Here is a 69,137-nt window from a genome sequence, read left to right as displayed (position 1 = left end):
CCACAGCTTCTGCACCACCCAGCGCTGTTCCTTCGCACCTCCTCCCTATTTCCCCAGCACTGGCACTGGGAGGGCTGACAAAATTCATAGACACCACTGGTTTGGACACATAATCCTAAGGATAGTGACCGATCACTGCCTCACTCCCAGAACCTGCCAGGTTTCTTCCTGACCTGGGATCCTCACTCAGGCTATTTCCTTTGTCTGAAATGTTCTCCCCAGAAACTGGTTGTTTAGGTCCCTCCTTCCCAGCCTTCCCCCACAACTGCAACATCTCCATCTCTGGAGAGGCTTCCTGGACCACCACCTCCCACTTCCAAACCTATCTCAGATTCCCTTACTACACTCTCCCAGGACTCTTCATTTCCTAGGGGGTACTTGTCTATTATAATACACTGATTTGATCAATGTCTGTCTCTTCCAATAAACTGCGAGCTTCAGGGGGAATGAGTGAATGATTATGAATGATGGGCCTGCATGGGGCACTGAGGGCCAGGCTGCACACGTGATGAGCGCCCAGGCTGGGTGTTTGACTAGGTGACTGAGTCTGCTCTGGTTCTCTTAGTACGAGGAGCTGCAGGTCACCGCGGGCCGACACGGTGACGACCTCCGCAACACCAAACAAGAAATCTCGGAGATGAACCGCATGATCCAGAAGCTGAGAGCTGAGATCGACAGCGTCAAGAAGCAGGTAGAGTTTCAGCAGGGCCAAGAGAGCCTCAAATACTCATTTCTTCTCTGGATCCTTCTGCCCTCTTACATGTCTGACCCAAGAAGCAGCACACCTCTAGGGGCTATTGGCAGGACCCATGGCTTCTTCCTTCCCTCACAGTGCTCCAGCCTGCAAACGGCCATTGCTGACGCCGAGCAGCGCGGAGAACTGGCTCTCAAGGATGCGCGGGCCAAGCTGGTGGACCTGGAGGAGGCCCTGCAGAAGGCCAAGCAGGACATGGCCCGGCTGCTGCGCGAGTACCAGGAGCTCATGAACGTCAAGCTGGCCCTGGACGTGGAGATCGCCACCTACCGCAAGCTGCTGGAGGGCGAGGAGAGCAGGTGGGCAGATGCCCTAACTCCACCCTCACAGCAAGTGGAGCTGCCACCACTGCCTCTGGCCACCTAGGATTCCTAGGGACTCAATGCTACAGTCTCTCCTCTTTTGGAAAAGGGAGCAAAATGCGATGCAATTAGGTCATGGCAAATAATATGGGTACAATTTCCTTCTAGGCAAAGAAATCATTTGAGGTGCGACTAGATTTAGTACCCCATAGAAATCCAAGACCTAACTAGGTTTAAGTTATCAAATTCAATCAAAAGAGAAATTAGTTACATGGCAGGTATCAAAATGTCCAAAAGGCCCTGTCCTAGTACTGAGACTTACAGGTATACCATTAACCAGTGAAAGGTCCTCTCTGGGCCTCAGTGATAGAATGAGGAGGTCAGATTCCATGATCCCCAAAGTTTAGTGGGAATTTTTTGCTCTGCCAATTACCAGCTGTGTAACAGGAGCAAATTACTTAACCTTCCCATGCCTTAGTGTTCTAACCTATGAAACAGGAGAATAATAGTTCCAAATTCATGATTTTAAAGGGTTTAAAATAACAGAATATACACATAATTCTTAGAACAACGCATAACACACGGTGTTCAATAATTGTTAGCAATCATTGCATTTAATGGGAAAAGACATGGGCCTTGGAATCTGATAAATCTGGCTCCAAATCCAGCTTTGTGACTATGGTCCAGTTGATTAACCTCTCTGAGGTTCAATTTCTCCCCCTGTGAAACTGAGATAATACCTAGATAGTGGGGTTGAGAGAACTAAGTGGCATCATGTACTTGGTCAATGCCAGCTATTGTTAAGGGTCTAAGTATGAGCTTATGAATGAATGCCAGTTCTGTCTGCAAGACGCTAAAGCAAAGTCACTCTGGTTGTTAACAGAATAACAGACTGGGTGGAGCCTGTGGCTCAGTGGGTAGGGCACGGGCCCCATATACTGAGGGTGACAGGTTCAAACCTGGCCCCGGCCAAACTGAAACAATAACAAAAAAAATAGCTGGGCATTGTGGCTGTAGTCCCAGCTACTTGGGAGGCTGAGGCAAAAGAATCGCTTAAGCCCAAGAGTTGGAGGTTGCTGTGACCTGTGACGCCATAGCACTCTACCGAGGGCAACAAAGTAAGACTCTGTCTCTACAAAAATAAAATAAAATAAAATAACAGACAGATTATTGCTATTGTGATTCTTATGAATCACACTCCCCTCCACCCTGCAATAAGCTCAGTACTGGCCCAGTGTGTGACAATAGTCCCTTGTTGAGAGACAACCCTTTTTGGCATAGGGCAGGTTCTGCTTTTCCAATTCACACCAGTATAATATTAATTTTAATTCTCTTAAGATGTCTAACTAGTTTAAACCAAAGATGTCTTTCTGAGACTATAGGTTTTACTTCTATGAACCTCAAATTCTACTTTATTTCATTCATTAGATTATTATTGTTAATACTACTAGTATTTAAATGTCAACCTAAATTACTTCTGAAAAATAATAATGAAGGGTTTTGAAATACATTTAAAACAATTCCAAAATGTCACTGTAATTGTCCACGAGCTGGAGGCCACAATAGTAACCCTTCTCTCCTGTCTTCCCAATCAGGCTGAGTGGAGAGGGAGTTTCTCCGGTTAATATCTGTGAGTATGACAACCTTCTCATGCCATTTGGAATGTGTGGGGGATGGGGAAGGTTGGGCTTCAGAAGGCTGAGGACAATGAGGCATTAGAGAGGATCCCACAAACAGGGTTCATTCTCGGAAGGTTGGAGGTTTTGAGTATGTTATAAAGAAAGCTATATTAAGAGAGTGGCTTTAATGTCACAATTCTTTCCTCTCTAAGAGGGAAGGTGCCACAGAAGGGAGGATGGGAGGTTTGTTGCAATTGTTCTGCACGGGTTTGGAAGACCCGGCCACACCTCCAACCTCCCAGGAGTCCAAGCCTTCCATGTGGGTCTGCAAGTCTAACTCAGAGATGGAGTGGACAGGATTTATGAAAATCCCCCATCTGCCTGGGGGCTTTGAAAGAAGCCTTCGTGCTGGGCACAAGGCCATTGCCAACCAAGTGGCTACTCTCCAGAACAGTCTGGGAAGAGGCCCCACTGCTTAGCTCTGAAACCATGACTGCAGAAATTTGTCAGGGGTTGCTGGGGGTACTGCAACCAAGTACCACAAACAGTGCAGCTTAAAACAACCGAAATGTACTATGTCACAATTCTGGAGGCTAGAAGTCCAAAATCAAAGTGTTGGCAGGACCATGCTCCCTCTGACATTTGAAGGGGACAGTCCTTCCTCGTCTTTTCCTAGTTCTGGTGGCGCTGCCGTCCTTGGTGCTCTGCGGTTGCGGCAGCATCACTCTGGTCTCCATCTCTGTGATGGTGCATCTGTGACTTCCGATGAATGGCTTCCCTCTTTGTATAAGGACACTAGTCGATTGCTTAGGGCCCTCCTGAAAGACTATCTTAACGTGTTACCTCTGCAAAGATCCTGTTCCCCAGTGAGCCTGCATTCACAGGCCCTGGGGTTAGGACTTCACCACAGTCTCACAAAGAAGACAATTCATCCTATAACACAGCCCATTTTTAGTTTCAATTTTCCCTCTCCAGAGCCAAAGTAGGATAGTAGAGTGTTTGGGGTGCTGAGTAATTGTTAAGTTAGGAAAGGAACAGATTGGGAAGAGAAAGGGGCAGAGTTGACTGGGTTTACTGAGTCCTTTGAGAACATTCCACTCCTCTCTGGGACTCCCAGTGCCTAGGTGGGGGGATTCCAAGACAGGAGCAGTGTGCCCCCACAAACTTCCAGAAGGAAGGTAGACTCCAGAGCCAGGCCCAGAGAGGGAGACAGGGCTGGCCGAGCAGCAGGGAAGAGCAGAGCAGGGAAAGGGAACACAGGTGGACAGGAGCAAGTTCCAGAGGGGAGAGTGGCCGTGAGAGTGAGCAGTGGGGGCAGCGGGAGGCCACCTAGCTGGAGGATGCAGCTACAGTTCCAGGACAGGCTGAGGCATACAATAGCAGTCTGACTAAGCTGGGGAGACTGGAAGGAGGCGAACAGCTGTCTGAGGAGACCCCTCAGCTCAGCTGAGGACTCCCTGACACCTCGGCTGTCTTCTCTCCTGCCCCTGACTCTGATCACATCTCCCCTCTTCCGGCAGCTGTGGTCACCTCCACTGTTTCCAGTGGCTACGGCGGTGGCAGTGGCATTGGATGTGGAAGCCTGGGTGTCGGTGGGGGCAGCGGCTACTCCTTCACCACCAGTGGTGGGCACAGCCTCGGTGCAGGCCTGGGGAGCTCTGGCTTCAGTGCCAGCAGCAGCCGGGGTCTGGGGGGCAGTGGCTCTAGCGTCAAGATTGTCTCCACTACATCCTCTAGCCGGAAGAGCTACCAACACTGAGAGCAGGCGCCAGCTCCCTCCCCTCTGTCTGGATGCCTATTTCTACTCAGACTTGCACTCCTGGGTCCCTCTCTTTGCCCCCCCCAATATGGTGCACCTGTGCTGCTGAGAAACCTGGTGTCCTAGCTGTACCCCATCCCTGGCCTGAACCAGCCTCTGTCCTCCTGAAAGTGCCAAGCTGCCTACAGCACCTCTCTGCTTCAAGGCTGGCTGTCAGCCTATCTTGCAAAGCCCAGGCAGTCTGGGCACCTAGCTCCGCCTCCCTTCCTTCCTCTGTCCAGATGCAGAGATGGCAGGGTATGTCTCCAAAGCCATCTCAATGCCAGGTTGTCACCCATCTGCTTCATGGTTCTGATAAGCTACCTGGTGGGAGTGAGCGTTCCCTCTATTCCCTTCCTGGAATTTGTCTATTAAAAGTATGTGTCATATGCTTGGCGTCAGGGACTCTGTTCAGAATGGTGACTGAATGGACTGGCCATAGAACTCAGAGCGATTCTCCTCCTCCCCTAGGTGTGCTCCTTGAGGGGGTCCATGAAGGCAGGGACAGAGGCATCAGCCCTTGCCTACTTCCCTCTGAGCCGAGGAGGTCGGCTGGAAAGATGGGCGGGTGGCTGCCGAGGCGTGGGGAGGGCAGGGCTTCCTCCCATCTCCTTGACATGCCTGGTTTGGGAAACCCATGACCCAGGGAGAAGCCCCTTCCAACCTCCCTGTATGTCAGGCAAGGTAGAGCTCTGAAACTAATGACACTGTCACATTGGCATAGATTGGGTGACCTTGGACTCCTCCAGTAAAGGGGCTGATTGTTCCCTGACAGCTTCAAACTTGCAAATCTGAGCAGAGAAATAACAGGCCACAGAGAGGAGTTAAAAGTCAGCCTTGAGGGCAAGGCTTTCAGCAGGCAGCCATTTAGCCTGTAATTGCAGGCTGCAGTGGACAGCTAGGAAGCTCCCAGATCCCGAGTTTCTGAGTTTATGAGGCTCCAGCACTGCTCCCATCAAGTCTGAGCTAGGGCTTAGCCCAGTGGGCTTGGCCAGAGTGGGGCTGCTGCTGTGGACTTGGAGGGAGGAGGCTCAGAGTTCAGGACAGAGCTTGGGACTGATGGGAGCTATGAGCCAGGGTCCTGAAAGGCGCTGGTCCAGAGTGCAGGAGCAGGAATGCAGTGAAGGGATGGGAGAGGCCATGGATTAGGAGAAGAGAAGACGACTCTGAATCCCAACGCTGACCCTCAGGCTGAGGAGAGATGGGGTAATTTAAGAAACCCAAATTAGCTGCACAAAACAAGGGACTGAGAGAGCAGAGAGAGGAAGGGGCTTGCCTGGGGCCACACGGCTGGTGAAGGACACGGCAGGATTGTGCCCAGGTCCTCTCAATGCAACTCCAGCATTCCCAGAGTGTGGGGGCAGCTGAGTCCAGATTCTAGATCTAGAGAAACCACATCAGAAAGAAAATGGGCAGATTGAACTTTCTACCAAGAAACTCCTGCCTGTTTAATGGAAACCCAAACTCCGCTTGTAACATGATGGTAGAGAGTTCTTTTCTTAAGTTACCACACATCAACCTGGTTTAGTGCATTCGGACAGTTCCCAGCCCCTCTGGCCCTTCTTGCTTCTCCCCACCCCAAGCCAAACCTCCCCTTGTGTCCCAAGTGCAAAGAGCTTGATACACACAACACCCTAAACTCTGTACCCAAGTTTCCGAGAGACCAAAGGCGACATAAAGTGGCAACTCAGGAATTAAGAATTGATCTCACAGAATCTTACTCTTAAATGTATTCAGCTAAATCTCATTGCTAATTCACAGCATTCACGTATTCACCCCAACCTGGTCAAGAGGGTTAGGGATCAGAAAAGACAGACCACGCACGCGTACACACGCATCACTAAATGGTGTGCTCAGGTGCTCATGCCTACAGACAGGTTTCTTACCATCATTGTTTATAATTCGCATTTTACTTGTTCTCATGTATTTCTAATTCTCTTGGTCACACCAAAATTAGTAACTTGATAATGAATTTTGGCTAATGTTTGTATGATACAGCCCAAGGTCAGCTTCTAGAGTTGTGCTGTGCAGCATGGTAGCCAGGAGCTGCATTTGACTATTTTAATTGCAATTAATTAAAATTTAATAAAATTACAACTTCAACTCCTCAATCACACAAGCCACGCTTCAAGCATTCAGTTGCTACATGTTGCCAGTGGGTCCTGTAATGAACACAGATACAGAACATTTCCTTGGTCACCGAAAGTTCTGTTGGATCACTCTGTGGAATCTGGAGTCGGTGGCTTTAAAAATCTAGGCTAAACTTACCAGCCGAATGATCTCAAGAAAACTATTTAACCTCCCTAACTCCCAGTTTCTTTATAAGGGGGTTGGAAGAATTAAATCAAACTCTGCCTGCAAACTACTTGGTAGGGTACAGTGTCATTAAGAGTTAGCTATTTTTATTGTATTTCCCATTAGGTATGTGTGTGTGTAATGGTACAGACCCAGACAAGAGAAGCAAGTGCAGATGGAGAATTCATAATGTCCAAATATATTTATATAATGCAAACACAGAGTAACTGTGTTTCAATCCAAGAAGGCTCCCTAGAAGAGAAGATTGGACTTAAGGTTGAAAAGGAAGCAGGGGACGGCACCTGTGGCTCAGTGAGTAGGGCACTGGCCCCATATGCCGAGGGTGGCGGGTTTAAACCTGGCCCTGGCCAAAGTGCAACCAAAATATAGCTGGGCGTTGTGGCAGGCGCCTGTAGTTCCAGCTACTTGGGAGGCTGAGGCAAGAGAATCATCTAAACCCAGGAGTTGGAGGTTGCTGTGAGCTGTGATGCCACGGCCAGCACTCTACTGAGGGCATCTCTATCTGCCCCCAGGGGGAAGGTGGGAGCTTGCTGCCTAGGGGCAAGTTGAAGTAACATGGGAGAAGGGGGCTCCCATGAGCCTGAAGACCCTACTTCTTAGGACCCACTTTAGTGTGGCTGCAGAAAGAGGGAACATGAGGATGCTGTGTGTGCAGGAGCTGCCTCCTGTCTCACCTCTCTGTTCCTCCTCTCTCTGCCTCCATTTGGTTGGGGCAAGACTATAAAAAAACAAAAGGAGGAAACATGCGTGCTCTTTATGGGACCCATGTACTCTAAGGAGTGAAGCCACAAAGTACTCTGAGAAAAGAACCTCCGGAAAGAGTGAGGGATGGTCTGTTTTATGGTTGTTGGCATTTTGGTTTTGTTCTGATGGCTGATTGTGTGGGGACGGGGAGGTGTAGGTGTGACAGGAGAGCCAGTACGGTGTTCTCCAAGTCTGCTCTGCAGCCCTAGGGGGCTGCCCACCACACCCCACTGCTCTGACCTCACTCCCAGAACCCACTCCAACCCCGGCCACTTCCCACAGGTACTAGGAGGAAATCAAGAGGCTCACAGCAGCAGAGAATGAGTTTGTGGTGCTCAGGTGAGTGGACAGAGATGCTCCTTGTGACATCCCCCCTGATGCCAGTGGGCTTGCACAAGACAGTATCTAATTTGCACAAGCCTTAGGAGCAGGTCTTACTTTAAAAGCAAGAACTGAGGCTCAGAGAGGTTAAGAAAGTTGCCCAGAGTTACTCAGAAGTGAGTCAGGATCCAGGACGTCAGAGCCCGAGCTGCACATGGTGACACCCATCCCCTTCCCTCCCAGAGCCCAGTGTGTAGAGAAGAGAGCACAAGGGGCCTTGTCTTGAGCTGAGTGTCCAGGACACCAAGTCAGGCCTGGGAGGACAGAGGCAGTGCAGAGATCACTCTGTGGAGTTCTGGGTTCTCTGTATTTGGGGCACATGGAGCAGAGGTGGGGGCAGAGCTAGCCCAGGCTAAGCTGGAGGGGGAAGAAGGGAGCAGAGTATGTGAAGGAAGGGGCCAGGCAGAGGGATTCAAAAGCAGGGAAGCCATGGAGGTTTCGGGAGAGGCTTGGGGCACCCAGAGGCAGTGAAACCCAAGGGCCGGGACAAGATTGTCCACACCCTATGAGGTGACACCTGCTGGGGAGCAGATGGGCATCCCTGAGAGGCCTGGTCCTCAGACAGTTTTCCCCCTCCCACCAAATTTGACTCTTATTCTAATCCCATGAACTAGATTAGACAAATGCTCTCATTCACAGGAGCTGACACTCTCCCACCTAACTCAAGGTGAAGGGGTGGTTAAACCAGGAAGGGCCCAGAGTATGACATATTTTGTGCCCAGGATATGGATGCCACCTACATGAACAAGGTGGAGCTGGAGGCCAAGGTGGATGCCCCGATGGGCCAGATCAACTTCCTAAGAGCTTTCCATGAGATAGTGAGGAAAGCTCGGTCCCAGGAGGGCTGGGGGCCCGGCCTCAGCTGCACACAGAGGCTGCTGGCTCCTTGCTGGTCTTCACTCTGTTCCTCATCCTGCCCATGTTGTAATTCATAGGAGAGATGCTGCTTCCCCTACCTAGGGAAGGGAGCTGGCAGGTGAGGAGAGGTGAAAAATTCAGCCTTGACCACCTGGAGCAGACATGTTCTGTGGGGCAGGTGAAGAACAGGCTGCCTTTCGTTGAAATACAGGTTTCCATAGAATTTCCTGAGCAGCTTGGCTCACCCAGCCCAGCCCAAATTTACCTGCTGCTCTTCCTAGAGCAACCGCAGGATGATGCAATTACACATATCCAGTGGCAATTGGTGAGTCCTCAGGTGTTTCTGGAAGCACACAACGCCATTGCCTGGTTCTCCCGAAGACACGTTTTGTCTGGCACCTCGGTACACCCAGACTCTCTTCAGGTGTGATGGGGCAATGAGAAGAAATGAGAGCTAGCAATTGCGGGCAGTGAGCAGGTGACACTGGATATGAAACTTGAAGGAATTGAGGACAGTTGCGGGGAGTAGTGTTTCAGCCGGAGAGAACAGAAAGTATGAGCGCTCTGGGTGTGACCAGGAGTGCCCGGAGGAGGCGGTGTGGACAGGGCAGTGTGAAGAGGGGCAGAGTAATGGTGGACTGGGGCCAGCAGTGTCCAGGGAGGTGTAGGGGGGATGTGTACCTGCAGGTAGGCCTGATAAGGACAGGTGATATGTATTAGGGACAGACAGGGAGCAGGGTGAGAGATGGAAAAATAAAACATAAAATAAAATAGAAACAAGAATAATAAAAAGAACAGACAGACAGATGACTCCCGATAGAGAGGACAGCGCCTAACCAGGATGTTTCCGTACAGCTAAAAGAGTTCTGGTTGGACAATAGGACCCTGAGCTGGGTGTCAAACCACAAGAGTGCCTATGGTTTATGATGACAAGCGGCATGCACAGTCCTCGGTAGGGCACCCTGAAGTTGACCTTTGGATGTCAAGTCCTTCATTGAAATATCATTTACATTCGCCACCACCTCTGCATATAAGGAAAAATGCAATTGTGGAAACTCTTATGTGATAGAAGTTGACTAACATAGCTAATGAACAATCGTGAGTTAAGAAATGTGTAAATATTAGAAGTAGGCAGAGCAAAGCTAGGGATTAGAGAATAAATACAAGAAGAAAAGTTTGTAAAGGGGAGCTGTCTCACGCCCGAGGGAGAGACTCATTCCTCTCTTTGGAAAGTGTTTTCTGCTTAAAAAGAAAGGAAAGCGGTGCTGAGCGCTGGCGCTTGCTTGCTTTGTGGTTTTGCGCCATCTGAGTCAAAGCACTCTCAGTTTCTGGGAATCTCTTGCTACCGGTGTCCAGGGAAAGCCCAACCCAAGTCTGGTGTCTTTACAGCCCCTGACAGTCCACACATGGGGTACATACAGCGGGTGCCTGGCAGAAGCTGTTGTTCCAGGATCTGCAGCGTCAGCTGAGTCTTTGGGTGGGTTCAATGACCACTCCACAGCCCATGTGGGACAAAACATCTTCCTTTTCTCTGCTTGTTCTCTTCAATGCTGATGTGGTTTGGCTTCTCATTTCAAACTGGCCCACAGCCAGCAAGGTTTCACACTAGGTCAGCAACCAGGAAAAACTACTTGGGAAAAACTAACTGCTGCACAAAAACAGCGAAATAATAATTTGTCAGAAAAGGAATTCTACGGGCCAGTTAATAAAGGCAGCAAAGAGATATTTTTACTTAGTTTTTGCTTTGGAGCAGTGGTTCTCAAACTTTAAAGAGTTTTGGAATTGTCTAGAGGTCTTGTTATAATACAGATCCTGATTCAGGATGTCTGGGGTGGGGCCAAAAGGCAGCACTTCAATCAAGCTTGCAGGTGGGGCTGCTGTTGCCCCGGTGAGCCCACATTTTGAGAACTGCTATTTTAAGTGATTCTGAAAAGTAGTCATTAACAAATTTATTGTGGGTTGGTGTGGTGGCTCACACCTGTAATCCTAGCACTCTAGGAGGCCAAGGCTGGTGGATTGCTTGAGCTCAAGGGTTTGAGACCAGCCTGAGCAAAAGTGAGATCCCTGTCTTTACTAAAAATAGAAAAACTAGCAGGGCATTGTGATGGGCACCTGTAGTCCCAGCTACTCCATAGGCTGAGGCAAGAGGATCACTTGAGCCTAAGAGACTGAGGTTGCTGTGAGCTATGATGCCATGTCACTCTACTCAGGGCAATAGAGTGAGACTGTCTAAAAAAAAAAAAAAAAAGAAAAAAAAAGAAAAAACTTCATTGCAGATTTACTACTTCCAAATCCATCTCATGTGGTCATCATTTAATCTTCACAGAAATCGCATGAGACCAGTATCTGATGGCCTCTCTGAGGCTCAGAGGTGCTGTGTAAACTTGGTTGGCAGACCCAAGATGGGAATTTTGGGGGTGCTGTTTCTGCTGTTCAAGCGATTTCTATTTCCTTACCCCAAGGAGCAGGGAGGAGTCAGGTTGGGAAACAGGACTGGGAAGTAGCTGAGTTTTCTGGCTCCTTCTGACTCAGTTTTCTTTCATAAGATAATTTCTTCATTTGGTGTGAAGGGCTGTGTTTTCTCAGAACAGGAGACATTGTGGTACGAACAGGTCACAGCAAGGTATGCGCCCTTGATAACGGGAGTGGCATCTGGAGGATTCCGGCTAGAGCTACCCGTGCTGCTGCCCGCCCCCACAAATGCAGACGTAAACTCAGCAACCTCCTGGTGTCTAAGCAGGGCGCTCCACCCCAACGCACATGCACCACCCTGCTGCAGCTGTCGTGTCTGGACCCTACTATGGGAAGCCTCTGTGCTCCTGTCCATGGACAACAACTGCACCCTGGACAGCATCATCACTGAGGTCAAGGCACAGTATGAAGACACAGCCGACCTCAGCGAGGCTGAGGCCGAGTCCTAGGACCACACCAAGGTGAGGCCGGAAGGCCAAATCAAGCAGACAGCACAAAGAATGGAAGTTTCAAAGGCCAACAGGAAGGCCCTATCCCTGAAAGTCTCTTTCATGTGGACCTGCCTGCCCCAGCCCTAGTCGGAGCCCAAGATTTTTAAGCCAGTACACCAAATCACCTGGCCCACAGGGAGGGCTCAGGACCGCAAACTCAGAGAAGAGAGTTTCCTTCCTCCTCCGGTGCTTCTCCTCACTCTTAGGGGCCATCTTCAGCCCTGGCAGGAAGCCAGAAGAGGCTGGTGTAGAATAGGGAGTGGGCAGGCATGGAGGTCTTCCTTGACACTGACCTCCATGAGGTGGTTTCCCTATTTAGTTTGAAGAGATATTAACCCTTGGAACACCTGCCATGTGTTTAAGACCAAAACGCACTCCCGAGGTAAGTAGAGGCTGTGTCTCGCTGCTGATGTGAAAAGTTACTGCTTCAGAAAACAAGTCAAACCCTTCTGAACTGCCTACTCCCTAGGCTTGCCTAGTTCCTGAAACAGCTTCAAAAAAGGTCACCAAGCTGCCTTATTCTTGACTAAATCTGTGTCTTGTCTCACACTCAGACGTCTTGGACTTGGTGGGCTCTGGGAACAGGTGACTTCGGCCCACAATGAATCAAATGAACCATCCTATACCTTCTGCTCCTGAGCTCTAGTCTGTGCCCCAGGGAGCCCAACATGGCCCCTGAGACCATCCTCTGGCCTGACTGTGGGGGGGATGCTCTGCTGTGTCCACATCCCTTCAGTGAGCCCGGCCCACTGGTCCTGCCCACCGTTTCACTCAGCCCCTCAGGTGGAAATCTGTTCTCCAGTCAGGCTCTGGGCATCCCCATCACCATTAACACCATTTCCTAGGTCCACCTCTGTGATACTCACTGCAGGGCAGAGTGAGAATCTCCTTGCCCTGGCACCATGCAAGGGACCCACCCCTCCCCGCCCCACCTCTCCACACCCTCTGCCTCCCACTGTTGCCCATGAGTAGCAGGGGGTCCTTGACCCCATCTTTAAATGCCTCTATTCCTTGTGGATCTGCCATCTCCAGCCCTATAACAAAGCCCCTCCCCACTACTCTGGGACCCAAAGTCAAAACTACGAAAAGGGGGACAGTTTGGGATGTCACAGTTAGACTGAGAATCTCTGTGTTCCAGTCTCCTGATCCACAGGAGGGGGAGCTGGGGAATAGAGACAACCTGAGGCTCGTGGGTGGCAGAGTACTGATTTCTAGCCCAGGCTTCTCTTCCCTGGGCAGCAGGGCAGGGTGAAGTCAGAAAGAATAGGATTGAGTCCTGGCCTCTCACCTGGGGCCACAGTGCTTCACCATCCTGCACCTCACTTCCTTCACCCGTAACACAGCAGCTACAAGGTTGGTCGTAGAATTAAATGAGATCATGGATGCAGAGAGCTCAGGTTGCTCCGGATCAGTAAACACTCAATAAGCATCATTTTCATTGCTACTGGCTTGATTTGGATCTGTAAACAAGTTTCAGGGCAGAAGGGAAAGGCAAATCGGCCACAGAAAGGGAGCTCATTGATGAGACTGATGGGAAGATGAAGACAGAGACTGGAGGAGGAGGCTTCAGGCATCTGCGAGGATCTGTGTCTGTGAGCTGGCTGCAGGAAAGGAGACCTGAATCCTACATCCACCTGAAAATTCCTAATGGCCACAACTGTCCCCAGAGACATTCTCAGGCCAGAGCAAGCTCTGTCCACCTCAGGGAGGCTCAGGATGGGGTGGGAAGAAAGGGAAAGAACAGCCATATGGAACCCCAGACCTAATGCTGAAGTCATGTTTGGGGGGGCCTCAGAGTGTTGGGGAGCGCATCCTCTCCTCTGCCCTCCTTGGCACAAGGGCCTCCTTTTGAGTCCCCTGTGGCATTTTTGGACTCATGGGCCCTGGAGAGAAGTGTCTCTTACTGGAGTCCATCTACCCTCCAGACCCCTGGTGGGACAAGGGGAGGCTGAGCAGGACCAAGGTCCAGCCTGCAGTAGGGAGGCTTCTCCCATCCCCAAATCCGTCTTCCCTGGAAACTCTTAAGCTCATCTAGGAGCCACAGAGAGTACTGGGGCCTGGAGAACCCAGAGAAAAACATGGAGATGGCCTTGGGGAAGTAGACAAAACACCCACAGGCATGTGGGATTTGCCTTCTGATCCCAGGAAAGTCAGGGCATGTAGTTCACATCACCCCCTCCTCTCCTATGAAATGTCATCAATGACTCTCCCTTTCCTTGAGGCCAAGACATTGGATAGGGCAAACATATCAGCCTGGCTGGCCTCTTTAATCACCCCATAAACAGGGAGGGAGGACAAGTAGGATTTTTACAGGGCCCACCAGCACTGACCTCGGCACCTTCTCTTTGCTACCCTAATTATCTACCTTGCCACTTAGCACTGCCAATATCCCAAGCTCATAAACCTGATTTCATGATGATTGGGGGTTTGACCAGCTCAGCCCTCCATCTTCCTACAGATAAAAGGGGGAGAAACCAGGCCACAACTGGCTCATTCCTGTCCCTGTCCTTCCCTCCAGGGCCACGTCTCCCTGTCTCTGTCCTGCCATGTCTTGCCGTTCCTTCCAGCCGAGCTCCAGATGTGGCAGTCGGAGTTTCAGCTCCTACTCAGCCATCATGCCCCGGGTAGTCACCCACTATGCAGTGAGCAAGGGGCCATGCCGGCCTGGAGGTTCCGGGGGCCTCCGGGCCCTGGGCTGCCTGGGCTCACGGAGCCTGTGCAACGTGGGTTTTGGGAGACCTCGGGTCGCCTCCAGGTGTGGCCTGCCCAGCTTTGGGTACCGAGTTGGGGCCACCGGTGGGCCCCCTGCCTGCATCACCCCCGTCTCCATCAATGAGAGCCTCCTGGTCCCGCTGGAGCTGGAGATCGACCCGACGGTGCAGAGGGTGAAGAGGGATGAGAAAGAGCAGATCAAGTGCCTCAACAACCGCTTCGCCTCCTTCATCAACAAGGTGGGTGCAGGCCCAGGGTTCGAGGGCTGCAGGATGAGACGCACTGCCGGTCTGTCACCTGGTCTTTGTCTGGTCTGGGGGAAGCCGCTGTTTATTCATTGGCCTCTCCCACATTCCGTGGCCTTTAATCTTTGGAAGCTGACTAGATAAGACTCCACGCTAAATGTGTCTGCCTCCCAGTCCTTTTGTTAATGTCATCTCTCTCTGGCAAAGTCACCAAGGTTGCCGGAGGTCAGACTATAACAGAAACCTCCAAAGCGATACTGAAAGGAATGACCAAAGAGGCAGAAAAATGCCCTTTCTGATGAGCATTTAACAATGGAAGCTTCTGTGCACTTGAGTCAAGGCTCTTGGGCCTGAAGCAAAGGCGTGCACTATGACCTCAGAATTTGCTGTCAAGTTAGGCCTGGGAGGAGGAAAACGTGTAGCAGCCACAGATAGAGGCACCAGGTGACCATCATGAAAGGCTTATATCTGCCAACCCCAGAGCCACAGCTCTGAATGCTGACAGGGAATGGGGGAGGTGCTGCCTTTCTTTAGAAGGCCTGAACTGGTGGCATCCATTATCCCCCAGGGCTATGCCCACACCTCATGGAGGCTCTTAGGGTCAGGATCCATGCCAAGGCCTGAGCTGGTATTTCTGGTGACACCTGAGGTTTAGGGGCAGGAGTCCTGGGCCAGAACAAGAGACCGGGGCCCTGGTATGGGCTCCACTCTTGTGACCCTGAATCCCCATTCTAGCTACTCACCTCTCAGCCTCAGGGACCCTGCTGCCCAGTGGGGAGGGAGAGGAGAGATGGTGGGAGACTTGAAGGAGGTAATACATGCAAAGTGCTTCACATAGTACTGGTTTAGCCATGTTTGCAGTTTTCGTTTTAAAGCATTTTAAGTTAAAGCATATTAAGTCCAGCCATAAACTCATTCCAATGTGGATCCTGGTCATCAACAACATCACACCCGCTTAGGTGAGGCTGGGAGCCTCCTGCTGGTAGGGTCCTGACCAGAAGTAGGGCCACATTACTTCTGATGCTTGCCTGCCTGCCTTTCTTCCTTCCTTTCTTTCTTCCTTCCTTCCTTCCTTCCTTCCTTCCTTCCTTCCTTCCTTCCTTCCTTCCTTTCTTTCTTTCTTTCTTTCTTTCTTTCTTTCTTTCTTTCTTTCTTTCTTTCTCTTTTGAGACAGAGCCTCAAGCTGTCACCCTGGGTAGAGTGCCATGGCATCACAGCTCACAGCACCTCCAAATCTTGGGCTAAAGTGATTCTCTTGCCTCGGCCTCCCAAGTAGCTGGGACTACAGGTGCCCACCACAATGCCCAGCTATTTTTTGGTTGTAGTTGTCATTATTGTTTGGCAGGTCCGGGCTGGATTCGAACCCACCACTCTGGTGTATGTGGCTGGCACCTTAGCCACTTGAGCTACAGATGCTAAGCCATTTCTGATGTTTTCTTGAGCCATAATGCACCATATGGAAAATCTTAGAGCAAAGACTAGAGACCATGTTCCCTTTGTCAATGACTAGCTGGGTGATCTAGCTGGGTGACTGTGGTCAGCTCACTCAAATTCTCCTAATCTCAGATTTCAATCCACAAAAAGGGAAGAGGAAGGCTAAGAGTTCTCCACATTACCAAGCACGGGGGCTTTTTTCAGATACAGCCATGCAGAACTCAGCAGAGTTGGTGAAAAGAGCTTAGAGTCCTAAGACAACACCCTTGATCTTCACTTCCCCCCTGAGTGCTTCTGGGCAACAAGATAAGAAAGCCTCCACTTGGAGGCATCACTTACATCAGTATGAAGATTCACAGAGTGCTTTCCCACACACAGGCCCAAATGGGAGCTTTGGGAAGCAAATTGAGCCTTGGAGGGATAGGATGGCTTAGTCAAGGTTAGTGGCTAGTGAGAGGCAGGCAGGTGGGGCTGGAATGTGGTCCTACCCCAGGCCTGTCGGGCAATACCCATTCCACTATGGCAGACAAGCCCTGAGCAGAAGGTGTGGGAGACAGACGCACATACCCTCAGGTGTCAGTACATGCAGAGACTTTGCCTTTCACAAACACTAGTGCACTGACAGGTGTGTTGAGAGAGAGGGCATGAGCTTATTCCGCTGCCCTCTCCAAGGCCTGGTGCCCACCCGCCTGGACATCCTATTCTTGACCACAGGTCCGGTTCCTGGAGCAGAAGAACAAGCTGCTGGAGACCAAGTGGAACTTCATGCAGCAGCAGCGGTGCTGCCAGAGCAACATCGAGCCCATCTTCGAGAGCTACATCTGCGCCCTTCGGCGGCAGCTGGACTGCGTGTCTGGGGAGCGCACGAGGCTGGAGTCCGAGCTCTGCAGCCTCCAGAACACGCTGGAAGGCTACAAGAAAAAGTGAGCTGGCTCTACCTTGCCCCACCTGGGAACTCGGGGCAAGCTATAGATGCCGTAGTTTGGCTCATGAGGTGGCAGAACAATCACATGGGTTGATGTGAGCAGAGCACCCACTCAGTGCATGGTGGGAGCTCTGAAATCCTGCATTCTCATCTCCCTCCCCTCCACCTGCCTACAGAAGGCCCATTACTGCTCTCCCTGTAAAACGAGCTCTTTCATCTGCCATTGCTAGGACTCCAGGTCCCTGCTCCAAATCACCTGCTCTGCCTTTTCTTCCATCACTCCCTTTGTAGACCTACTTCCTACTCCCCAAACAGACTAATTTGAGGCCCTAGGCCTCTTCCCTGCAAGCATTTGCTCCTGCCTTTCCTTCTGCACCTCTCCCACCACCCTCAGGCCACAGCTCCCATTTTCTCTCACCCCATGACTCTGGCTTGCTGGAAATCTCACAGCTGGAATTCAACCCCTACCCATTACCAGAGCTCTAGCTCCCCATCTCACTTCCAAGTTCTTCCCAGCCATTTCTGTTTTCTATCTTGCTAGAATCACCCTCCCTGAGAGCAAGCTCTAGAGTCTGATTCACAGCGTGAGTAGGTGGCTGAGAAGCATATGATAATTAAGAGCTTGCTGGCCAGCAGAGCCAGTGCTTGCAGGAAGCTGAGGCCCAGATAAATTGCTTCACTGGGCCCTGGGCCCAGCGCCCCGTGGGAGTGTGTGTGGGTGGGGAAAACTGAGACAATGTCTTTCCATTAAGGAGAAAAGTTCAAATAGAGCAACAGATCATAAGGAATGTGGGGTCAGTGGACTGGACCCCCATTGGGGACGCTCATGCTGCAGGTGCTAGACACTGCTAGGAAGTGTGGGTGCTATAAAGAGGGAAGAGGCTGGCTCCTGCCTTCAGGACGCCCCTGTCCAGTATGTGCAGACCACCCCGGCATACACACTAGCAGCTGCAATAGGGCACAGAGCAGAAGGGAAAGGAATCCCAAGAGAGAGAGGAAAGCTTCCTGGAGGAGGTGCCATTTGCTCTGGGCCATGAAGGATAACTAACTTTGATTCCAAAGGCTTCTTATGAAAAGGAATCCAGAGTAGACCCTGGAAGTAGGAACGGGACAGGAACAGGTGACAAGGAAGGGCCAGAGTATGCCAGGTGAGGGTACAACTCTCGTAGACTGTGACAGGTGAAGTGTGGAGGGGTGTGGAGGCCACAGTGGGGATGATGCCCTTTCTGAGGAACAGGTAGCAAGGTAAGCCCAGGACACATGTCTGAAGGTCCAGAGGAGAACTAGGGCTTTGGAAAGTCAGAAATAGGAGACGGATGAGCTGAAGCTATCATTTTTAACAGTAGTGGCAAACACATGGTACCCACCCCGGGCCAGGCCCTATCCTAGTAATGTGCGTGATGTATTAATTCACAGCAGCCTGCGAGGCAGGACCAATGTTCCCCTCACTCTGCAGATGATGGGACTGTAGGTGATGAGATGCAGAAAGGCCAAGTCACATACCTGACTTGGTCACAACTAGCATGTAACAGAGCTAGGACTCAGCACAGTGCTGGCGCAAAGTTCTGCGGGCAAGAGGGAGATAGACACAGGAGGCACAGTAGCTTTTAATGGATCAGTGTTGCTCATGCAACTGAGTCATGCTGGCCAGATGGGAGCCCTGACAATCCCCTTTGCCGTAGGGGGCAGTGAGTGGGCCAAAGAGCCCCAGGCACTTGGAGGAAATAGTGGGCTGTCTCCGTGAGTCTGGTAAAGTGGGTAATTGCTACCTCTGCTGTTGGATGGCTGGTAGGGGCCAGGCCCAGAGCCCTCCCAGTGAGGAGGGCCACAAGGCTAGCTAGGAATATCCCTAGGAATGACATGGAAAAAGACAGCTATGCCACAGCACAGCCTTTCTCTGCTTTCCTAGAGGGGGCAGCAAGGTAGAGAGAAGGTGGTCTTAGGGAGGACTCCCCAGAGGATAACTCATCACAGGAACAGCCTCCTGGAGAGGAGGATGGGTAAACTTGAAAAGCAGCTGTGAGGGACCATGGTAACAGTCCAGAGACAGGGCTGGACCCGGTGACTCCTCAGGGTGTTCAGTGACAGGCAGAGTCACCCCCAAAGGCCTGATGCCAAGGCCTCTTCCAAACTCCATGCCTGACTAAAGTGCTTTTTTCCTGCCTGTTTCATCAGGTATGAAGAGGAACTCTCCCTGCGCCCCTGTGTCGAGAATGAGTTTGTTGCCTTGAAGAAGGTGAGGGAGGGCACTCCAGGAGGAGAGACCTCAAGCTGGCCTGCCAGCCCTGGGCCGTGTCCAAATGTGTCTACAGCCCATTCAGCCCACTACAGGGTCCTCACCCTCAGACTCTTGGGCCAGCTCCCTCTCCCCTTACCCCTTGTAAAAAGGCAGGGATTGGCCTGGCCTCCACCTCCCAACTCATGAGGACCAAAGCTGGGTAAAAATCCTGTCTCCCTCTGCCAGGGCTAATACAAATCAGAAGCAAGACAGAAGTTCTTATGCAAGCCCCCCAAAATGAAAACAATGGCGATGATTCTTTAGACAGGTAGCCTGATATTTCCAGACCCAAGTTCTGCAAAGTGAACTCTAGAAGCCATACCCAAGGCTCCTTTAAACCCCCACCCCCTTCAGGGCCCTCCCCATCAGGACATCAGGCCTAGGCGCAGGGTCCCGGGGCTGTGGGACCCCACTTTGGGTCTATCACTCCTCATATCCACCTGGGCTCAGTGAGGAAAGGTGGGCCCCACACCTGCACCTGCCACCAGCCTGCCTGCAAGGGGAGCCAGAAGGTGGAAGCTGTGGCCTTGTCCAGCCCCAGCCCAGGCATGGTTCTGTCCCTGCTCTGCTGCAGGAGGTGGACACAGCTTTTCTGATGAAGGCTGACCTGGAAACCAACGCAGAGGCTCTAGTCCAGGAGATAGACTTCCTGAAAGGCCTGTATGAGGAGGTACCAGCTGCCCTTCCCTCCAAGTGGTCAGTCAAGGGCGAGTGCCCAGGGAGCAATGGGACTGGAGAGCGTCTGCCCAGTGGGGATGGCTCAGGGCGAGTATGTGGGGAGGTCAGCTCTGGAGAGGTGGCTCGCAGGCAGTGAGACTCCACAAGTCAGATCATCCACATCTTCAGCTCACAGGCCCCTCTGAGAAAGTTTCCATAGAGCTCTGGGTAACTAGAGGGTGGGGACAGGGAGCCAGTTGGTAACTGCAGTTGGAACAGCTATGGCAGATTTCTAACCAAATCTGCTATGAGACGGTCAGATTGGTTCTCCCTACTTCTGCACCTCGGCCCTCAGGGAGCTCACACCTTCTCATGGGGATCCTTCCCAGGAGATCTGCCTGCTCCAGTCCCAGATCTCAGAGACCTCGGTCATTGTGAAGATGGATAACAGCCGGGAGCTGGATGTAGACAGCATCATTGCCGAGATCAAGGCCCAGTATGACGATATCGCCAGCCGCAGCAAAGCTGAAGCGGAAGCCTGGTACCAGTGCCGGGTGAGGCCCTGGGATGGGAGCTAGGGGAGCCCAGAAAGATGAGGGGAGGGGGAGAGCCCCAGACTGTTCCTCCCCCGGAAGTGGTGAGGAGCTAATGAAGGCCAGACACACCACGGCAACCCATGAACCCCAGCCCCTCTATCTCTGCCATGCCCCAGAGCACATGGCAGGGATCCCACAGACAGCTCAGGCCTGTCACCAGGGTGCTAGGGTGCCAGCTTTATTTATCTGCAGGCTCACCGGAAATGCTTCTCTACCCAGCACTTAATAAATACTAATTGGTGATTATGGCAAAGAGGGCTCTGGGCTTTGAGGTGTGGGAGGAGGCTGGTGGCATGGGGTGGTTACTGATGGCAGGGCAGAAATGGTGATTAAGGTGGCCCCAGACTTGGTAATTAGGGCTTGCTGGGAGGGCAGGGGGAGCCTCTGAGAGCAATTCAATGTGACACACATTATCCCAGTCTCACCGTCCTGTGAAAGGCGCCACCCATCCCTGCATTCATTCGTAGGTTCACTCATTCATCATTGTTTATTGAGCACCCACCGTGTGCCAAGCACAGCTCTAGAAGCTGGGGATTCAGCAGGACACGGGACAGACACCTGTCCCTGCCTTCATGTTACTTTCCTTCCAGAGAATAGACCAGACAAATCAGAACTGTGGATGTATGTTAGTTAGAGGGTGATGTGTGCTGTGGAGAAATAAGTCATGGTGAACATAGGGAGTGCTGTAGGCATGCAGTTTTAGACACATGGCCGGGAGGGATGGGCTTACCGTGCCAGAATATAAGATAGCATGAAGTGATTGCTAAGGGCAAGCAGCAGCTTAAGGGAGTTTGATGACAAAAGCAACAAATTATGTCTGGAAAGGTAAAGGGATTGGATCTGCTCTTAAAGGACAAGTAAGATTTCAAGGAGCAGGGAAAAGGGAAGGGGATGGCGGGCTGTGGAGCAGAAGGAGCCTGGATGCTGAAGGATGAAAGACGGGTACCAGGTATGCGATGCGCTATGAAGTAGGTGAGGCTGAGAGGTAGGATGCGGCTGGGTCACAGCACTTCTGCAGAGCTGTGCTAAGTCCTCCGGAGTTTTTCGTGAAGACAGTGGATTCCACTGCTCAGGGAGTGTCCCAAGTGATACTCTGCCCATTTTCTGGACATCTATAGTGATCAGAAGTACCAAATGCTGGCCTGGAGCCAACTTCAGGTGACTCAGCCTGTGGCCCTCCCCAGGCAGATTTCACCCTGGCTGTCCCCTCCCCTGGTTGCCCTGGGCCACTCATCAGTCAAGTAGACTCAGAGAATATAACCATCTCATTTAACCATCCTTCTAAGTCAGAATCATGAAGAAAATTCTATTAAGGATTATATTTAACTATGAGGATCAGAAATTTTAAAAACAAAAAATTCAGTCTTTACTTTTTTCACAGCTTGAAGTACAAAAATTGGCTACCCAGGATGACACAGGGCTTTTATGCCATCAGGGACCCAGGCTTCTTCTAGCTTTCTATTCTGCCATCCTTAATGTGAGCTTCATCCTCATGGTTGCCTTGGGTCCCAAGACAGCTGTGATGCCTCCAATCTCAGATGTCATGTCGGACAGGAAGGAGAACAGGGAAAAGGCCAGCTGAGTTACTCCCACTTTAAAAAGAGCTTTCCTAGCAGCCCTACCCGGCAATGGCCATAGATCGCATTGATTAGAGAAGGCTGAGAAATCTTTTCTTATCTGTGCTCATTGTCACCCCAAATAGAAGCAATGTTCTGTTTTTTTGTTTTCGGGGCTTTTTTTGTTCGTTTGTTTTGAGACAGAGCCTCAAGTTGTCCCCCTGGGTTGAGTATCATGGCATCACAGCTCACAGCAACCTCCAACTCCTGGGCTCAAGCGAGTCTCCTGCCTCCGCCTCCCAAGTAGCTGGGACTACAGGCACCTGCCACGACGCCCGGCTATCTTTTGGTTGCAGCCGTCATTGTTGTTTGGTGGGCCCGGGCTGGATTCAAACCCACCACCTTAGGTGTATGTGGCTGGGGCCTTAGCCACTTGAGCCACAGGCTTTGAGCCAGGGTTCTGTTTTAAGAAGCAGAAGAGAGTGGATGTTTATTAGACAACTATAGGCTTTCCCACAGTAAATAACAAAGGAGCCAAAGAGAATAATTATGAGCTTATCTCTTGTTTTGTATTTTCTATTCAAGACACTCCCATCCACTATCAGAAAATCTAAAGTTGGCTAATTTTAACAAATCTATTAAATAAATCTGCACATACTGTTCACAAACTGAATTCGGAATACAAAGGGTTTTTTTAAGCTAAGCCAAGGTAGGACATTACACTGTACTCTGGTTTTGATTGTTTTAAGGGAAAACATATAAAAGTCCTTATCCTGATAGGCAGATTGGTCATCTCAGGTGGGCCAGGCTGAGCACAGAAGCCCCTCCAAGGTCCAGAGAGACAGCCAAGAGGGAGAGAGAGCTCAGGAGACGTTTGGCTCTGGGAAAGAGAGAAGGGGGCCAAATACAGAACAGCTAAACCAACAGTCGGAGGGGATCTCAGTGCTTGGGGAGGAATTTAAGGGCTGTGCGGTGAGATAGGAATAAAGAGCAGCCTGTGTAAGGACCCCAAACTTGAACAGAAGTGGGAAGGAGTTGGTTGGGGAGCAGATGTGGAGTAGAAACCAGAGAGCACCCAAGCTAGACATCACGGGAGCAGAGCCCCAGGACAGTGAGAAGGGGGCTAGAGATGCCCCCAGGCCTTGAGCTCTGACCCCTTTGTCTTGACAGTATGAGGAGCTGAGGCTGACAGCTGGGAACCACTGTGACAACCTCCGCAACCGCAAGAACGAAATTCTGGAAATGAACAAGCTGATCCAGCGGCTGCAGCAGGAAATTGAGACTGTTAAAGCCCAGGTAATGAGGGGAGGGGAGAGATGGGAGGGGAGAGATGGGGGGGCGGTTTCTGATCCTCTAATCCTCCCTGGGAGCTCTGCTGAGGAAGGACTAACAGACACTTAGTCTCCTGGCCCCTTGATGAAGAGGAAGCAAGCTCTTTCTACAACAAAGCTGACCTTCAGCAGGAGAAGCAGTCTCAGGAAATGGTTGGTCCCCAGCAGAGGCCAGGTGACCACCTGTCAAAGACAAAATGGGAGGAGTGTTTCAGTGCGTGAGAGTATAGAAAAGACATTCTCCATGGTCTCCTCAAAGGCTTTACTACTATGATCCTGAAATGCAGGATGACTCTGAGTTTCTCATAAAATCAGATCCGCCCTATTCTCCTAGGTTAGTGAAGACCAGCCAGGTGCTTAAAATCTATTAGCTCCAAAGAAATTGCTCTGCATGTCTAAGAGAAAAATCTCAGATTTCCTTAGGGCATTTTAGGTAGAAAATCAGTCCAAATTTCCTGGAGAAACTGGATGCCATAAGCAAAGGGCGAAAACCACAGTGAATTTGAACCTGGCTGTACCCATCACTGTGTTCATGCTGAGAGTCTGTCCCAGGAGTTCCAGGGCCCCAGTGAAGCCTTTCTGTACTCTCCCCTACAGCGCTGCAAGCTGGAGGGTGCCATAGCTGAGGCTGAGCAGCAGGGCGAGGTGGCCCTCAACGATGCCAAGTGCAAGCTGGCAGGGCTGGAGGAGGCCCTGCAGAAGGCCAAGCAGGACATGGCCTGCCTGCTCAAGGAGTACCAGGAGGTGATGAACTCCAAGCTGGGCCTGGACATCGAGATCGCCACCTACAGGCGCCTTCTGGAGGGCGAGGAGCATAGGTGAGCTGGGTGAGGGAAGATCAGGTGAGGGTGGATGGGCACCAGGTGTGCAGGTCGCCAGGCCCATCCATCCCACTCATTACTGCAGCTACTATGACCCAGCTCTGCTGCTATGATCTGTCTGCAGTCGTCAAACCCCAAACAGCACACAGTCTGTGGGCCCTCATCACTGAGGTGGCCCATGCAGAGGGCAGCCTAGTTCTCTCTGACTCCATTGCCTGTCTTTTCCCTCTTACCCCCAGGCTGTGCGAAGGCATCGGGCCGGTGAATATCTGTAAGTAGATGAACCATGCCCCAAGCTCAGGGTCCTCGGGGTTCACAACCCCAACACAGACAGCCCATACCATCCCTCCCAGACCTCTGAGGAAGGGATCTGTCTGCCATGAGCTCTGGGCTGATGGTGAAGCTTTCCCACCACCTGTATCTTTTTGGAACTGGGAGCAGATCCAACTGCTTCTGAGGGATCTCAGGGCTTCAGGGCCCAGAAGTCACAAAGAGTGGTACTAACAGGAAGGCACTTTTCTAGAAGAAGAGGATTTGAAACAGACTCAGGAAGGAGGGCTGAGACAAGCAGAAACAGAGAAGGCAAAGCAGACTGCAGGCCTGGCCTTGCCAAGGCTCTGGGGAAAGAGGAGAGGCAAGCAGGGGCTTGTGAGTGCTTCATGTGGCCAGCAGGGGAGACATGGAGGTTGGGAGCTGGAATGGGGGTGTCCTTGGAGCTGAATGGCAGCAGGTAGGAGGAATGGCCTGGCTGAGACCTGTCAGACAATTGCCTTAGAGTGGTGCAGTATAGGGCCTGAGCACCCCTCTCTGTTCCCACAGCTGTGAGCAGTTCCAAAGGCGCTGTCCTGTATGAGCCCTGTGCGGTCAGCACACCCATCCTAAGGACTGAATACTGCCCAGGGGGCACCAGCATCCTCAGAAGCAGTGGGGGCTGCAGTGTCGCCGGCACGGGTGAACTCTACATCCCCTGTGAGCCGCAAGGGCTCCTGGGCTGTGGGGGTGGGCGGGGCTCCAGCTCAAAGGCCGGGGCTGGGAGCAGCCCCTCTGGCCATAAGTGTTGACACCACACACCCAGAGGCTGGAAATCCAGGGACAGGACCCCCAGCCCTTGGCCCTGGATGTCACACCCCACCAGGGCTGAAGACACGGATATTCCAAAGCCCCATGTTCCTACTTCTACTCCAGATTCCGCTCAAGTGTGCCCTGGGAGCTGAGTGCCCCTAAGCCCCTCCTTATCTTCTAGCTACCTTTCACGGAATCTGGGTGAGGCCTTGGGGATAGAGGTGGGAGGCAGAGAAAGAGAGTACGTAGCACCAGGCCCTAGTGTGGCCACGAGAATAGCAGTGGCTGGAGGGCATCACAGCTATCCCATGGAAGTTCTCCTCAAAGCCAGCTCCACTCCCCTGTCCTAGGCTCCCCGCCTCCCTTACATCAAGCTCTTATGCACCTGAGAAAAGCGAAGGTCTTTTAATACCACCTAAAACCTACACTACTGTAAACCCCAGGTGGAGCCACCACAAATCCCATTCTGAATTCCAAAGGACCAGTCAGGACCTGCCAGTGTCCTCTCAAGTATACAGAATCAAGGTGGTCTTTAGGCAGGAGATTTACTTGAAAGTAAGTCCTTCCTGAGCTCACACTGGCAGGTGATGGCAGGGAAATGCCTAGAACAAAGGGCAGGGGACACGGAGTGTTTACTAGACAATCAAGAACTGACATCATTTGCTCAATGAAACAAAGCCCCCCCTCTTCTGTACATAGCTGCCAGGTTCCCACGCCCTCTCCCTTTTGTTCCTGTTGCTTTGGGTCTGATCTAAATGTGGGTCTGGGCTGCAGTGATGTGGTTGCCCAAGCCAACTAGGAGGCTCTGGTTCAGGGGTCAGGAGAAGGCAGAGGAGGCACTGGGCTGACCCCACCTCCCAGGAGCCCCTCCTGCCCAGTCAGGCCCACCTGGGGGATCCAAGGCCTCTGCTGTGTGTTCCTGGGCTAGTCTGTTCCCAATAAACTGGCTCTGTTCCTAGACTGCAGCATCAGGATTATTCACCCTGCTGTGTGGGGTGCAGTAAAGCTAAGGGGAACCCATGAGCAGCCATTGGGGACTAGAGCTTTGGGAGTGGAAAGGAAAAACTACGTGTAAATGATTTCTAAGTGGCCTGTGGAATAAATCTGGCTCTATACAAATTGCACTTAAAACCGGCACATCACACCCCATGGCTTGCAAGTCACTTGTCATGCTGAAAACTGCAGACCTTCTGCTCAGGGCCGCCTCCCTACACTCACGGCGAGTGGCCTGCTGCAAGTGTCCGCAGGAAACTCTGTGGGGTCCTCTGTCGTGTCTGTGCTCAGCAGCTCCCGAACCCTGGGCTCTGCTCCTATTCTGAACCACAGAACCCAGTTGCAAGCACCCACCCACTACACAAGTCCATTCACATGAAAGTCCAGAATGGGGAATGATGGAGACAGAAAGCAGCCAGGGGGGTTGCTTAGGGCTGGAGGGAGGGAGAGACAGAGGTTAGTAAGTTAATGGCTATCAGTTTCCTTTTGAGGTGATGAATGGCTAAACTCGACTGTGGCAATGGTTGCACACACTAAAAGCCATTGAATCTTATATACATTTTTTGAACCTTATATTTTAAATGAGTGGACTGTACAATGATACGTCTATCTCAATAAGGCCATTTTAAAAAAAATGGGGCCCTGGCCCCACACCTCACGGGGCCCATAGCCCAACAGGATGTACTGACCTTGAGCATGAAGTTGCATCTGTGCATACTGCCGTGAGGTGCAGAGCACAGGGCCGTGGAGGATACTGAGGGTCCCCCGCACTCATGGACTCCAAAAGCTTCCTTAAGGATCAGCCAGCCCTGAGGAGTCAGAAGCTGTGGGCAGGGCACACAGCCTGTGCCTGGGTCCCAACAGGGTCTGCGATTAAGGGATACAGGTCCACATCAGGGAAGGACAGAAGGGGACACCAGGGCCTGAGAGCCTCGGCTCCCACTTCAAGCCTCCTCATTCTGGCCTGGCCCTAAAACCAGCTCAGCTCCCTGCTGATGAGCTTTGGAAACTACAGGGATGTGCTGTCCCAGAGTCAACAAAACTGAGATTCCAAGGAGACCACCCACCTCTATCCCCACCTGAGGCAGAAAACGCCCCCTCACTGTGGTGGCCGAAGTCACAATGAAGGAGGAGGGAGAGGGAGGATCCCTGACCCTGTTGTGAGTGGGGGGCTCCAGGCCTGGGACTGAGGAGGGTCTGAAGCCATCTGTCCTTCCTCACTGCTCATCCCAGTGGTGGCTCCAGCTCAGTCCTGGGCATGAGCACAGAATCCGGGCACACCCTTGCAGAACATCCACCAGGCACTCCCCCCAGGGCCAGCAGTAGTGCCCCCATTCTCCCTTCCTCCCCATGGAAGGAGATAACTCAAGGAAGGCAGGACAAGAGGGACAAAAGTGCCTCCTGGTGGCTGTGGGGCCATCCACGTTCCCTTCAAATCCGTAAAGGCCCGGAAGCATCTTCTCTGAAACAGCCCTGGGCTGGGTGCTGAGACACAGGAGGAGCAGGCCCGGGCCCCTGCCCTGGGCAGGAGAGCGAACTGTCTGCAGGAAGCCAGAGCTCCACTGCATGTGACTCAGCCTGGAGACTCCTAATTCCAGCCCCTTCAGAGTGCCCCAGTCAGGCCCGGAGAAGAAACCACCCAAGAGGCATAAAGAGGGTGGACAGAGCTCCGGGTCTATGTCCGTTTCCACAGAGGTCTCCCACTTCCCATCCCTGTCCCTCCCGCTGCTCTCAGGTGCTCACTGTCTGGTGTGGCCCAGGTCCACTCTCTACTGCCACTCTCCACTGGGACCACCAAGTACTCAGAAAGAATCCCGGCAGGGGCTTGGACTGGGGAATGGCTTTGGAGATGGCACCACTGGCAGAGGAGGGGTAGCTTGGGATCACTGCGCCTGGTAGAAGGAAGAGGGCTGTCCCAGCCATCCTGGCCCTAAATGCAATGTCAGGCATACAGCAGCTCCCAAAAAAGGTTGGCTGCAGCAGACGGAGCTAGACATCTACCAGGAGCAACACTTTCACTCTGGACAGGTGACAGCTGTGTGGGCAAAGTGAGGCATTTGGATTAAACCTGAAAAAAATCACTATTCCTATAATGGTGGGGCAGGAGGGATACCAAACAGGAAGGGGGTGCTTTGCCTCTCTGGGGAGGTGCTAAATTCCCTCTAAGCGTTCATTAGTATGAAATACTGGCAAGGATGGACCTAGCCTCCTCCACCCTGTCCCGCCTCTGGGGGACTTTCGAGCTTCCTTTCCCACGGGCAGGTCTCAGCAGGACGGCCTCCCCAGCCTCTCTCAGCACAGACTCGCCCCGGGCAAAACAGAAGCTCTCTAAAGCTTCTTGGCATCTGGGTCTCCCCATCACCCCCACCCACAGATAGCATCAGGATGAGCCAGCCGCCAGGGGACTCGGCTGCACAGGGACCTGGGTGAGGGGCTGGGGCCAGGCTCAGCCAGCACATCCCGGATTACATTCAGGCTGTCTGACAACAGCAGCAAAACTGTCACAGCAGCAAAACCTGCAGCCCAGAGCTGCCAGGGAACTCCTCCCCCTCTCTCCACCTGCCACCCCCTAAAATGGCTGAGTTGGTTATACCTTGTCTGACGAAAACAATGCCTCAGACCTGTAAACTGCTGACAGTGACAGCTTACCCCAGCCCAGGGGTTCTGCTTGACTGGTTCTAATTACCCCCACAGCCCCATCAGGGCTGAGGAAGTGGAACGTGGGACAGCCCAGGAATGGCTAATGGAGTCTAAATGCCTCAGCCCTGGAGCGGGAAGCAGGTGGGGACTGGACAGGAACAGGGAGGATCCCTCAGAAGTGAAGGGAGGATTGTGCAAAAGGGAGAGGAAAGGGGAGGAAGGGAAGGGGGGAAGGAGAGGCTTGGAGGGAGAAAGAGAGCAAGGAAGTGGGGAGCAGTAAGAGCTGCGGGCGCTACACGGCACACATCCCGGGCAAGTTCACATTCAGTCCTTACACTACCATGGACCAGGATGCTCCACATCGAATACCCATAAGCTAAGGGTTCCTGAAGGCCCCTAATATGCATGTGGGTGACTACTGATATGGCTTAGAATGGCCAGTGCCTGGCGAGAGTAAATAGCAGGCCGACTTCTGGGTGAATGTGTCATTGCTTTTAAGTTCTCTTCAGATAGGTTCCCCTTGCTGCCTTGCACCTGGAACAGACCTTGCTACCACCTGCCCTTGGTACATCACTGCCCAAGATCACCCTGCTGCTTGGTGGCAAAATTGGGATTATACCCAGCTCCATCTGACTCAAGATCATGATCAAGTCTTCCGTCCTCACCGGTGTTCTCCAGGCCATTGCTCCTCTCCCATCCCCTTTCACCTCCACAGGTCATCCTCTGGTCCCCTTCCCGATCTACTGGAACCCCTTGCCTGACCTCAAGGAGTGGGACACCCTTTCCTTCCAGCAGCCTGACCCAGACCCCCTAGAGGCCAGAGCTGCAGGGCAGACTGGACAGGTTCTCCCTGAGCTCTCAAGTCTCTTTACCACCCAGGGCCGTCCTCTCCGGGGTGTTCCTATCCATGTGGGAGACTGGAATTTTCTTTTCCTGAAATTTCTGCAAAATCAAATGCCTGAATTCCTCTTCTTTATACTCCCTGCTCCTCTTCCCCCTTTCTTCCCCCACCCCCCCACCCCCACAGTGTGTCCATTCATTGAACAAAACTCTACAGCATGCTCACCGCGTGCCCCCCGAAGAACAGCTTGCTTCCATGGTTTACGCTCCAACCGGGGGAGTTAAGCCACAACAGGCAAATCCCCACAGTAGAGGACCTTGGGTGGTGATACATGCTAAGGAGAGAAGGAAGCAGGGCAGGGGCCAGGGAGGACATGGGACAGGGCTTCAATAAGGGATAAGAAGGTGAGTATGCGCAAAGCCCCAGAGAGTTTGAGGGACTTGGCCACATACCTATTCCAGGAAAAAAGTTCTAGCAGAGGGAAGAGCAAGTAAGAGTCTGAGCCAAAAGTCTTCCTGCCTGTTTCGTGGACAGCCAGGAGGCCTGAGCGGCTAGAGAGGATCGGGCGGCAGGAATGAGGTCGGGGAAGGGAGAGGGGCATTGTGCAGCCTCTTTAAGGGCAGGAACCCCAAGTAGAAGGGAAGACACGGAGGGTTTGGGCCATGGAAGTGATATGATCTAGCATGGCTTTTTTCTTTCTTTCTTTTTTTTTTTTTTAGAGACAGAGTCTCACTTTATCGCCCTCAGTAGAATGCTATGGCGTCACAGCTCATAGTAACCTTCAACTCCTAGGCTTAGGGGATTCTCTTGCCTCAGCCTCCCTAGTAGCTGTGACTACAGGCGCCCACCACAATGCCCGGCTATTGTTTTGTTGCAGTTTGGCCTGGGCTGGGTTTGAACCCACCACCCTCGGTATATGGGGCTGACACCCTACTCACTGAGCCACAGGCATGGCCCAATCTAGCATGGTTTTAAAGGATCACTCTGGCTATGGAACTAAGAAAAATCTAAAGGGGCAGAGAGGAAGCTGGAAAAACATTTGGGAAGACAGATGAACAGATCCTATGTGAAGCGATGGGCTTGGGCCATCGCGGGGACAGTGGGTTGTGGAGAAGCAGCAGCTGGTTGTGTCATGAGGGGGAGATTTGCCAGTGGATTGAGTATGGATACAGACAAAAGAAGAAAAAAAGATGAACCCAGGGTTTTGGGCCTGAACTACTGCAGGGATAGTGAAGTTGGCAGGTGGAACGTATTTAGCAGGAACAATTGGGAAAACAGTTTGGGATATAGTCAGCCTCCTGTACCTGCAGGTCCTATGTCTGTGGACTCAAAAGCAACCATAGACAAACAATATTTTTTTAACTGTGTCTGTACTGAACACATTTGTACTTTTTTCCTATAATTATTCCCTGGACAATACACTATTAGAACTACTATTTACATAGTTTTTCCATTGCATTAGGTATTACAAGTATCTAGACATGATTTAAAGTCCACAGGAGGATGTGTATATGTTATGTGAAAATCCCATGCCATTATATGTCAGGGACTTGAGCATCAGTGAATTTTGGTATCTGTGGGGGTCCTGGAACCTATTCCCTTCGGATACCAAGAGACAACTGTATTAAGTGTGAGATGTCTAACTCATATCCAAATATAGATATCTATTAAAATATACGTGTGGAATGCAGGAGGGGAGTCTGGGGTGCAGATGAGCACTGGCAGTCACTAATGATAGTATTTAAAGCCATGAGTCTGTATGATATCACCAAGGGAATGTGTCTAGGTTGAAAATGGGTGCCAGGGTTGAGCCTGAAGACTCTGCGGTGTCTAGAAGTTGGGGATATGAGCTGGAACTAACTAGCTAAGAAGAATAAAAGAGTGGCAAGAAATCAGGAGAGTACAGTGTCTGGAAATCAAAAGAAAAAAGTGTTTCAAGGAAAAGAAAGTGGCCAGCTAGGCCAAGTGCTGCTAAGTCATGTGAAATGAGCGCTGAAAACACCACTGAGTTTAACGCGGAGGCCACTGGTAACAAGAAGGATGATATTCTCTTGTTATTATCCTTCTGCTTCTTCCCCCCTCAGACACAGTTTGATAGCTGGGAATAGAAAATAGTGCACACCAGAGCTTGTATACTTCGGGTCAAAAGCTCTCATCTCCTTCTAGGTAGAATCCAAGCATCCCCGAGAATCCCAAGCGTCCAGTCAAACAGTGTGTCCCCAGGCACAGGACACGCTAAACTAGAAAAGGCAAACACCAGCATGTCTCTGAGCCCTAAAATAGCTGCAATATTGATAACAATGATAACAATGTCTAGTTGATGAGAACTTTCCGTTTTCTATCCATATGCTTATTGCTTTGTGTCCCTGCGTCCTAACCAAAGATGCACCCATAATTCACAGCACCTGAATGAATAACACCAAAAAACCAGCCCTGTGCTATATTTGGGGGGCTTAAAATCATTAGGTTAGCTTTCCACATACCTTGGCCTCAAATCATGTCACAAAAGTATTGACTGGTGAAGTCCTCAAGGCAAATCTTCCCTTACTACCATGGGAGATAGAGGCCATCTTTTCTAAGTCTGTACCTTTAACGCCAAACACACTGCTTGGTAGAGAGTAGGTACTCAGTGATGGGTGAATGAATGAATGAATGAATGAACAAGTGAGTGAATGAATGTCCTTTGAGTATCTCAAATCCGAGACGTGTCTATCTACAGAGGTGTAATAAACTATATTCTCTCCATACCATTATTACTTGGAGCTATGCAGACCCTGTCTCTCTGTTGCACAGCTGCCATGTGCTTAGGGGGCAATATCTTCACAGACAGAGGCATCCCCTGTGAGCTTCCTGCTAGCACTGTTACTATCCTAACTTTCTGGTGGTTAGCCACACTTACAGTGAAAAAGCCTATTGCATTTATGACCAAAGCAAATTAATGCCCCATTTTGGCAATTGTGGTAGACTTATAGAGGAAAATAGGACTATAATGTTTATGTATTTATGTGTTTTTAATGTTTATGCACTTGATGTTCTAGCCCTCACTCTGATGAGACTAGGTGTGTCTGTGTCAGTCACACCGTTGTCAGGGAGGTTACAGGCATGAAGAGTTTCTGCTAACTACCCAAGCTCATAAATGCCTGAAAATGGCTTTTTCTTATTTTTATGGGGCCAAGCCTCAGATTTCCACACACATAAAAGGGGTGAGAAGGATCCACTGGCTTCAGAGGGACTCCCAGCTCCAGCTTGCCCACTCTACACGTGCCTCTTTGCTCCCACCCAGGAAGTCACCATGTCTTGCCGTTCCTACCGAGTCACCTCTGGTCACCGGATGGCCAACTTCAGCTCTTGCTCAGCTGGGTCACCCCAGAACCTGAACCACTTCCGGGCTGGCTCTGTCTCCTGCAGGAGTGGGTCTGGATTTCGGAGCCTTGGCAGCTTTGGTGGCTTTGGGAGTCGGAGTGTCGTCAACTTTGGATCGTACTCACCCCGGATGGCAGCTGTAGGCCCTTGTCCTGTCCGCTGTGGAGCTGGCTTTGGTGCTGGCAGTGCGATGGGCTTAGGCTTTGGTGGTGGGAGTGGTGTTGGTCTAGGCTTTAGGGCCAGCAGTGGTGTTGGTTTGGCATGTGGAGCCAGCAGTGGCCTTGGCTATGGCTTCGGCGGCCCTGGCTTTGGCTACAGACTCGGAGGAATTGGAGTCCCAGCAGCTCCATCTATCACAGCTGTGACTGTCAACCAGAGCCTGCTGACCCCTCTCAACCTGGAGATTGATCCCAATGCCCAGAGAGTGAAGAAGGATGAGAAGGAGCAAATCAAGACCCTCAACAACAAGTTCGCCTCCTTCATTGACAAGGTACCTGTGATAGCTGAATCTCTAAGTGTAGGATGAGGAATGAAAAAAATGTATAGGGGTGCTATTTTCCTTAAAAAAAGCCAGCCAGGCTCTGGGGCATTGGCCTTGACCCCAGTTCCTTCAGATATCTACCAAAGGCATTGCAGTATGATTTCTAGGTTGATTTGCTGCACGGCGAGGACAAGTCAGAGGAATGTGCATGGTGGGACAGAGTAAGGCAGTGGCTATGTCTTCTGAAGGAAAGAACATCCTGCCGAGTCAGAGGGCAACTGGGAAAGCTAAGGCCTACCATCCAGGCACTTAGAAGTAGTTCCCGAACAGGCTGGAAACATCAGGATTTCAGCCAGGTGTTGGCTAGCATGTGCCTAAAAGGTTTATCCTTCGAGGTCCATGTGCTCTTTATGAGGTTCTCATAGTTTCTGAGGCCAGTGGCCTCACATGCTTAGGCTTAGGAAAGTGGAAGACAGAGTTGGGTAATTTTTATACAAAAAATAAGGAATTATACCACAACACAGAGTTTCAAGATTCTGCTAAGTTGGCTGGATTGGGGGAAATCGCAGCCACTAGACTTTGGCTGATGCAGGGAGGCAGTGACGTGGGTTGCCCAGAAGAACTGACAAACTGCGAACCCTGTCTATGTGAGTTGGGGTGCTTTGGTTGTGTCTGAGAACAGAACACGACCTCTGTCACCTTCAGTTTCTTCATCTCTAATACAAGGGGTTGGAGCAAAGGATTTTTAAGTTCTCTTCCAGCTCTACACATCTCTGCCTATGGGATATCTGAGATGTTGGGTATTATAATCTGAAAAGTCCCCTTTTCTTGCACCAAACCTCACCCTGAATGTCCTTTACTCTGCTCCTCACTCTCTGCCAGAGATGCAGGAAACCCCAGTGTAAGCAGAACCAATCTTTCCAGCTTCCCACTGAACTGTTATACACCTGCCTTTGATGGTAGACACACTTCCTTAAAGTGCTGAGGTTTAAAAGTCTCTATTGGTAGCTGAGCATGGGGAGGAAGCTACAGACTTGCCCTTCTGGCTTCTGCTGAGTGAGAGGTGGGATGACAGTCAACAGAGGAGAAAACACTGGGACATGTGGCTGAGCAGCTGGCCGTCTGAGCAGCTGTTGAATGGAGGTCCCCGTCAAGGACTCTAAATGCCATTCCCTTGCCCCTGTGGCCTTAGGTGCGGTTCTTGGAGCAGCAGAATAAGCTCTTAGAGACCAAGTGGAGCTTCCTCCAAGAGCAGAAATGTGTCAGGAGCAACTTGGAGCCCATCTTTGAGAACTACATTACCAACCTGCGGAGGCAGCTGGAGACACTGGTCAGCGACCAGGCCCGGCTCCAGGCCGAGAGCAACCAGATGCAGGATGTCCTAGAAGGCTTCAAGAAGAAGTGAGTGACATCTGGGCTGCACAGGCCAAGGACAGGCATAGGCTAGCCCCCAAATCATCAGCCATGCTCAAGAGAGATCAGCTGAAGGATCAGGGTTGAATGTTGGTTACAACACTCGTCTTGGGGACAGAGGTGGGGGCAGTGATACATTGAGGAGGGAAGGAGACCCCCCTGAGGAAAAAAGACCACTCTAGTTTTGAAAATAGTGCCCAAGTTCAGCATTGAGTCAGGTCCTACTTCTTCCATGGTCAAGTGCAATGACCCTAAGTTGCTTCTATCAGAGGAACATAGCAAGGGACCTGATTTTCTGACCTCAAATCCAAGTTGAGAAAGCAAAGGGGATATGGAGAAACTGAGGGGTATTGATTCATTAAACTCTCTTAAAGATGGCACAGAGAAGATGATGGTGTGGGGGTGGCAGCAGGGGACTCTTATCCTGGATGAAACCAAGAAGTCCTAAGAGGTTCACTGGGGAATTGGCATAATTGCTCTCAGTTCAGAGTGAGAACTCACCCTCTTAATCTTTATCACGCAGGTATGAAGAGGAGGTGTGCCTCCGCGCCAATGCTGAGAATGAGTTTGTGACTCTGAAGAAGGTAAGAAGAGCAACAGACCAGGCAAACTTTTCCTCCAGACACGCAAGTGTTCTCAGATCCCCTAGGAATCTACCCAGGCAGGCCCGTGGAGTCTCTGATTCACACAGAGACAGTGGAAGACCTGAGATCATAAGAGGCCCCCTATGAAATTCCAAGCTGGCCTCACATTATTTAGGATTAGGTCCTGTGAGAGCAGAGGTGTGAAAAGATGCCCCAGGTGTCTTGGATTACCTAGATTTTCCCTCTCTTGAAACGATCATCACAAAATGTCTGGCAGCCACGGGGGTAGTTTTCACATTGTAGCAGGGAGAAGGGCAGTCGTCACTAAGCTTCACTGTACCCGGTGGCAATTGTCACTAAGCTCATTGCACCCACAGGCTTCCCTTCACTGCCTGTGGCCGGCCTGTGGGAACTGGCCCCACCTTCCTCCCAGCTCCTGTTGAGGCAGGAAGGTCAAACAGAACACAGGTAATGAGCATATTTTTCTCTCTTCTGTGCAGGATGTGGATGCAGCTTTCTTGAATAAGTCTGATCTAGAGGCCAACGCGGATACCCTAAGTCAGGAAATTGACTTCCTGAAAGCCCTGTACATGGAGGTGAGGGCTCGTCTTCTCTAAGGTGTCCAAGGAGACCAGTGCTTGGCCTGGAGCCCTGAGGGCGTGGTCTAAGCTAGCATGTCCTCAACATGTGGCAGCACAGCCTTTCCCCCCATGCCCTATGTGCTCATGTGCCTGTGAGCAGAGGACGCACACTGGGGAGCCTGCCTCAAGTCCAGAAATAAGCTCCTTGGATCTATGATCCAAATCCTTACTGACCAGTCTAAAGTCTGGGGTCTGGAATGTCACTTCCTATCTGCTGACCCCAGGACTCTGGAAAATTGATTTGCCAGGAGCGGTAAGGAAAAATGTGTTTGACCTAATTAGCCAAACCAGGGTGCTACCTTTTGCTTCATAAGCAATCTGGTCTGGCATAGATCTGGCCAGAATTGAATTTCTAGGTCTGAGTGAAAAGGCTGAGGAAATCCTCCAGAGCCCTCGCCTTGCAGGTCATTTCTAAGCCCTCTGGTTCCTTTAAGGACTTGAGCTGTAGGGATTCCTATGCCACCATGCTCTAAAATATTGTCAGCTTTCAATGGCCCATGACCAGCACAACCACTTTGTGGGTCATCCAAAAAAAAGTTTAAGCCCTAATATGGGCCCCACACCCCTCCACCAAGTTCCTGGGCCCCCATGGCTTTAATACTCCCCTGAGCAAGGCAGTATATTAAAGGGGTAGCTCCAAGTATATAACAAGAGCTCTAAAGTCAGACCAAAACTTTTCTCAGATATGTCTTTTTGTTGTTGTTGTTGCAGTTTTTGGCCGGGGCTGAGTTTGAACCCGCCACCTCTGGCATATGGGGCCGGCGCTCTACTCCTTTGAGCCACGGGCGCCACCCAGACATATCTTTTTCTTTGCCTTTAATTCGGATGGTCTAGCTTTGCTCTGAACCAATGCCCTCTGCCCTGACACCATATCCTGGGGCCCTATGGCAGAGTCCTACCCACTGGATGGGACTCAGAGCCCATTTGTCTTGCTGACTCTCCAACACAGGAAATCCAGTTGCTGCAGTCACATATCTCAGAGACATCAGTCATTGTGAAGATGGACAACAGCCGGGACCTGAATCTTGACGGAATCATCGCTGAAGTCAAGGCCCAGTATGAAGAGGTGGCCAGGCGCAGCCGGGCTGATGCTGAGGCCTGGTACCAGACCAAGGTAGGTGGGTGGGGGAGGCTGGGAAAGGGGTGTGGGCAGCTCTGGGGGCAAGACTCACATACAACAGAGAGGGCCCAGTGGAGGGCTGGGTTCTTGACCTGACCTTCAGACCCTCAAAATGTCCTCTGCACCCAGTATGAAGAGATGCGAGTGACAGCTGGCCAGCACTGTGACAACCTGCGTAACACACGGGACGAGATCAATGAGTTGACCCGCCTGATCCAGAGGCTGAAGGCAGAGATCGAGCATGCCAAGGCTCAGGTGGGCAAAGGAAATAAGAGAAAGCTCTGGAGGGAGAAGAGGCAGGGCCCCAAGCCTCAGGGCCCAAGTTGGATGAGGGGAGGGAGATCACCAAGACTCAGACAGAGAAATGGAGAAATTAGGCCTGGAAGGCTTCCTGGAGGAGGAAAATATAGAAGGGAGAGAGACTTTCCATACAGAAGAAAAGGCTGGGATAGACCCAAACAGGGAAGTAAGACAGAAAGATTAGATTCACTCCTGGACCCCATGGGCTTAGGACAGCAGAAATCTGAAACGGCAAAGTCAGTAGAGGTGGAAACTGAAGCAAAGCAATGCTCCAGCCCCTGGCGACATCAACTCCAGGACCACCAGTCCCATGGGGTCCATCCCTGGCTTGGAACTAGACTATATTTCCACCAAGAGGGGCAGTGTTTCTAACCCCACCTGGGGATACCCTGGCCCTGCCAAATCCCCCTCCTGCCAACTGCCCTCCCTGCAGCGTGCCAAACTGGAAGCCGCGGTGGCCGAGGCCGAGCAGCAGGGCGAGGCAGCCCTCAATGATGCCAAGTGCAAGCTGGCAGATCTGGAAGGTGCCTTGCAGAAGGCCAAGCAGGACATGGCCAGACAGCTGCGTGAGTACCAGGAGCTGATGAATGCCAAGCTGGGCCTGGACATCGAGATCGCCACCTACAGGCGCCTGCTGGAGGGCGAGGAAATCCGGTGAGCAGGCGCAGGGCCGCAGGAGGGCGGGTGAGGAGTCAGACTCTGCAGGGGAGGGGACTAGTTGAAGAATTTGCAGAAATGAGCAATTTCTAGGGGTGCCCATGTTTTTGCTGCAAACAGTAGTTGAGGGTATCCTTGCCACACAAGTTTGGAGACAAGTTGCGCCAGAATCATTGGATGTTTGGCTTGGTTGGTTAGTTTGCTAAAATCAATAAAAATAATACATTTCCTCAAATATTTTAATTTAATGGTTTTAGGGAAGGGTCTATGAATATGGAGTTTTCCAAAGCTCCCCAAAAGTGTGGGAACTTCAAGGAGTGAGAACCACTGGTCCGCCAGTTCACTCAGACAAGAAAGCCCTTTTTATAGCACGGAGGTTTGGGGGAACAACAGTGCCTGTAAACTGATTTGTTTCTTTCCCTCTCCAGGATCTGTGAAGGCGTTGGACCAGTAAACATATGTAAGAAACTTAAGTCTTCTGCTTTTCACATGCTTCTCTCTCCTTCAAACTTCCTTTAAACTCAGGCCCCCTGGGGACTCAGGAGGCTCCCGAGATAGCCAGTCCGGCCATGGCAGTCAGGGGAACTAGGACTCGAGACAGAGAGTACTTTCTGAGCAGAGATGGCAAGTGGTAAAAGATTCTGCAAGGAGGAGGGGACAGAAAAGAGTGTGCCCTCTGCAGATAGGGCCGTCTAAGCAAGGTTTAGTTAGATTGGAACCCAGGGGCGTGGCAGTGTGCCCAGTGGGCAGCTGAGGGCCACAGAGCAGAGACACCAGAAGGTCAGGAGAGAAGTGACAAGGGACTAGTGTCAGAAGGGTTTCTCGTACTCCAGGCTCCGGGAAATGTGGGGGCCCCTGTAGAGGCATAATGTAATTGGAAGAGCCCCATGGCTTTCTGGGGGCTGCTGCAGCAGCTGGCTGCCAGCCTCACACCACCTAGCCTGACCAGGTAGGCAGACATCTGGGGAATTGGTTGAATGCTTTCATTTTAATTTGTATGTTTGATTTTCGTGTAGTCAGTCTTTGAGCCACCCAAACAAGTGAAGGGAAAAGTGGATATCGACAGTGTAGACCCCAGGACCACTTCCCAGATGCCACAGCCCTGCCTCTCCTGGGGCCTTACTGGGTGCCAGTCTCCCTAGGTGCAGCCCAGGGGGAGCACTGACCACCCCACCCCCTGACCCTGCAGTCCACAGCTTCCAACACTTTCCTCCTTCCTCCTCGCAGCAGTGAGCAGCTCCCGAGGCGGCCTGGTGTGCGGGCCTGAGACCCTGGTCGCTGGCTCGTCCCTCTCCCGCTCTGGAGCCACCTTCTCTAGCAGCAGCAACGTCTGCACCACCGGCAGGGTCGTGACTTCCTGTGGCTCAAGCCTGGGTGGGGCCCGGGCCACCCTGGCTGGAGGGGACCTGCTGAGCACCGGCACCAAGGGCGAGGTTTGTGTCCCCAGCGTCTCCTGCCCCCTGCCCACAGAGGGTGGCTTCAGCAGCTGTAGTGGGGGCCGCAGCAACGTCCGTTTCTCGTCCACCACCACTTCCCGCCGGACCAAGTACTGAGAGCCCAGCCCCAGACCAGCCACTGCCAGAGAAGAACCAGCCCAATGCCTGCTGCCTCCCGGACTCTGGGCCTGAGGGGCCTCCAGCTCCCCTCCTGCCAAGACGCCACCCCTTGGCTCTCCCCCCGCTGCTCCCCCTGGCCCCGGGCTCCTAGAGGACCTTTTTACCATGTGGGTGCTCCATCTGCAGCCCCAGCCAGGCCAGCTTCTCCCTGAGTCCCAATTCCCTTCCTTTGCATCATTCCTCATCATCCAGCAACAGCCTTGAAAATGCAGATTTAATACAACTATAAAAATTTGTGTGCCTGAGGAGAAAAGGAACAGTTCAAAGATAAAAAGAATGTGTTTGGGCACCATCCCCTGGGTGGCTTGGCCCAGTTTGGAGAATGGAGAGTTAACTGTCCACACTGGTGGCGTCCTTAGCCTGCCGTCCTTGGCTTCCTTCTCTTCCTTTCCCTGGCAGGAGAAGGTTCTTTCCTTCTCTTTCTGCCCCAGAGGGTCTGTACTCCTTGGCGGCCCAGGGATCCTAAAGTCCCCAGAGGTGGTTCTTGTGCCCTTGTCACAGGCCCTGGCTGTTTCTCTTCCTGGGTTGTCGGTTTAGCTCTGGCATGTGAGTCCACGAGATGGTGAAGGTGAGATGGAGAGGTGGGCCCTGCAACACTGCCGGTGCCCCTGCCTTGCTGGTGGTGTGAGGCCCAGCCTTGTCTGCTGTTGGGTTTGTGTCGGGAAGCCCTGAGGGGCCTGGGAGTGGGGTGGGATGGGGTGTCTGTCTGTACTGCTCTTTGTGTTCTTGGGTTTTCAATAAACTTGCTAAGCAAACGTCATGAGGACTCTGCCTCTCACTGGATCCCACGGGGGGTGGGGGGGGTGGGGGAGTTTGCCCCCTAGACTGCACCAGCTTACCAGCTCATGGGCCCCACCCTGCTGAAGACTTGTCAAGGGCGGAGACTAGTGGCCCCAGCACAGGGAGGCACTGAGGAAACAGGGCCCGGGCCCTTCCCTGGAGGAGTTCACAGTTCTGCAAGGCAGAGGAGACATAGCAAAGGCTTTGGAGACAAGTGCCAAGCAGCCCATTCCTCTCTAGGCATCACCTTGCACTTCAGAGGTGCCCTCTTCCTGGCCAGGTAAACCCTCTGTCAATTCCACCCCATCTCCAGGTCCTCTGGGATCACTGCAGGGATCCCCTGGTCTTTCTGTCCTTACTCTTGTTTTTATCCAACTCACTCATCATGATGCTGCCACAGAGGGCTTTCTCACATGGAAAACTGATCAAGACTCTCCCCTGTTTGTAGCCCTCAGTGGCTCCACATTGACTTCCAGAAGAGCCTAAATTCCTTAACATGGCATACTATGTATAAGTCCCGTGTGACTTGCCCAAACGCGTCCACTCTCTGCCTTCCCCTCCGTGCAACCCACTTCCCATCTTTCATCTTTTACTTATTTATTCAACAAACATTTGATAAGTACCTACCACATGCCAGGCATGATGTCAGGAAAATAGTAGTGAAGGAGAGTCAGTCCTTGCCCTCCAAGAGCATACAGTCTAGTCTGACTGAGGGACAGGAGCGCAGGCAAGTATGACTCACATGCTAAGGGTAGAACCAGTGCTATGAGGCACAGAGGGGAGGCCTGCCCCAGACTTGGGGCACCATCAAAGGCTTCTGGAAGGATGTGATGTCCCAGCAGAGATACAAACGATGATGAATTCACTGTCACTAAGTAGGAAAAAGTGTCCCAAGCAAAGGCAACGATGTGTGCAAAAACCAAGAACTTGGACAGAACATGACAAGTTTGGGATCTGCCTGGAGTTGACCATGATAGAACAAGGAGTGCAAGACATAGCACGTGTTGGGGACAACAGCCATCCACACTGCAGTCATGCACAGCTCCCTGGGTCAGCCCTATCAGGGCACCCGCAAGACAGTCCCTCATGAGAGCAGAGAGCACTGCCTTCATTTGTACACAGTCTGCCTTCCAGATTGCCACCAGCCATCGGAGGTCCTGCAACTCGTCCTGCTCACAGTCTTTACCTGCATGACCCTGAACTCACCAATCACAGGCCCTCCTGCCTCCAGGGGCCCTCACTTCCCCCTCATCTCCCAAATGCCAAGCCACACATGCCCGTCGTGGGGGCAGCAACATCAACCAAACAAGTCTACCCTGTGCCAGTGACCGACTCACTGCCTCAGCTCCAAACTCATCCTTGGCTACCCAGTCTGGGAAAGCTGATCTGATCCTCTAAAACGTAAGTTAAGTGTTTCCTTTGCCATCTGGCACAATGTTAATCTTCATCAGCAGGCATTTCAATAGACATTGGAGAGACGCTGCAGGAATAGGGCTTTCCTTCTGCGTGCTCTCCCAGCAGGCCCTGTTCAGTTTTGCCAATGCCAGGTGACTGCAGAGCAGATGCCCTCTGTAGTGTCAGAACAGCAGCCAGCCCCACTCCGCGACCAGGGGCCAGCAGCATCCGGCGGCCAGTAGCTTCCTCCAATACCTCTTGGGCAGTTCCAAAGCAGAGAGCCTCTGGCAAAATAACCCTTCCTGAAAAGTCTTTCCTGGCACCCTAGAAAGTAGGTTCCTGGCAAGTTTCGAAAGGAAAATTTCCTGCAAGTTCTCCTGGGATAGCACCAGTGACTTCTCTGGCACCCAGAGAGAAGCTGCTGTGCCCTGGCTGGGATCCAGACCTCTTCCTTGGCCTGTACCACAGCCCTGGGAGTAGCGGCTATCCTTTCTATCCTTCATATCTGCCACTTGTGCATATTTAGCATTCTCTTTACATTTTACTAGCCAATCCCCAGTGCCCATATTATTTGCATTAAACTTTCCCTGTCCAAGTTACCATGTGGTGCCATCTCCTGCATGGACCCCAACTGATACATGACACTTGGATGGCATTGCTGCCACCCTCTTGGGCCAGGTAACACGCCAACACTGGGACCCCATGCTCCAGCGCCCCACCTCAGTTAGTCTTACAGTTTGAAATGCCATCCATATGCCAGCGACTCCTGAGCTTCTGACTGTAGCCCACCACGTCCATGAACTCCAGGCTGGGGTGTGGTTTGCTCACTGACATCCCCTCTGTGTGTCTCACGGGCATCTCATACCAAACGTGTCCAAAACCAAGCTCGCCCTTCTTCACTCTCTGGGCTGCTCTTTCCACATTAATGGCAACTCTGTTTAGCTGCTTAAGCCAAAAAAATCATGGAGTCGTCTTTAACCCTTCTTTTTCTCTCACATTCCCAAATTAATCCCTCACAAATCTTGTCAACTTAGCCTTCAAATAACATCCACAATCCAGCTGATTCTCGCCACTTTCATGGCTATCTCTGAGGCCCAAACTGCCATCGCTGTCACCTGGATCTTGCAGCAGCCTCCAAACTGATCTTTCTGCTTCTCCTCTAACCTTCCTTCAGCCTGTTCCCCAAAACACAGCCAGAAAGATCTGGCAAAATTAAGCTGATTTCCATTTCTAAGCATTATGGAGTGAGCTCATTATAGCCTCTCTCTTCCACTGATGACAACTAAAAATTCTAGATAAAATTCAAAATCTACTATTTGAGGACTCTGAAAAGTGAACAAAAGGAGGTAGATTATAGCAAGAAGGCAAAGCTTGGAAAAGTGAACTATATATTTTTTCTTCTTTGCTTCCAAGCTTTGAGCTGAGAGTGGGCCCTGAGTTGTGAAGCTGTGATACATCATCATGGTCACCTGAAATTTCACTAGAGAGACTATCCTTCTAACCACAGGAATTAGGAATAGGGACCTAATCAGAAAATATAGAATGGGACACCCCACATTCTTCTCTTTTCTCTCCTGGCTTTACTTTGAAGACAGGTCCCAGTCACGGAGCTGTGCAGTTAGCAGTGACACAGGATGATCTTTCTGACATGAGAAACCCGGAAAAGAGACCCCAGCATAGGGTGGGGTGGCAACTGAGAGAGGAAATCTGGGGAAGATGATCCCTGTATATACAAATCCACATAAGTTCCTGTCTCTCCCTTGAACTTCAGATGCATGAAAGAACTAAGGCATATCAAAGGCATCGAGAACTGAAGTAAGATTTAAACCACTTCCCCAGTTCCAGACAAATCCTAAGGGCATCAACACAGGACAGACTCAAGGCAGCAGACCAAAAGCTTGGACAACGCTCAGAAGGAGAGACAGAACGCCCAGTCTGATGGACGCCCTGCTCAAACAAAGCAAAACAAAAATGAAAAGTCTCCAGAGGATTTATCAGGCCCGGAATCTACAAATCATCATTAATATTCAAAATATCCAGAATATATTCTAAAATTATTGTGATATTCAAGGAATCAAAAAAAGGTCACCACTTCTTAAGAGGAAATAAAATTGACAGATGCCGACTCCAAGATGATACAGACATTGTAATTAACACACAAAGACTGTAAAACACTATTACATCTCTATTCTGTGAGATAAAGGTAAATACATTTGAAATAAATAACAAGGTAGAAGTTCCCAGCAGAAAATATAACGAATAAAACCAAATGGACATTTTAGAACTGAAAAGCACAATATTTGAAATGAAAAATGTTACTGATGGGCCCTACAGCAAAAAGGAGTGGACAGAGGAAAAAGTCAATAACTGGAAGATCGAGCAATAGAAATTATCCAATCTGAAGGATAAAGAGAAAAGAAGATCAGGAAGAAATATTTTTAAAAAATAGAAAATAGAAAAAAATGACATATTACATATAGGAGAATAACGATTCAAATTTTACCATAGTTTCTCAACAGACTAGGAATTGAAAGGAATTTCTTTAAGTTGGCAAATGGCATCTATAGAAAAACCATACAGCTAACAACATGATGTTAAGACCAAATGCTTCTTCTCTAAGATGAGGCACAAGATAAAGATGTCTGCTTACACCACTTTTAGTATTGACCAGCTGTCCTGGTCGGTGAATTAAAGCAAGAAGAAGAAATAAAAGTCATGTAGCTTAGAAAAGAAGAAATAAAAGTCTAGCTCCCAAGAAATCTTTTTTAAAAAACCAAATAGAGCAGAGAAGTGAGTTCAGCAAAGTCAGAAGATAGAGAAATCAACTGTATTTATACACACTAGCAGTGGACAATTGAAAATTAAAAAGTTTTTAAGGTTTCCATTTCCAATAGCACTCCCAAAATTAAATAACTAAGTATAAAGCTCTAAAAAGTATCTGAAGATCTGGGCGGCGCCTGTGGCTCAAAGGAGTAGGGAACCAGCCCCATATGCCAGAGGTGGTGGGTTCAAACCCAGCCCCGGCCAAAAACTGCAAAAAAAAAAAAAAAGTATCTGAAGATCTGTGTGCTGAAAGCTACAAAACAATCATGAAAGAAATGAAAGAAGATATAAATAAATGTTGGTAAGGTGTCATTTCTTCCCAGAAGGTGACACTTGGGAAGTCAAACCCACAGACTCTGAGAGTTCAATCCCAGATCCTCTACTTGGGGCTACATGACCAAAGGTAGTGATAGGTAACACTAACATTTAACATATTGAACAGAGCGGGGCTGCAAGTGCTCTTTGTTTTAACTCCTATAACTGTATATGGTAGGCACTTTTAATAATTCCCATTGGACAGATGGCAAAACCAAGGCATAGAGAAGTTAAATAAGTGGTGGCAACAAAGGCGCTCTTATTCCTGAGCCCGTGCTCCCCACCACCTGCTGTTCTGCCTGTCACTTCATTTCAATATACCTCTTGCCCCATCTTTAAAGTGGAAAAAAATATTTCCTACCTCAAAAACTTGTGGAGAGTACTTGCTATGGCACGTCTAAGATGCCAGACGCAGCCTGGCACACAGTGGGTGCACAGAAATGATTGCTGTTGTTTTGATGGTGGTGGTGTCTCTAGTATTATTACTCTAGTCAGTGACTCAGCCACCCCAGCATCACCACAGGTGGATGCAGGAGTATCACGGGACTATTTCCAGCTTCCTAAGCGCTGGAAACCTGAGACACGGCAGGGAGCTCCCTGGCTGTCCAGTTCCTGCCACAGCAGAACCGCTACCAGCCCAGCTATGGATGTTTGCTGCCCTCTGCTGGCCACATCTCTAGAAGCGACAGGGCGCAGGAGATTTTTCAAAGCCGGCTTCCAGCAAGGGTGGAAGATCTAGGGAGGAAAGAAGCTTGAGCCTCTTTTGCAACTTTTTTTCCCCTCCCAAATTTCAATGAGAGTACAACCATCACAGAAATGGACAGCAACTTTTAAAAAGAAATCTAGTCCTTCTCTCATCAGCCAACACAGCTCTGTCTGAAGCAGAAAAGAGCCACGGTTTTCAAACTAGGTGGGCTCCTCTGGGCTCATGGGCCAAGGCTTCCCACAAGGTGGCATTTCCTGCCAAATATTCAATATCTAAAGGATCCAAGACATTCATTCCTTTCCATATTCAAGAGGTCAACTGCTATTTATGGAGCACTCACTATATTCACAGCTTGGGATCCATCAATGAACAAAACAGAAAAAAATCCCTGCTTCCATGGAGTTTATTTGGGGGTGAGGGGTGAGATGGATAATAATCAATAAATAGAATAAATAAGCAAATTATAGAGTGTATTATACAAGATGGAAAAAGAACTAGATGGGAGGAAGATAAACCCAATGGAAACTGCCCTTGGGGTATGAGAGCAGGTTGCTGTTTTAAAAAGAAGGTCCACATATGGGCGTGTAGTTGTTTTTCTGCTGGCTTCGTATTAGTGTTGAGTGCGTTGGCTACTTGTATTTCCATTCTCATGGTACCTCGCTAAGAAGAATGTGTTTCAACTCCATCCAGGTAAATACAAAAGACATGAAGGCTCCACCTTTTCTATGGCTGAATAGTGTCCTGGATGGAAGGTTCAACTACAACTTGAACTTTACTCTAGAAACACAAACAATGTAACCTAGTCATTTGTACCCTCATATTGTTCTAAATTTTTTAAAAACAAGATCCAGTGAGGCCGAGTGCAGTGACTCACACGTATAATCCTAGCACTCTGGGAGGCTGAGGCGGGTGGATTGCTTGAGCTCTGGAGTTTGAGATGCACCTGAGCAAGAAATAGAACCCACATCTACTAAAAATAGAAAAAATAGCTGGGCATTGGGGCGGGAGCCTATAGTCCCAGCTACTCAGGAGGCTGAGGCAGGAGGATCACTTGAGCCCAGGAGTTTGAGGTTGCTGTGAGCTATGATGCCAAGGAGCAGTGGGAGGCCAGTGGTTACATGGGCACAGCCAGTGCCAGGCCTTGCCACCATCATTTGGACTCCAGTGATACTGAGAGTCCCTGGGTGTTTAGCAGGGGAGTGGCATGCAGCCCTCCTTGTGTTTCACAGGGATCACACTCCTGTGTTGAGAACCGAGTGCAGGGGCCAGGGTGGGCAGGGAGTCCAACACATTAAACTTATCTGTCTTGCAACTAAATAAGGAAGTAAACACACGGTTTTATATAGCTATTTTCCTCCTAAGATTTAGGAAAATGGCTTAGAAAAGAAGAAAACTTTCAAAACCATTAATATGACCCAATTCTGAACTTTGAGGCTCTGTTTTAATTGAGTGTCTGCTGTCACCCGGGGTAGCCACAAGAAACAGCACAGCCATCAGGGACACCACCCGCAGGAAGGCCTGTGGACAGAGTTCAGGAGAAGAGTTCCCCTCCTTGTTCTTGGTGGGGAAGCCATGGAGGAAAGATATGGCAGGCTAGGGAGCAGTTTGGAAAAGGAACCCAGCTGCAACACGGGGCAGTGTACCCTCGGTTCATCCAGCTCTGCCGTGTGGCTGTGCCCTTCACTTCTTTCACCTGGGGTCTCTGAGTTGGGCCCGAGTTTTTTGACAGCCACAGAAGAGGCTAAAAACTTCAAACGCTGCGTGCCTGAATGTACAGCAGGTACATTTAGACGCATAATAGAAGCCTGGCCAGTGGAGGAGACGGACGGTGCCAACCTGAATAAGATGTGCAGGCAGCCCCCAAGGCCCTGCTCGGGACAGGCCATGCCCATGACTCAGGAGAACCAGCCAGCCAGGAAGGACAGTGAGCGGGTCCATGAGAGCCAGGCACATAGTAGTACAGAACTGGGAGGGCAGACAGGCAGCTCTGACACCCAAGGCAGGAGTGAGGGAGGTGTCAGGGCTCTCCTATCTTTTGAAAACCCAGGAAGCCTTCTTAGAAACAAGGGGCTCTTATTAATAGCCCCGGTGAAAGAGTAGAGGGAAGAGAGGTATCAAGCCCTGGTGTGGGGAAGAGCAACCTGCCCCAGCTCAGGCAACAGGCCTGAGGCCTCCGAGGAAAGCCCAGGTGGTGTCCTCTGTGCAGCAGATCCAGATGGGGCCTTAGCAGTGGGCTGAGGCTCCAGGGTGAGGTAAAGACCCCAAATTAACTCTTGGAGGCTTCATGGAAGAAGCAGCCTCTTAGGAGCATTTGGAATCACGGGAGGGTCATGGACACTTGAGTGGCCATTCCCAACACCAGGCAGGGCCTTCAACAGGTGTGGGGCAGGAGGGGACAGGACCAGCAGTGGTGAGTGACAGTGCCTAGGACAAGAGGGAAAGTGGCAACTGGAGTTGTCTGGGAAGCCCCAGATCGAGCATTTTATGAGACAGCAAAGGTGAGAAATCACAGTCTCCCTGTAACTAGTTCACAAAGGCTTCCTGGAAGAGGCAGCCATTCTGGGACATTGCAGGCCAAGGTGGGACATGGAGGGGTTGGGGAAGGGAGAGGGGTGCAATTCAGGGAACCAAGAGACCCAGGTGGGTAGCAGATGAGGATGAAACCGGCCCTAGAAGCATCCTGACTCTCTCGGCAGGGACTTGTGTTCCACTGAGTGAGTGTTTGTGCTAACTTCACCAGCACATCCTGGGTCCTCAATCCTGGCACATCCTCCCCGGTGCACACCCCCTCACAGGCAGTCACACCTCATTCCAGATAGTCCTGCTGGGCCTGGACAGAGACCTTAGTTCTGGAAATGGTGGGGCTGCCTCAGTTCTCCTGAATTCCCTGGCTCCCTTTCCTCATCCTCAGGGCCCAGTTTGGGGTGGAGGTTTGGGTTGTTGTATGTGTTGTGGGCAGGGAAAACAGCTGGCCAGAAGCCTCTCTCCAGGACAGAACCTCCACTCCCTCCTGCTCCTAAAGAGACTGAAGCGGATCTGGTTCATCAACAGCCTGGAGGAGAACAGAGGGCTGCAGGAGGTATGAAGACGGGGAGGTTTTATGGGCTGTCAAGTTCCTCCACTTCCCATGTTCAGCCCTTACCCTCCTCCCCAAATCCCTCCTGGCTACACATCAGTTCTAGGTCTGCACAACAGCCAGCCAATGAATTCAAGTACAAGGCCCCAGAAGACATCCCTGGATCCTGAGCAATAAGCTCCTTGCCCCAGGGGAAACACCTTCAGTGCTCCCCCAGCACAGCCTCTTCTCTCTGCCCCTAGACCCCACCCAAAATCTTTAGACTAGTGAAATCAGGCTAAGGAAAACATTAAAAGTATCCTTGATGGATGAAGAAGTCATAAAAGTATGGAGGAGGAGACAGGGGCAGGCCCAGGAGCCGGCCCTCTCCCTGGGCAGGGCAGCGCCACCCACATTCTGGCGGAAAGCAATAGGCCCTTTCCTGTGTGCAGTTTTATGGTCCCAAGAGCATATTCTCAGACATCACCCATGTAACCCCCCAACAGCCCTGGAGGGGCTTTCAGTCAAGGAAACATAAGCTCAGAGAGATAAAGAACTTCCCCAGAGCCACACAGCTAGAAAGGGTCCAAACTGGCCCTTGAACCAGGTTTTCCAACTGTGATCTCACTGCCCAGGTTGCTAAACCCAGCTACTGCCCCATGGGTGACCATGACTTGAATATCTTGTAGGGCCAGCTGGTGAGGCCACCTGCTCTCCCCCACCAGCTGCCACGATCTCTCCACTCTACCCTAAAGAACAGATGTAGGATGTGGAGATAGGAATCAGCCTGATCCTAGTGAAGACCTGAGGCTGGCCAGCCATGGCAATGAGGGAAGACCAGGGCAGAGGGTAGGGCATCTCACAGAGGACAGGGGAATGACAGGACAGTGGGCAGCGTTTGGGTTATGGAAAGCTTCCTGGAGGAGTCACTCCTGAGGAAGCTCATCAGCTCTTCATCTAAGGGTGTCTGGCTAACATCCCTGAGAGCAGAGACCTTATCCCCAAGGTTTGTGCTCAATAAACATTAAAAGAAAATCACTTGTTATCCTAATAAGTGCTCAAGGACACAAAGGGAAGAAGGGGTGTTGAAAGGATGAGTCTCCAAGAGCCCCCAGGAGGCAGAAATCATAGCATCCTCAGACAAGAATAAGCCACCATCCCACTCCCAGCTTTGTGCAGAGCAATCTCTAACCCTTCTTTGGGGGTGGCAATTCTGGTGCTAGCTAACAGAATGATGGCAGTTCTGGGGCTAACCAATGGAATGATGACAATTTGGGGGCTAGTCACCGGAATGAATACCTTCTCAGGCTGTGGTCCTGGAAGAAACTCACATGACCTGTTTCTTCTTAAAGAGCAAAGGGAATATGCCCATAGCAAGTTTATAGCCACCAGGTTACCCCAGGATTGGATTCTCTAATCCTTCTGGCCAAATAGAAGAAAGTGGCTAAAGGAGACTCTCCCATTATTCACAGTGGCCATAACTGTGGCCACTGAGAGTTGTGTGGTTTGCACTTTTGCTGGGTGAGACATGAAAGCGCTGGAACAGAGCCTTCTGGGCTGGAATCCAGAAGGTGCCGAGAGACCATCCACTCCAGCCTCTGTCCTAGAGCAAGCATGGTCAAAATGGCCACTCTCGTCCTCAGCCACTCTCCAGGCGACACCACCTGGGTGGGTTTGGATTTGCCTGCCCTATCAGCCCCTAAGATGCAATGATTCACTTGAGAATGTCTCCCACACAGAGCCAGGCAGGTCGAGGTCTCAGCTAACCCACGACCCTTGGAACTTGGGAGAAGTTCCCAAGACCCTGGAACTTCTTCCTTGAGACAGTGGCCCCTGCCTGTATCCCAAACCCAGCCCCCGCCCGACTGTTGTGGAGTTCAGAGCCGTTTCCAAGTGTGGGTTGAGGCCATCTCACAGAGAGACTGTGAGAAAAGTAATTACTTAATATATGTAAACGAGCTTTGAAGATGAAAAGTGCAAACACGTAGGGTCCCTAATAACATCTTCAATACTTTTACAGGGCCCCAGAGTCACTGCTGAGCTCACCTTTAAGACGAGTCCTTGGGGAGTTGCTGGCAAACTCCCCAAGCCCATAAACAACATAAAATGAATTTTCACTCCTTTTATGCAGCCAGCCCCAGCTCTCCCCACCAATAAAAGGCCCAGGGAGGATCAGAGAAACCAGAAGGACGCTAAGCCTCGCACTCTGCAGCCCGCACCGACCCACGTTCAGCCTCTCAGACTCTGCACACAGCCCTGCCATGTCCTGCCGCTCCTACAGGATCAGCTCAGGATGTGGGGTCACCAGGAACTTCAGCTCCTGCTCAGCCGTGGCCCCCAAAACTGGCAACCGCTGCTGCATCAGTGCGGCCCCCTACCGAGGGGTGTCCTGCTACCGGGGGCTGACGGGCTTTGGCAGCCGCAGCCTCTGTAACCTGGGCCCCTGTGGACCCCGCATGGCCGTTGGGAACTTCCGCGCTGGCTCCTGTGGACGCAGCTTCGGATACCGCTCAGGCGGCGTGTGCGGGCCCAGCCCCCCCTGCATCACCACCGTGTCGGTCAACGAGACCCTCCTCACGCCCCTCAACCTGGAAATCGACCCCAACGCCCAGTGCGTCAAGCACGAGGAAAAGGAGCAGATCAAGTGCCTCAACAGCAGGTTTGCCGCCTTCATCGACAAGGTGGGTGAGGCCTGTGATGGTCCAGGAAAGACCTCAACCCTCCCCTTCCACTGGAAGGTCCCAATCTGTTGGCCAAACAGGTTTAAGGGAGCAGGAAAAAAGAAATGCAGACCCATGTAGGTAGAAGGATCAGTTTTCATCATTTAATTCCAGCAACATTGAAAGAGGTCCAGGTGTGGCCTAGAAATTGAGCCTGTGGTCCCAAGTGTATGTGTGCATGGAGCCAAGGCAACCCAGGAATTACCGGGCCCTGGGAGCTGGAAGAGCAGGAGGTAAAAGGCACTGTGGCTGGCTCGGTGCCTGTGGCTCAAGCGGCTAAGGCGCCAGCCACATACACCTAAGGTGGCGGGTTCGAATCCCCAGCCCGGGCCCGCCAAACAACAATGATGGCTGCAACCAAAAAATGGCCAGGCGTTGTGGCGGGTGCCTGTAGTCTCAGCTACTTGGGAGGCTGAGGCAGGAGACTCGCTTGAGCCCAGGAGTTGGAGGTTGCTGTGAGCATGATGCCATGGCACTCTACCCAGGGGGATAGCTTGAGGCTCCGTCTCAAAAAAAAAAAAGGCACTGTGGCTCGTGGCCCAGGGACCCTGTGCAGGGGCTGGAGCACCACTCAGAGCCACGCTGTCTCCCCCAGATCCTTGCTGTGCCATTCAGGAGTGGGACACCTCGGGCATGTTACTTGTCTGGATAGCAGACCCTGCCTCCTCAGCTGTTGGGAGGCTTAGAGAGCACATGCACAGGGCGTGCTCGCAAATAGTAAACGCTCAAGAAACGTCAGCTGTTACTATTATTCTTTTCCAAGAGTGGCAGTGAGTGATGAGGTGTGGCAGTTAACCAACCCAGGCTTGCCAGGCTTCACAGAGGGAGTGCTGGAATGGGAGATGGCCACGCTGGCAGAAGCCCACCACCACATAGCTGGGCCGCAGCCTCCCAAGGAGGCCTGGGGGTGGGGGGCAGACCGGGAGTTACCTAGTGTCAGCTCTCCTGTGTCTGCAGACCTCCCTCTAGCAGAGTAAAAGGAAGAGGCTCACATTCTGGGGGTTCTGTTTCTCTTTAGTGATCTTAATTAATCCTCAAAATGAGTCCACGGGTAGATTTTATTGGATAGGAACTGAAGCTGAGAGCAGGTGGATGAGCTGCTCAGCCACTCTGCACAGTGTGGGCAGAGGCAAGGTGGGGAGGGAACTCAGGGGTGCTGAATCTATCACCTACCATGAGCAGATCATTTTACACCGTGGGGGTCTCAGTTTCCCCACTGGTAATACAGAGGAAGTAATATCACCTCCCCGTAGGGCTGTGACAACTGAATAAAACGAGTAGATCGATGACACAGACATAGGTGCAGGTGTGTATCGGAGCACAGGCCCTGGCACCGCACAGCAAATATTCAGTAAGTGTTTATTGCACAAATGAATAAATGAAGGACAACTGGTAATTATAATAATTATCATAATAATTAAGTTGACCAAGTACTTAGTCTGTGTCAGGGATGGTTCTAATATACTTTACGTGTATTAACTTGTTCAGTCTTCATAACAGGTCTAAGGTAGGCACCATTATCTTCATTTTCAAAGTGAGAAAACAGCGCCAAGAGGTTAAACAAATTGCCCACGTAAAGTGGCAAAACTGGGGCTCGAATGAGACCTTTGGCTTCCAGCAGGATGGCTTTCCTTCACACCCACAACTGTCTCCCTGGGGGCCTGGTAATGGGGTGCCCTGAGCCCCAGACGCTCCACTCCATGGCTCTGCCCTCTCAGCCGGCAACCAGGGGTTGTGAGCCCCCCCCAGCCAGCCTCCCCGCTGAGTCTCTTCTCTCCACCTTAATGGCAGGTGCGCTTCCTGGAGCAGCAGAACAAGCTGCTGGAGACCAAATGGCAGTTCTACCAGAACCGCCAGTGCTGTGAGAGCAACCTGGAGCCGCTGTTTGCTGGCTACATTGAGACGCTGCGGCGGGAGGCCGAGTGTGTGGAGGCCGACAGTGGGAGGCTGGCAGCGGAGCTCAACCACGTGCAGGAGGCACTGGAGGGCTACAAGAAGAAGTGAGTGTGGTGTTGGAGGGTGGGGGGATCAGAGAGAACCCTGGAGGCTCTGCCATAGCCTCTCATGGCAGCATCTATCGGATTCCTCCAGCAGGCTTCCTAGGACCCAGCAGGAGTGTCCAGTGGGGCCTGGGTTTCTCCAGATTCTGGGCTCTACCTCTAAGACTCCAGCCCTGTGAGTCCTAGAACTAGCCTCTCAGGAGAGAGGACAGGAGACCCCCTGAAGTTCTACAGCCCTCTGTGTTTCTTGCCCTTCACAGTTTACCTTTATGACAGGGTTGATGGACTCTCCTGGGCCCTGGGACGCACACATGACTTTAGACTTGGGGGCTGGAATATGCATGTCTAATCTCGCTCCAGAGGCAGAAGGACTGGGGTGGAATAGAAGCGTGATGGAACAAAAGCCAGCCCATGAGTTATACACAAAGTAGATCAAGGAGAGGCCAAGACACAGTCTAGAAGGAGTGAATTCCTTTTGGACCCCTGGAAGAACTTGCACAGGAGCTCCGTGGTATTCAAGGTATCATTCTTCAGCTCCAGCCCTTCTTTCTCTCACACCCAGGTATGAAGAGGAGGTGGCCCTGAGAGCCACGGCAGAGAATGAGTTCGTGGTTCTAAAGAAGGTGAGGAGGCTGGTTGTGGGGCAGAGGAGGGGACTCATCTGTGCCAACTCTAACTCAGGGCACAGTCCCCATGCTGACCAGGGCGCCTTCATTTGGCCCCTCCCACATGCACTCCCCTTCCTCTCGGTTCCATTGCCAGGATGTGGACTGCGCCTATCTGCGGAAATCAGACCTGGAGGCCAATGTCGAGGCCCTGGTAGAGGAGTCCAGCTTCCTGAAGCGCCTCTATGAAGAGGTGAGGGGCACCTGCCAACCAGGGCAAGTGAAGAGGGGTGTGGGGACCAGGGCAGCAGGCCAAGGGTACGTGTGTGCACCTGTTTGCCAGCGTGTGATGGAAGTGTGAAAAGTACCTGCACACATATGTGAGGGGCCCAGGGTACAGAGGCCATGTTCACGTTTGTGCGTGTGAGGAATGTGGATGGACAGACGTGTGATTGGGCTGCTTGGTGCCGGTGACCTCTGTGTGCTAGAGTGTCTGCTTATGTGCTGTCTGCCTGTCCATCCAAAGATGGGCCTGAAAGTGTGCATGTGAGGTGGGGGGGAGTGGTCTTAATTAGCAGACTAATCACTCATCTGGGCATTCAGCCCCAGCTCCCCTGCCAGGTAAATTTGAGTCACGCTTTTCTTACCCTCTGGGCCTCCGTTTTCCCATTTGTTAAGCCAGAAGCTGTTCCCAGATGACCTTGGGGGCCCTGTCCAGCTTTCTTGTTTTGTAATAAGCCTGTGTGTGAACAAAAGTGTTGAGATCTGGAGCCATGTAACATTCATGACCGGTGCCCTTCCAGGGAGGGGATACTGCCCCGACGGGTGGAGCACACAGCCCAGATCAGGCACCAGAACCAAACATACTGGCTCTTGGCCCCACAGGAGATCCGTGTTCTTCAAGCCCACATCTCAGACACCTCAGTCATTGTCAAAATGGACAACAGTCGGGATCTAAACATGGACTGCGTTGTCGCTGAGATCAAGGCCCAGTATGATGATGTCGCCAGCCGTAGCCGGGCCGAGGCTGAGTCCTGGTACCGCAGCAAGGTGAGTGGCACAGGACACCTGCCTCCTACACATGGCAGTGGGAGGGATGCAAGGTGTCTCTTACAAAAGGCTTCTTCAGTCCGGGGATTCCAATCTCTAAGGATGGTAAGAGAAAGGCTGCCATGTGTGGTTGCACAGGCTGAGCACTGCACAACCTGCACAATCATCCTGGGTCCTGAATGGCTGACATGTCCCATCCTGAGCCTCATGAGCATCTCTGCTTCCCTCAGTGTGAGGAGATGAAGGCCACGGTGATCAGGCATGGGGAGACCCTGCGCCGCACCAAGGAGGAGATCAACGAGCTGAACCGCATGATCCAGAGGCTGACGGCTGAAATCGAGAATGCCAAGTGCCAGGTAGGGTCCAGGAAGGACTCAAATACCCAGCATAGGCAGGCTCCAGCAGCAGCCCTTTGCCCCCAGGAAGACAGGCCAGGCCCCAGTCAGGCCTCACAGCATGAGGGAGCTGGGACCCAGACAGAAAGCAGGGTCTCAGGCTGGATGAGCCTATAAGGAAGATCTAGCGCTGTCCTTGGCCACCTCTTGCCCACCATCAAGGAGAGATGGAGAAAGCCCCCTGCCTCCTCCATCGTGTTCACAGCCCTGTTAACTACCTGCCCCCGGCCTAACCTTCTCTTTGGGACTGGCCCCTCCCTGCCATCACTTTGGGTGAGCCAAGCTGTGCCTCCTCTCGCTCATCCTTGCCCTCACATCTTCACTCACACAGCGTTCAAAGCTAGAGGCAGCCGTGGCCGAGACTGAGCAGCAGGGTGAGGCGGCCCTCACTGACGCCCGCTGCAAGCTGGCCGAGCTGGAGAGCGCCCTGCAGAAGGCCAAGCAGGACATGGCCTGCCTGCTCAAGGAGTACCAGGAGGTGATGAACTCCAAGCTGGGCCTGGACATCGAGATCGCCACCTACAGGCGCCTGCTGGAGGGCGAGGAGCACAGGTAGGGCTGAGCAGGACCTTGGAGGTTTCCAGGGTGGAGGCCCTGGTCCTGGACAACTTGAACTGAGTATGAGCTCTGACTCTGACCATGGCTAGTACAGATCAAGCTTTAATAATAATAACTTATTGAATGTTTACTAAATGCTAGACCTGTTCTAAGTGCTCATTTTATGATCCTCATAATCCAGTGAAGTCAGTACCATTTTAGAATAGGCTCAGAGCGCCTTTCTCAGGGCTACACGGCTAATGAGCAGAAGGGCTGAGACCTGCCCCCAAGTCACGTGCCTCCAAATGGGCTCTGGTCGAACAGCTTCCTACCCGAAGCTGCAGCCCCGTGTCTCGTGACTGGGACGGACTCTGTGTGCATTTAGCTCTCTTCTTCCACAAAGCCCTTCACACGCAGGGGCAGCTGACTTGCCTCTCGTTTCTGTGAGCTTGATTGGCACTATCCATGGTAGACTGTGGTACTCAGATTAGGGGCAGCATGTGCAGTTCCAAATCTCACCCAGTGCTGCGGAAATCAGAAGGGCCGTCTCTGTGGTTAGAGAATCATTAAAGAAGGGAGCATTTAGCAGAGATGTGGGGATCCCTTCCTGCCTCCCAGCAGATAGACTGTACACAGGATGACCTCTCTGTCCCCAAGCAACTACTGGTCTCAAGGAATTCTAGCTCAGTGTCTGCAACTAACAGGAGTTTTCTTTCCCCAGGCTGTGTGAAGGTGTGGGCTCCGTGAATGTCTGTGAGTATCTGCCTCGAATCCCCTAGAAAAATGGCTTTGTGGATAGGCAAAGCTGAACCCTTTGACTGAAGCCACTGAGCCTCGAATATTCTCCCAAATAAGAGAGGTCCTTTCACCCTCCCCTGACTCCTCACTGGGGATGGCAAGGGGAGTTAGAGAAAGCAGAGCTGAGCACCCTTTACTGGTGGCAACTGTGAGCCACAGGCCATGCCGGGGCCTGGCAGCTCTGCCCCTCCAGGTCCAGTAGTAGTAGCTTCCTTCTTGCCCCAGTCCCCGACATGGGACTGAGGAACAGGGCCTGCGTTGTCGAGCACTAGACCCCTTGGAGAGGGGGCCATGCTGCTGCCCTCTGGGGCCTGTCATGGAGCAGGTGAGATCACGGGGAGCCCTCACCCCTCTGCCTCACTTCTTTCACAGGTGTCAGCAGCTCCCGTGGTGGAGTCTCCTGTGGGGGCCTCGCATACAGCACCACCCCAGGGCGCCAGATCACCTCCGGCCCCTCGGCCACAGGGGGCAGCATCACAGTGATGGCCCCTGACTCCTGCTCACCCTGCCAGCCCCGCTCCTCCAGCTTCAGCTGCACCAGCAGCCGATCCGTTCGCTTCGCATAGTAGAGCCGTGGCCTCCTGCCAAGCTCCTGCCCCACTGAATGTGTGTGAATGGAAAATGTGTGCTTGCTTCCAGAATCTTCCAGATGTTCCTACAGAGGGAAAGACCCTCGGGCCGCTCTCCTCCACCTTCTTCTTTTGGGAAGTTGTGTCCTAGCTCTCATGATGGCTTCAGTTTAGAGTCATTCCCAGCCTTTCACTTAACTCCAGCCTGGCTTCTAAATACGTGTGGCCAATTTGTATTATTTGTATTATTCACCATGCTCTGGTCATCCAGAGATGTTGGACAGCATGGGAGTTTGGCCTTCCCCTGGATCAAGGCACCATCCTAACGGTCGCTGCCAGGCCTCCCAAGCCTGATGGTCAGACAGACAGAGCCTCCCCACAGGCTCCCTCCTGGCTGGGAAGGATGGTCTCTACAGCGAGCACCTGCCTGTTTATTCTTGCACGGGCTTCACTTGTCTCTCTGACTGACTTGCTTCTTCTGGCTTAACCTGTTCCAGCCAGACTCCTCCTGTGACCTCCCAGACAAGAGGCCCACTTATTGTGAGGGAATGCTTTCTGCCTACAGCCCTCTGGTTAGGGGACTTTGGGCAGGCCTGGCTATCTGACACCTTTATACATTTCAAAGAAGACTCCCAAGGTTGCTCCAGACTTCCCCCTGCTGGGTGCAGGAGGAGACTGTCCAATGCAGAGCTGGTGGATGGAGAAATGTAGGCCGCTTCTGGGTCCCTCTCTCGTTATGACTGTGGGTGCCTTGCCTTCTGGGTTGTCTCAATCTATGTTTCAATAAATGCTGCTGCTAAGCAACGGGATGTGATCTTGTGAGCTGCAATGTCTCTGCTCCCTTCTTGCCCTGTCTCCAGCTGTTTAATCCTAGTCCCAAACCCCATGCACTGTTTCCCTGGTCACCTCCCAGTGTCACCTCCTAGTATCACCACCTCTTCCCGTCCGCTTCCACAGTCTGATTCCACTTTGTCTTTGGTCCCTGTACAGCTGGACCACAGCCCCAGCTCTTGCTAGTGACCCTGCCCTGTGCATTCCCAGCAGCCCAGACCCCGTCCCACCTGGCTGAAATCACTCCCCAGCACATGTGTGTGCTTCTTATGCCACACGCAGGCTCCCTCCAGCACTCCTTCTCCCCTCCTCCTCAGCCTTGTCCAGCCCCTCCACCCAAGGCTGATCCTCCAGAGCAGCAGTTCTCAACCCAGGGGTCGTGACCCACAGGAACTGTATTAAAGGGCTGAGGCATTAGGAAGGTTGAGAACCACTGCTCCAGAGGAACACAGACCCCTCCGCAAGGAGGCATGTCAACCCTCTGACCACCCAGATCCATTCTCTCTCAGCCTTTGTGGACACACTAGCCATCCCACACCCCTCCTCCCCTTTGCCTTTGCTCAGTGCCCTCTCTGCACTCCCCCAGTACCATCCCACCTCCTCCAACACCCCTCCCTGCAGCACATTGGCTGGAACCCTGAGGATCTCTGGCTCTGCCAGCGATGTGGATGGGTATGTCTGGAGCCTAGAATAGGCTGGAAGTTCCGGGAAGGTGGAAAGTGTCTCCTCCTGGCTCTGACCCTTTAGTAAGTCCCAGGATAGGGCTCCAGGATATGCCAGGCCTGGGATATGCTGGATGAACTCAGTCAGGCAGCTGGTATAGCAAGAGGGACAGACATTCAGCCCCCTTGGACTCAGGGCCACCTCTCCATTAGGAACACAAATTGTCTTCAGGCAGATGTCTGCCTGTCAGCACCCCTCCTATCCCATCCCCAAACTCTTTCCCTGAGAGAAGTTAAGGCCCTGTGCATGCTGATAAATTCCCAGTTCATGCCCCTAGCCTTGCGGCCCCACTGAATCTCCAAGATTCCTGCTTGTACCCCTCTGTCCTCCCAGCAATCTGGGCCTTGAGGACATAGTCATAATCTAAATAGGTCAGTGTTCAGTTTAGGGGACACTATTCATGTACAGGAAAAGTTAAATCTCAGGGACTGAAAAGTCAAGAGATCAAAATCTGAGCCCCAATTCTACCAAGACCTCCAGGTCTCTGTGAGACCCTTGGCAATAAGTGGCTTCCATGCTTTGGGCATCCGTCTGGGGTCTGTGATATGGGGAGGCTGACCCCTTCCCAGGCTTGTCACCTCCTGTAGTCCTAAGATGCTGAAGTGAATCTATGTTGGGGAAGAAAATGTGATGTCACCAAGGGTCTCGGGGCTGAGATAAACTAAAATACCAAATATGATACCCAAAAATAATGACATCAGGCACTCAAAAGTCAAACAGCCAGAATCTGGAGATGTTAATAAGCTTTTAATACATTTCCATGCTTTGTGTGCAAAGACCAGTCAACCATCTGGCTTAGGGGGACGCAAACCTCTTCCCCTCACCCACCTTGCAACCAGCAAAGCAAGTCCAGAGCAGCTCTCCAGGTTCAAAGGATCTATTCCTCACAGCAGGCAAAATACAAGGGTAACAAAGGGTTGAAGTTTTATTAGAAAGAAAAAAATTTGAAAGAAGTCATGTGACCTAAAACTGAGAGATCAAAGAAAAGCCAGAAGGGCAAGCGGCCCTGACAATAAAGTGGGCCATGGAGTGATTCAGAGCTCCTTCCAGGGCACCTTCTCCTTTGAAACATCACAAAACAAACAATTACTTTCATCAGAGAAAATCAGCCGGTGCCCTGGGAGGGCCTCCCGGGGGCCTCGACTCACGCAGGGTTCCTGCCTCCCACCACCTCTGCCCTCTACCGTTCCAGGTCATTTGTAGACATCCCGGCCCTGTACTCCTGGAGCCTTGTCCGGTTTCCCTATCTGCCTGGAGAGTCATGAGCCCCACGCTCTGTGAGGAGGAGCGCAGAGGGAAAGCGGACACATGGCCCGCTCATCAGGTGTTGGGGGTGGGAGTGTTTGGAGGTTGTTGGTATTGCCTGGCTAGCCCAGTCACTTGAACGACTTATGTCCCAGGGCCTTGTTCACCCCCACCATGCAGATACCTAGTGTACCCCAGCACAGTGGTTTAGACACCCTCTTGTGGCTGCAGAGAGGGGGCACTGGGTGGCTGGTGGCTGTGAGCACTCCACAGAAAAGAAGAAAAAAGAAATTTTAAAAGCTTTTTTTTTTGGTCTTGAGAGTAAATATGTATTCTAATGGCAAAATATCTTCTATCCAGTCAAGCTTTTTAAAAATTTTGTTTTTAAAAAATCCAAATAAAGGGCGGCACCTGTTGCTGAAAGGAGTAGGGCGCCAGCCCCATACGCCAGAGGTGGCAGGTTCAAACCCAGCCCTGGCCAAATAAATAAATAAATAAATAAATCCAAATAAAATAAGATGGGAGAAGTAGTGGTCTTCCTATATGTCAAATGAAAACAGTTAACCATCGGAAACCTCTCTCTCCAGCTCAGCACATCCAGGGCGGCAGCCTGCATCACAAAGGACTTGGAACAGGCTTCCTTAGGCCGTTCTCCTTGGGCACTGTCAGTTCAGAAAGAGGCCAGAGACAGAGCTGACCAATCCACCGTCTCTGTCCAGGCCATCCCAACAAACACCCTCTCCCCAGAGCTCAGTTTTAATCCTGGGTTCCCATACCAGGCCTGTATTAACTGACCTATAACAAGATCTGTCCAAGATTTCTGAGGAGCAGAGGCTATGGAGAGATGTTTCTGATATAGGACAAGTGGCATCCCAGCCAACTTGTGGAGTTGCGGGTCACAGGCCGGCTGCCTCCACCTTGGCAATGTTGGTGCGGTGGCAGCAAGCAGAAAACCCAGCAGGCTAGAGGGTGGGCAGGGGGATCCCCATTTCCTAGGCCTGGGACTAAAAGGGATTGTAGCCATTAATTTGCAACTCAGACAGATGTCCAAGACACACTAAATGTAACATGTTGTTCCAGACAGACATCACAGATGTCACAGACATGCCAAATGTAACTACCTATCCCTGCTAAATGTAACTATTGAGGGGCCCATGGGACTATATATATATATATATATATCCCTAGACAAAGAGCCTACAGACAGACAGAGAGGGAGAGAGAGGACTTTTTTCTCTTGACTCCGGTTTTCTCTCTGCCAGGAGCTGTGGCACTTCTGTAAATAAATCCTGTCGTACCACTGATCTGTGGGCCGCGGATTCCTTCTTCAAATCACCGAGACCAAGAACCTACTGAAGAGCAAACTTCCAGTATCATTTCCACAAATGCTTCATGGGAGCTCCTTTATGTCACCTTTCATCTCTTATCTCTGGAGTGTCAGACAACTGTTATGGTAAAGTAGCATCAGAGAGAACTCCAGGAACATTCCTGGGAGCCGCAATGTTTAGCCTCAGGGACAAGCAGGGTGATGCAGAGGGAAAAGCTTACGAACGCCGGCATTCCCTAGACCTGAGTTTGGATTAAGGACCAGCTGTGTGACCTGAGTAAAGTTGCTTATTTGAGCCTTAATTTCTTTACCTGCAAAATGAGGATAAGGATAATGCTGTGGTGAGAAATGAATGAAATACGCATACAATGAACGCCAGGCGCCTAGCAGGTGCTTGATACATTCAGGTTCCCTTCGTCTCCTTTCTGCACCTTTGTCCCCACCCCCACTGTATGCGCAGCCCAGACTGTGGCTCTGACTTTTCATCAAAGGCAATGGAGAGAGGCTGAGGAGCTGATCTGATCCCGTGGGAAGCAGAAGGAAAGTCACCTCCCTCGCTAGGATCGTCCAGCCCTTCTCCTTCCTCTGCCCACACAAACTCGCAGTTCCCACCTTTAGTTCATACAGGAATCACCTGAGAGCTTGTTAAAATAGATTCCTGGGCTCATCTCTAGAACTCTTGGTCCAGTGGGTCTGGGCAGAGCCGAGGATGTGTACATTCACCACCCCTCCCACAGGGGTCCTGACACTGATGGTGATCCGTGGGCTGCATCCTGACAAGCGCCAAAACAGTCAGGACCAGGAGTGGGTTGGAAACCACGAAGGAGGTGGGCATGAACTTGGCTACTAAGAAAAAGCCCTTTGCCATTGAATTTAACCAAGCACACCAGAAAAGAGAAGGAGCCACGTGGGTAGTGTGAAAACACCCTGAAATTCCAAAGACCCAACGGTGTACACTCAGCTGGCGAGCCCCAGTTGGTCTTTTGATTCTGCCATGTGGATAGTTGGGGGACTCTGGGAATACACAGTCTCATGGAGTGAATACAGGGCCTCTCTGGAGCCCAATTCCATGTCCCCCCACTGTCCCTTCATGCTGAGGTGGCATCTGGAGCCCCTATCATCAGAGGAGAAGGCACAGACATGCTCCCATAAACTGTACACCCTCCCCCTGGCTCTCTTCCTAGAGGGCCTGGCACCCAGCCAAGGCTTAATAAATGTCTGTTAACCTGAAGCTAATTAGAGAAGAAAATCATTAAGTAGTTTATGTCAAAAAGTCTTTAAATCCCTTTCCTGGACCACAGGGAATGGGAGAGGAAAGGGAGGTGGCAACATTAACACTCAAAGAGCGAATAGATCACAACTCCAGTAACAAGGGGAAATGACTGACATTTGGGCCTGCCAGAGAAAAGGCTTCCCCCTTCCCCACCCTGCTCCATTCTGCCCAGAGTCCCTCCCCCTCTATGCAAACCACACTGATCAGGCACTGGAGCAGAGCCCTACCACTAAGGGAGAGCCCGGGCCCCTCAGGCCAGGAGGGACAGTGGAACTGAGATCTCCCACAGACCACAGCACCCTGGGAACAGCTCACACCTGTGGACAGAGACATTGAGTCAGAATTCTCATCAGTCCCAGCATACTGTGACCCAGAATCCTCCAGAACCAAGGATTCTCAGCAAGATGAGTCTTTTAAAACTACAGTGAAACCTGAACACATTGCTATCTGCTTCTTCAGGAGTGTGGTTAGCAAACTGTACACGTGATTCTCCTGAATTGATGTTGAGATATGTACACACAATCTTTGAGCAAAAATTGGTGGATCCCACTAGAGGAATCCTCTAGAAATATGGTTGCTGGAAAAGTGAAGGGAATCCACAGGTCCGAGGCAGACATCTAGCCAAGAGGCTGCTAAAGATTTGTAAGTTGACTGCAGAAGCCACAAATGAGAATACAAATCTATAAATCTAGTATTTCTTCTTATCAAAGCACAGTTATCACTTGGTAAGTACTCTGGGGATAACCGAAAGGTTTAGGCTACTTTTGCAGAACCAAATGAGGTCACCATGTGCCACGTTCATGAACTTAAGCTCCATACATGAACTGCATGGATTCGTGGAGGGTAAAATACTTGAGGTCATCAATTTGTCCAGATCCCAGAGACTTCGCCCACCACACCACAGACTGAGGCTTGGCCACCAGTTATATGCAACCTGATACTAGGGTTATTGACACCCTAAGAGCCATGCACCCAGCTCACAGAGTTGACTGAGCCCATGCCTTCACACAGCCTGCGTGAGGAGGAGAGAGTGGGCATGAGAGCTGAGTCCCTCTGCTTCTGCACCAGACCATCTCCTCCATCCAGAAGGAGGGGAAAGGAGATGTGAGGAGGCTTCCCACCTGCTGGAGACAATGTGAGTGTTGGCCCTGCTCACCAGGATCCCAAAAGGACAGGGTATGTTAGGTATAGGATCCAAATGGCCACTTTATGCCATGTTGCTTTTTGGACATGGAAACTTGGTGGCTGCTAAGTAGAGATAAGGGGGCATCTTCCTTGTCCTTCTACTAGAAATTCCAGCAGGAGGGAGCCACTACTCCCTGGCTAGATGGATAACTCTAAGTGGAAAAAAGTTTGCCTGTCACTCAAACTGACTTTTTTGGAGAGAGACGGGGTTGTGGGCACTCACTGCGCTGCCCAGGCTGGAGTGCAGTGACTATTCACAGACATGATCATAGCATATTGCAGCCTTGAACTCCTGGGCTCAAGTACAAATTAATATATTTTTATCCCATGATTTTAAATGCTACCCCAGACATCTACTGATTTTATTAAATGCAAAGAGAAGCTAGGGAGTATAGCAGTTAAGAAATTGGGATCTCAAGCCAGCCTGCCTAGACTCAAATCCATCTGTGCCATTTGCCAGCTGGGCAACATTGGGCAAGTCACTTGAATTTCCTGTGCCTCAATTTTTCCAGCATATGATGGAGATGATAACTTGCTTAATAAGATTGTTGTAAAGGTGCAATTGAGTTCTCCATGGAAAGTGTCTAAAATAGATAGCACAGGGTGAGTAAACCCAGTGGCTTTGCCATGAACAAGATCCACATCTCATTGATGGTTAGAGGTGGGTTTTCTCCCTCACACCCACCTGCAGTCTCTGTTCTAAACTCCCAGCTTCAAGCCTGTTCTCCCAGGAAGGCTCTACTCTGATTCATTCTGCCCAACTCACTTCTTTACTCCTCGTCTTTGGACAGGGATATATGCAATCTGGCTCGCTTTCCTGACACTTCACTCTGACCTTGCCACAGACTATGCCCTTCCAGAACATTCCAGCCAATACTCATCATGGTGCCTGTTGATTCATAATGTCAGCAGCAGCTGTCTCTGAGTTGAGTGATTGTGGCTACTTTTATGTTCTTACTTTCTGCAATGAGCATTACTTGTATAATTAAACATGTGAAATGCCAAGACAAGGCTGTCTATTAAAATGGTCAATGGCCACAATGCACATAACACAATTTGCTAAACTGCCTTTTAAAATCACAGTTGGGACTCAGAGCCTATAGCTCAGCAGAGAGGGCGCCAGCCACATACACTGGAGCTGGCGGGTTCAAACCCAGCTTGGACCTGCCAAACAACGACAACTATAACATCAACGAAAACAAAATAGCTGGGCATTGTGGCGGGCACCTGTAGTCCCAGCTATCTGGGAGGCTGAGGCAAGAGAATTGCTTAAGCCCAAGAGTTTGAAGTTGCTGTGAACCGTGACACCACAGCAACTCTACCGAGGATGACATAGTGAGACTCTGTCTCAAAAAATAAAATAAAGTAACAGTTGGGGATGCTGCACCAATCACTACAGGACTAAGTTGTTGACTAATTCATATTATCATATGAAAATAAGTTCACAGTATAAACGCCAGGTACCCTACTCAATGCTCAATGGGTTGGGGACTTAAAGAGTCCAAAGGAGAAGACCTGTGGTGGCTTCACCCATAGCACTGAGGAAACTGAGAGAAGAGTTTACCTGCTTCAGTCAAGCATGAGGCACACCCCGCAGCATGGGTGCCACTTCATGTCAGATTTCTAAAGCCAACCATGTTATTGAGGGGCCTCTCCATGGGGATAGTCCTGCCTGGCTACCTGGAACAGAGACGTTCCCTTTGTGATAATAACCTGCTTCTGCTGCGGTTTACTATGTCCCATTAAACTCATCTAATCCTGCAACAGTTTCAGAAGGTGGGTTTTATGATTATCTCTGTTTTACATGTACAGTTGAGGACCCTGAGTTATAAAGAAGTCATGGAGCTAATAAGTGACAGATGTGGGATTCAAACTCAGGGTGACTGGCCCATGTCCTGTGCTCTTCATTGCTATGCCCTTCTTCCCCACCCAGCCCGCCCCTCTGGTGGGATACAGGAGGAGCACTAGTGAGGTGGCGCCTCAAGGCCAGAGGCCACACACCGTCCTAGGTATGAATCTGAATCGCCCCTCCTCAGGCTGACTTCACTGCACCTAATGCTTGGCTCAAACTGTCAGCACAGCTTGAAGTATCCTATCCCTTTTCCACCCCCTCGGCTCTAAGCCTCCTCCCTGGGCCGAGAACCCCAGTCCCTGGAGGACTGAGTTATGTCTGCCCCCTTCCTCAGCTGCAAGGTAAGACCCCAGTCCTCACCTCCAGCCTATCTGGGTTGATAGGATCCTTGGTGCGTCCCAAAGCAATGGCCTTTAACTAATTTTCTAAATGATTCCAGGTTTAAGAGCCCCTTACAGCTAATTAGAAAAATATCTTTTTGGACAACAGAGTCAAACAGCTGCCTGAGAACAAGCTTTAGGTCCCAGCCTGAAGAGCAGTACAACAGGGAGGCAAGCACTGGTGGCCAGCCAGGAGGCGGCCATCACTTCAGCTTAGCCACTAACTGGCTGTGCCCCTGGACAAGCTCCTTCCCCTCAGGATCTGTTTCCTTATCTGTATAATGGGAAAACAGTTGGACTCCATGATTCTCTAGAATGGAGTGTGAACATTCCCTATCTAGAAGGTTACAGACCAGACCTGAGTGGGGATGTGAAGGGACCTCTATGCCCACCTCACTGGCTCTCCTCGTCCTCCAGCCGTTTGTGGAAGCAGCGATCTCAATGTCCAGGCCCGGCTTGGAGTTCATCACCTCCTGGTACTCCTTAGGCAGGCAAGCCATATCCTGCTTAGCCTTCTATTTTTTGTTTGTTTGTTTTTTGAGACAGAGTCTCACTTTATCGTGCTTGGTAGAGTGCCGTGGCGTCATAGCTCACAGCAACCTCCAACTCCTGGGTTTAGGTGATTCTCTTGCCTCAGCCTCCCTACTAGCTGGGACTACAGGCACCCGCCACAATGCCCGACTCTTTTTTTGTTGCAGTTTGGCCTGGGCTGGGTTTGAACCCCCCACCCTCGGTATATGGGGCTGGCGCCCTACTCACTGAGCCACAGGCGCCACCCTGCTTGGCCTTCTGCAGGGTACTCTCCAGCTCAGCCAGCTTGCAGCGGGCGTCACTGAGGGCTGCCTCGCCCTGCTGCTCTGACTGGGTCACTGTGGTCTCTAGCTAACAGCTCTATGGGGAAGGAGCAGAGGGGAGGAGTTTTAAAAGTTACAGGCAGTGAGGGCCCTGGCCAGTTCCTAATGTCCTTAGTCATCATCCTATTTTGCCTTTATTCAAAATGGTCAACTTTTAAACTTTATACTGTTTAAAAGAAATATATCAATGGAATACAGGTGCAACCACCATGCTCAACTAATAATTGCACTTATAAAAGGAAACCATTTCCAGATTTCATTACCTCAATTATTAATAGTACTAAAATTACTTATAATACATTCTGTATTCTGCATGTGGTTGAGAAGAGCCACACAAAAGGGAGAGGACAGACATTGAGCCAGGTATGTGCCAGACTCAGTATTATGAAAAAGGAAGAATCACAAATCAGTGGAGGTTTTTCACTGTATGTAGAAAAATTAAATTAGAACTCTACTTACTATCTATACAGAAAAATAGACTTCAGATGGATTAAAGACCTAAACGTGAAAGGTAAAACTATAAAAATAGTAGAGGACAAAGATAAGTAGTAAATAGTAAAAGGACATCTCTATTACCTCAAAACTTTCTAAGTATAAACAATTAAGAAACTATCTGATGAACTTGGCCAAGTCTAGGTTAAAGATTTCTGCCTAATAAAGGATACTAAGCAAAGCAAACACACAAGTGGCAGAATGAGAGAAGGCTGATTGCAACAGGTGTAACTGACAGAGGATTACAATCTAGAGAGACTGGACCGGGGAATGCTGCAAATCAGCAAGAAAAAGACAGGAATCACAATTTTAAAATGGACAGCAGGTATGAACAGGCAATGCTTACAAGAGGAAATGCAAATGACAAGTAACTGGAGGAGAAGACATTTGATACCAATAGTTAACCAGAAAATGAAAATTAAAATAGCAGTTAGATGCCATTTTATACCTACTGGATGCACAATGATTCTGAAGTCAGATAATAGCAAGTGCTGGAACAGGAGCCCTGTGTGTGGACAACAGGAATATGCCCTGGCACAGTTCAAATGTACACCTCACCAAAGATAGTGGCAGTCCCTGAAGATATGAGGAGAGCAGAAACCAGATCAGAAGCAGCAGGTGCACCAACGGGGGTCTCAGCACCTCCCAACGTGCTGCTTGGCATCCTCCGCCTCAACTGTCAGCCTCTGGACCAGGCGTCCTCAAACTACGGCCCACAGGCCACATGCAGCCTGCCTAGGACATTTATCTGGCCTGCTCGGTGTTTTTGCCGCCACTGCCTGTCCTGCTTAGCAGCCAACTCATCCCAGGGCCCACAGTCTGACCCTCCAATGGTCTGAGGGACAGTGAACTGGCCCCCCTGTTTTAAAAGTTTGAGGACCCCTGCTCTGGACCATGTGGTTAAGCTCACTGATGTCCTCCTTGGTTCTGTAGCGGTTCTTGCCCTCTGGGTCACTGTGGCCTTCATCTCCTCAGACTGAGAGTTGAGAGGTAAGCACACAAACAGGTGGCTGAAGGGTGTAGCAGGATGTCACAGTGGCCTGGTCAGCTGGCCCACTGTTGTGCAGTGCTCCCCTCCTTGTCCTGCTCTGCCCTGGCCCTCACTGCAGCCCTCTTGGAGTGGAGGGGTTCATTTCCCAAGAGGTCCCAGCTCTTGGCTATTCCTCTTGCCCTCCAGTGTACCTTGGTTTGGTACTAGGTCTTGGCCTCAGCCTTGCTGCAGCAGG

The 69,137-nt window shown here is 51.1% G+C and overlaps 4 protein-coding genes across 4 annotated transcripts in view; all 4 read left to right on the top strand.

Moving 5' to 3' along the window:
• KRT75 (keratin 75) overlaps positions 1-4,626 on the top strand; it is a 9,430-nt gene extending 4,804 nt beyond the window's left edge. The window contains exons 6-9 of the mRNA XM_003790408.2: positions 566-691; positions 833-1,053; positions 2,652-2,686; positions 4,196-4,626. Coding sequence (XP_003790456.1) covers positions 566-691; positions 833-1,053; positions 2,652-2,686; positions 4,196-4,434 — 621 coding nt within the window. The 3' untranslated portion in view covers positions 4,435-4,626. The remainder of the gene's footprint in view (positions 1-565; positions 692-832; positions 1,054-2,651; positions 2,687-4,195) is intronic.
• A 9,655-nt stretch (positions 4,627-14,281) lies between these two features.
• On the top strand, positions 14,282-25,351 carry KRT82 (keratin 82). The gene is made up of 9 exons (XM_012805486.1): positions 14,282-14,686; positions 16,841-17,049; positions 19,227-19,287; positions 19,904-19,999; positions 20,376-20,540; positions 23,309-23,434; positions 24,067-24,287; positions 24,530-24,561; positions 25,110-25,351. Exons 1-9 carry the CDS (start codon positions 14,282-14,284, stop codon positions 25,349-25,351), a joined length of 1,557 nt encoding a protein of 518 aa, XP_012660940.1.
• A 7,706-nt stretch (positions 25,352-33,057) lies between these two features.
• On the top strand, positions 33,058-39,979 carry KRT84 (keratin 84). The gene is made up of 9 exons (XM_012805512.1): positions 33,058-33,679; positions 34,863-35,071; positions 35,607-35,667; positions 36,168-36,263; positions 37,258-37,422; positions 37,558-37,683; positions 38,162-38,382; positions 38,814-38,845; positions 39,613-39,979. The coding sequence occupies exons 1-9, from the start codon at positions 33,119-33,121 to the stop codon at positions 39,936-39,938; spliced, it is 1,797 nt and encodes a 598-aa protein (XP_012660966.1). The 5' UTR covers positions 33,058-33,118; the 3' UTR covers positions 39,939-39,979.
• An 11,357-nt stretch (positions 39,980-51,336) lies between these two features.
• On the top strand, positions 51,337-57,746 carry LOC100958908 (keratin, type II cuticular Hb5). Its single transcript, XM_003790407.1, has 9 exons — positions 51,337-51,756; positions 53,587-53,795; positions 54,358-54,418; positions 54,558-54,653; positions 55,286-55,450; positions 55,681-55,806; positions 56,177-56,397; positions 57,104-57,135; positions 57,553-57,746. The coding sequence occupies exons 1-9, from the start codon at positions 51,337-51,339 to the stop codon at positions 57,744-57,746; spliced, it is 1,524 nt and encodes a 507-aa protein (XP_003790455.1).
• Positions 57,747-69,137: the final 11,391 nt, after the last annotated feature.

The sequence above is a fragment of the Otolemur garnettii genome, unplaced genomic scaffold (genome assembly GCF_000181295.1).
Source record: "Otolemur garnettii isolate 467f Iridium unplaced genomic scaffold, OtoGar3 scaffold00043, whole genome shotgun sequence".
Taxonomy (NCBI): domain Eukaryota; kingdom Metazoa; phylum Chordata; class Mammalia; order Primates; family Galagidae; genus Otolemur; species Otolemur garnettii.
The sequence above is the reverse complement of the archived record's forward strand: the minus strand, read 5'-3'. Positions and strand labels throughout refer to the sequence as shown.

Bases quoted from the DNA above. Each gene is read 5' to 3' on its own strand.
- KRT82 (XM_012805486.1), top strand. From the start codon at position 14,282: ATGTCTTGCCGTTCCTTCCAGCCGAGCTCCAGATGTGGCAGTCGGAGT. The intron at 19,288-19,903 runs GTGAGGGAGGGC...GCTCTGCTGCAG, and splicing joins AGTTTGTTGCCTTGAAGAAG to GAGGTGGACACAGCTTTTCT. The intron at 23,435-24,066 runs GTAATGAGGGGA...TCTCCCCTACAG, and splicing joins TTGAGACTGTTAAAGCCCAG to CGCTGCAAGCTGGAGGGTGC.
- KRT84 (XM_012805512.1), top strand. From the start codon at position 33,119: ATGTCTTGCCGTTCCTACCGAGTCACCTCTGGTCACCGGATGGCCAAC. The intron at 36,264-37,257 runs GTGAGGGCTCGT...TCTCCAACACAG, and splicing joins TGAAAGCCCTGTACATGGAG to GAAATCCAGTTGCTGCAGTC. The intron at 38,846-39,612 runs GTAAGAAACTTA...TCCTCCTCGCAG, and splicing joins CGTTGGACCAGTAAACATAT to CAGTGAGCAGCTCCCGAGGC.
- LOC100958908 (XM_003790407.1), top strand. From the start codon at position 51,337: ATGTCCTGCCGCTCCTACAGGATCAGCTCAGGATGTGGGGTCACCAGG. The intron at 51,757-53,586 runs GTGGGTGAGGCC...CCTTAATGGCAG, and splicing joins TTGCCGCCTTCATCGACAAG to GTGCGCTTCCTGGAGCAGCA. The intron at 57,136-57,552 runs GTGAGTATCTGC...CTTCTTTCACAG, and splicing joins TGTGGGCTCCGTGAATGTCT to GTGTCAGCAGCTCCCGTGGT.